The sequence below is a fragment of the Aristolochia californica genome, unplaced genomic scaffold, assembly GCF_029961685.1.
Source record: "Aristolochia californica isolate CCGP_79_NKW_82.1479 unplaced genomic scaffold, dmAriCali1.0.hap1 SCAF_8, whole genome shotgun sequence".
NCBI classification, from domain to species: Eukaryota; Viridiplantae; Streptophyta; class Magnoliopsida; order Piperales; family Aristolochiaceae; genus Aristolochia; species Aristolochia californica.
In genome coordinates, this window is record NW_027182279.1 from 8,574,540 (window position 1) to 8,646,628 (window position 72,089).

General features: G+C 33.9%; 1 protein-coding gene and 5 pseudogenes across 1 annotated transcript; 2 read left to right on the top strand and 4 right to left on the bottom strand.

The window, feature by feature from the left end:
• Positions 1–12,412: 12,412 nt before the first annotated feature.
• On the top strand, positions 12,413–15,039 carry LOC137938272 (uncharacterized; annotated as a pseudogene).
• Positions 15,040–15,832: 793 nt separating this feature from the next.
• On the bottom strand, positions 15,833–15,951 carry LOC137939602 (5S ribosomal RNA; annotated as a pseudogene).
• A 390-nt stretch (positions 15,952–16,341) lies between these two features.
• On the bottom strand, positions 16,342–16,460 carry LOC137939591 (5S ribosomal RNA; annotated as a pseudogene).
• Positions 16,461–24,859: 8,399 nt separating this feature from the next.
• LOC137938273 (uncharacterized) lies at positions 24,860–26,081 on the top strand (annotated as a pseudogene).
• Positions 26,082–27,732: 1,651 nt separating this feature from the next.
• On the bottom strand, positions 27,733–27,851 carry LOC137939643 (5S ribosomal RNA; annotated as a pseudogene).
• Positions 27,852–48,739: 20,888 nt separating this feature from the next.
• On the bottom strand, positions 48,740–50,223 carry LOC137938274 (F-box/FBD/LRR-repeat protein At1g13570-like). Its single transcript, XM_068783258.1, has 2 exons — positions 49,288–50,223; positions 48,740–48,844 (listed from the first exon to the last, which is right to left on the bottom strand). Exons 1-2 carry the CDS (start codon positions 50,221–50,223, stop codon positions 48,740–48,742), a joined length of 1,041 nt encoding a protein of 346 aa, XP_068639359.1.
• Positions 50,224–72,089: the final 21,866 nt, after the last annotated feature.

Sequence of the window (72,089 nt, forward strand, 5' to 3'; positions counted from 1 at the left end):
TCGTGTTAAGTTATTTTATAGTGTTTACATATTCATAATTAGCTTTAAAATATTTCAATGCAATTAGATCTACAGGGGGAATCAACTAGGGGTCTTAGGTTATTTCTTTATTATTTAAGTGCCTTATCTTTGAGTATATTTTTGTTACCACAATTAGTTATCAATGGGAATAGTAATGCATCTACTAACATTTTTTCTTAAAAAGGACTCAACATGCATTCAATTTTTAACAAAGGGAAGTGAGTAGTAGGCAAGAGGAAAATGGAGCTGCTACAATCTATTAGGTCCAATGAGGGATAAATCTTGGGGAGGGGGGGGGGGGGGGGGGGGGGGGGGGGTGTTGGGCATTCATGCCACTAAATTGACAACAACAACTAACTTACAAAAATTCATCTTCACTTAGATTTGCAATCACAAACCAGGCACACAATCTAGACCATTAAAGGGGTTTCTAGTAGCAAAGTAGACTACACAAGCCTAGAGCTTCACAAGGATTTATAATAACTTATTAGGTACTAGCCTAGACTTAAGAATAAGAGTTGCAAGAGTACTTGGCTACATGAGGACTTATATCACACAATCATAGTAGCAATGCTTCACAACATTTCTTTTTCAGTCACACATGGATGCACTCAAAGAAATTGAGGTTAGGATGGTCTTGTCTACCCAATGCTTGACCCAATTTACAAGGGTTACTAGCTTCCTAATTGGTTGATTTTATAATCAAAGAACAAATAATAAACACAACCAATTCAATGTACCTATCTATGTATGAAAATCTCAAATAGTCTTTAATCATTAGATTTCAAAATATAAGTCCAAGGTAAATCTTGGATTGGTTTTTAAAATCAAGGGTTGCACTCAGCTCAATGGAATCATTGGTTTGAAAGTATAGATCATGCGTAGTAGTAGTCTAAACCTCAGTGATTGATTTAAAAGTACAAAGACACTAGTTTAGTATTCTCAACCAAATACAATTTAAGATTTAAATGTAAATGCATGTATATATTTGGATTTTGAAATTCTTCCTCAAACTTCTAATACTATGTAAAAACCATTTTAAATACCTAATAAATCAACACACAAGAATGTATAATGTGATTAGAAAATTAGAAGCTCAAACAAGGGTTTGCAGAACTAGTTTTGAGCGATAACCATTCAAACAATCAATCGAGTAATGATTCAAATATGATCTTTGAAACAATAGGCTTACATTCAACAATCATAGTTCTAAGTATTTAAACAATGTTTAAAAGAAAAAACATTGATACTATTATTTCTAGGAGGAAATACTCAAGTTTAGGTTTTGACTTCCTCTGAGAGCTTGTGATGGTTAAAACCTCAAATTTGAGTCTAGGAGCATGAGCACTTCAAAACTTTTCTTTGGAAGCATGTTGAAAACAAGTTTGTGAGAGATCTTCTTAAATATAAATCTCTCCAACATTAAAAAAAACCATTAGTGTTAGAAAATGATATTTTGTCACTTAGAAAAACAAGGTAAAAAATAAGTCCAAAAAATCTAATCAAATATATATTAAATCCTTTTTTATTACCAAACATATTGGTATGTCACTTATTGATCATTTGGGAGTGCCGTAACATCAAAATTTGGGCCTAACTTTTTGAAAAATTGAATTTTTGAAATAAGGGTCATCTCTTGTTTTGGGGCCAAAATCTTGTTTTGAAAATTTGGCTTGTTTGAGCGACACATGTTGTTGATCCCTTGCATGGGTCGTCTACTTTCTTCTTAATTCACTCATAAGTAACTTAATTGTATGTTGTCATAAAAATTATATCCATGATAATCTTGAGACTGGCACATTCATCCAATTGCTCATGTGGAATGATCCTTCTTAACTAAGTTATTTTGGTTGGTACTAATTAATTTAGCCCCAAAGGTTCTAGCTAACTACTATATGAAACATAAATATGCCTAAAGGTAATTATTTATCATGCATTGTCTCAAGTATATCTAGTTGAGCTTTCTTAACTACATTATTTTGGACAGTACTAACTAATTTAGCCTCAAGGATATTGGCTAACTATTATAAGAAACATTCATATGCCAAAAAGTAGGTATTTTGAATGCTTTCTCACAAGTAAAGTATATCTAGCTTTAAAACTGATTTGGTAGCATAGAGTTCATTGCTTCCAAGATTCTTTTGTGTGATTAAGGGCATACATAGACCTGATATTTGGTATCACCCACAACTATGATCACTTGGAAGACTTGTGCACATAACCACCCCCGAAGGATGGACCTCAATCACCACATACTCATTTGATTTTTTTTATCTTTCTTTGACGAAAAATTAGTGGATTAAAATTTGATTTGGAAGGGCTAGTATTTAAGTGTCACTCAAAAATTTTTGAATATAGATGTACCACAATTTCCATATCCTAAAGATTGATTTGGAGGTTTGATTCAACAAGTAAATATATTGTTAGATCGGTGGTACACATGATTTACTTGCATAGGGACGTAGATGGTTAATTAAGAAAATTAGATACTTACTTGTATTTAGTAGTTTTTATGGCCAACTCAGAATGATGAATTGCCTTTGACACTTTATCCAAAAATCTGCAAAGTATATGTACACAAATTTTCTTTTGCCTTATTCAGTATGCATTTCTATCTCAATATGCATGGTCTAAGATGTGTACTACATGTTGTGTATAGTGAGTCTTGTCTTGAATTTTTCAAGAAAGCTACTTTAAATGGTTTTATCAATCAATTTAAACCAAGAGGATGTAAGCCATCTGTTGTGCCCTTTTGGAATTGATAATATGGGTAAAAAAAGGGGGTAATTCAATGAAAATTAGCACAATAGTAGGTATTATATTATTTCCATATATCCTGCATTAAAGGCCAGATTGAGCTACCGTATTGCAAGTTTCTCAAGAGTGTGCTTGCTTTGTTGAGCTTATGCCATTTGAAAAGATATTTTATCAACGTTGCCAATGATAGAGGTGGACGACACATTGACTTTACTTTAAGAGAAATTGACTGAATTGCCTTGTTATGTGAAATAGATAATTTTTTCTCTGAAGTATCTGCTTTCTCCATCGAGATACTCAAAATGGAGTTGTATTTTCTATGCAAGCTACCAGATTTCAAGCCACCTAGAAGTGTGATTGTCTTGTTAAGGTCTTTGATGTTTTCTATATTGGCTGCAAGTGACTTCAAGATTTTGAACGACTGTGGAGAATTGAACTTCTATGCTTCAACAAATTTTTAGAATTTTGGTGATGAACCGGGTCCTCTTGTTAGGAAACTCAAGAGTTTTATCTTCCACTCAACTTTTGCTAGAAAAAAAATATTCCTTTGTGACTAAGAAGAGAAAAATGCAATGACAAGAACACAAAGTTTGCATTGTCCTTCTTTCGACCAATGTGTTGGATTGAATGACTCTGATACCAATTAGTTTGGAAACATAGCTTAGGCTCAAACCCCTATATATAAATCCTAATTTTATACAAAATAGGCCTGTATTTTAGTGCCAAATAGAGAAAACAAAGGCAACAATTTTGGGGTTTATCGTCCCGTTGCACATTGCTCCACTTAAAAAAAATAATTTGAAGAATCCAAAAAAGGGTTAAACAACCCTAAGACAACGAACCCTCGCTAGTAATAAAGCCATTGACATTGTTAGAAGAGAGGAAAGTAGGGTGTAAAATGGAGTAAAAGAATCAAAGAGGAATTGAGTGTGGTACACATGATTTTTGTGTAAGAAGAGATTGAGATAGAGATTGAGAATAGTAGGAGAAAAGAGAGGGAAAAGGTTGGATAAGTATTTTAGGATAGGAATGCATGTTGAATTTTTATTATTAATCCTTGCTTTTCTAAGTACATTACAACTGAGAGAAAATGACTCGCACACTGGAGTAGTTAGATATTTTAGCTTATGTCCACACCTTGTAATGTTTGGTTTAGTACTCCATGGAAGAAATACTTACCTTCACTCCAATTTCATGATAAAAAATCCACTAAAATGAAAGACACAACCCAATGATATTTTTGTCATCTCTAAATTTGTATGTAGTTTTAGTCAATCAATTAGGGCAAGTCCAATTTCATGAATCAATTGGAGAAGGTCCTAATTAATTTAGAGATTTTCTTTATTGGATTTGTTCTTATTGATTCACTTCATTGGACTTAGTTTTTATGTTGGACAGTGCCTTGATAGTTTTGCTCCTCAATGAGAGACCATGTTTTCATATCCAACAAAATATTTTGCTCCTTCATATTGAAAAATTTTAAAATGGCCTTCCACTTCTAATGATCAGTTAAATTGTGAGGTCAATCCGATGGTGCTCACATGTGCAGGAGCAATGGAAATGTCACTTCAATTGCTTACGGTAGATCTATAACTATTGGTCAAATTTGTAGCTATAGGAATAAGGCTGACATATACTTTTATTATTCTAGTTATCCTTTGATGAAAGATATTGCATCTTCATCTTGGCCTTCATGATTGGAACACCTATCATTCACAGTGGCAAATTGAGAGTGTTAGTCCTAGTTTACAAAATGGCTTGACATTGTATTAACTTTTATAAATGGAGAGAATATAAGCTATTTAGTCCCAAATGGTTGAGCTCACTTCAAGAATGAATAGTCTCGTTCTTAGAGAGATTACATTGGATTATCATGACTAAACATCCCAAAAGATTAGTTTAATGAGGATCCCAATATTGATTTGGCTTATTCGTTTGACCAATATCCTGAGTCTTACCAAACTATGAAAGAGTAGAAGACATAAGAGATATGCTTTTTGATTGGTTTTAAGGTAAAGTTTGCCTCATGATCAGAGGTATACTAGGGACAATAGGCTGATGAATCCCAGGAGATTTTATGGATTAAGTCATTTGGTGCCTGAATGACTCATTACATCTTGTGGTTGAAGTAGGTCTCAAGGTATTTTTGTTTGCTGACTCAAGTGATATATTGGTTTCGTTTAGAATATTATGAAATATTTTTGTTCCTATCTACCATTGGTGTTAAAGGGAGAACTATGAGGAACCAACCTCCATGCGAGAGGACTAGGTTATTCCTATCTATCATTTGGCGACTATGTTAGTATGGAAGAACTACAAACTATAGGGAAATCCTCCTCTATATAAGTTATAGTACAAGGTTTCTAAACAAAGTGAGATGGGGAAGCATCATTAGGTATTAAGCAATCTCATAATTTTTTCAAGCATAAAATACTATTTGTTGCCATTTAGCGGGTAGACATGAATGATTATATTATTAAAACCTAAATTGCCACGGATCCGACAATTATACTTTAGTTTATTATATTAGTGCACATTGAAGGTGAAGAAGAGATTAATTGAAACCCAAAAATTATTTGTTTGCCTATTTTCTCTTTTTAGAAAGCTAACCACCATTTATTCAGCCAAGGTTCCTACCTCAAAAGCAAAGCTGATACAATTTTTCTCTGCGCCTATATCAATATGGACGAAACCGAGCACAATGCTTTTCTAAAATGCATTCAATAGATCAATAAAGGAGACAAACTTGATCAATTACACCCATAAAAGAATAGGACAGTTAGGGATATGAAAAAAAAAATTGTTGAAGAGATACCATTTTTACGTACCTTAGCTCATATCCAAGTTGCATGCATCTCAGTTTGTTCAAATAGAAACAGAAAAGAAAAAGGAAACATATTGATAGGAAAAGAAAAAAATATCATAGAACAGAAATAATATATCTACGTAAGACGAAGCAGTCAATGAAAGAAGAAAGAGAAGTTCATTTGAGAAGAAAACGAACCTGTAGAGGTTGATGATTGGAATTAAAGAAGCCGAATACCCCATAGAGCCTTGAGAATGGATTAGTAGCTTCAGAAGGAGCAGACAGAAGAAAGCCTCGGGGGACTCGTCTCACAAATAGAGAGGAAAGCAAAGAGAGGAGAAGAGAGTGGAGAGGAGTTGAGCAGAGAGGTTCAGGGGGATAGCAGTAAAGACTGAGAAGAAAGTGGGGCCGGTCATCAATGAGACCTCGTATAAAATCTCTTATTGAATGACTGTTTTGTTTTATTTCCACGCCAGAGCTATTATTGATTTTGTTAAGCCAGCCAATCTTAAGTCTTTCAATTTATTAGCTTGAATGCGAAATTACTGCTTCTTCTAAAAGCCCCTCCCCCCCCCCCCCCCCTCTCTGTTTTTTTTTCTATCTCTCTCTCTATGGCAAAACTTCCACCAATGGACAAAGGTTTTTAATCAAGAAGATAAAAACTTAGTCAAAAAACTAAAAGAAAAAATCCAAAATTTAGCTAAATTACAAATGCCCTTAGATTGTGATTACATCATTATTGAAACTGATGATAGCAACATTGGATGGGGCGGTGTGCTTATTGCCGAACCTCAAAAATATAGTATTAAAGAAGAAGAACATATTTGTAGTTATGCTAGTGGAAAAGTAAAATAAAAGGATGTATGAGTAGCATAGATGCAGAAATTTTAGCAATTATTTACTCAGAAGCTTTTCAGCTTTTCATTATTAGTAAAAATGAATTTACATTAAGAACTGATTGTGAAACAATAGTAAAATATTTCCAAAGAAGCAAAGAAAATAAGATAAGTAGAAGAAGATGGTTAAATCTTGTAGATATAATTATAGGAAAGGGATACAAGATAGAATTTGAACATATCAAAGGTAAAAATAATAGTCTTGTAGATACATTAAGTAGGAGATTTTTTTATTCGTCCTTGGTTAATTGAACAGATGGATCCTCCAGACCAGATGTCCTCAAGATCCTCTTTCTCAAGATTCAATATTTATGGACAAGAATTTTTAAATTTTGGTAATAAAAAATTAGTAGTTTTTCCTAAATCTAATATTACATTTAAGACTTTACCTATTATTTCTGTTGGCAAAGAAGAACAATGCTTATTAGACAACTTATGGCTTTCTTAACAAAGAATTCCTAATGATCAAAAATACTTTTTATCCAGTATTAATAGTTTATCAGAATATTTTTCTCAAAAAAAAAATTAATTTTTATGTAGTTTTTAAAGGTAAAACTCCAAGAGTTTTCATTCTAGGACTGAAGTAATAGAAAGTATTCAAGATTTTCAAAGACCTATTTATAAAGAATTTAATAATTTACAAGAAGCCTTAGAAGCTGCTAAGCACAATATAGGAATTAATTATTATATAGCCCCGTCCTTAAGATTTATGAGAGAAGACCAAATATCTTATGGGATTGCCAAAGAAACTAGAAGAATTGTTTTTTTGTGATCATTGTGAAACCCTATCCAGATCTCTTTAGGCGAAGATAATCAATCTTTACTACTTTCATTTTTTAGAGATTTGAGTCTCTTTAAATCATAATGACACTCCTTCATGCAACAGGTTAAGTTCAATGAATTTATTCATCCCCCACCTGATATCATCATCATCTGTCGAGTCGGAGTGCCTTACTCTTCCACTCAAATCAAGCACAAAATCTCCAATTCCTTCTTTAAAAAATTCAATCCATTCTGTGAGATCGGATGAGTATCTGTCATCGAGACAAAAGAATAGGCGAAACTTCTTAATCTTGTCAAGAGTATGGAGCTGTAGAAGTTGGTATGCAACTTGAACATAATGTGCCTTCTTTAAATTTGTTGTGAACTCCTTGTCAAGTCTATAATAGTGTTGTAAATTCATAGGGATTTCCACATGTTTATCCATTGTCTAGGCAGAATTGATGTCATCACCGCACACTTCAATGGAAGAAAAGAGAGTATGTGGTGAATAATATTTTCTGGTAGCTTGGTGATACTGTTAGTCTTCTCAGTGAAGTTTCTCTTATGCTAAAAGTCCATTGACTAACTTTTTGTTTGTTACTCACTGCTATTTGTGATATGAAATAACTAAAAAAGTATTATGTTAGTCAATCTATTTTTTGGGCAAAAACTTGAGTTCAAGTGGACTACATCCCTGAATAGTTCGAAGTAGAAGTCGAGGTCAAGGGTGTGCGTCTCAGTAGCTTCCTCCAGGGAGGGGATGTCGCTGAAAATGGGTTTATCACAAAGTTGACCCTTGTACCCAAGATACTTCAGGTTCGGCTTAATTATCTCCATCTCTTCAACTGAAGATGATCAATCTTCACTGCTTTCATTTTTTAGGGATTTGAGACCCTTGAATTCTTAATGAGGCTCCTTTATGTATCAGGTCAAGTTGAGTGAAGATATTGATGGACGAGAACAAACAATCTGGTTTTCTAAATTTCTTCATCCATCGAATATCAACAAGTTCAAGCTACTGAACTCCTATGGCAGACAAATCAATCAATTTCATGAGATCAAATGAGTTGCTCTCACAAAGTCAAAGAACAAATGAATATTCTATTGGTGTTGTTTTTTATACGAAATCAATATTTTGTAACTCTCCTAATTCTCAATAAAATTGAAAAGATGTTTTTAGTGTATAGTAATGAATCTTCTCTGGGGTTAATATTTATTCCATAATTTGTCTCCTCAACAAGATTGTTTGCTGCATTGAAGAGATGATATTTATTCCTATTTTACTAACCGGTAATCCAATATATAAATGATCTATAGATTAAGGTATATCTAGTCTGATAAAATAGTCGGATTTTTTCACCTTTATTCTTAATTTTAACTACTTTTACTTAGTTCGTATTGTTTTTAATTAATTCAAAATCTAAGGTCAATTTTATAGATTATGTTCACAATGAACAATAGCATTCGCATAAGAAATTACATACAAAGTACATATAGGATTTTTAGGGTGGTTTGTAGTCCTAGCCAATTGCTAGTCCACCCCCTAAGATGTTTTATAATCTTAAGGATCCACTAACGTTGGCTTTGCCCAAAAATATATAAAGCAAATCACCTCTAAGGCCAATTGTCCATACATGGACTTACGTAATTCAATTGACCATAACAACCAACTCACAATGGCACTCCCTTAGATTTAACACCTAATGAGGCATACATGCCTAGATCCACAAAGATATTTTCCATCAATTCACTAGGCCATGCAAGCTTAGACGAACATAGAGATTTTCATCCACTTACTAGGCATACCAATCTAGACCCACAAAGAGATTTTTAGCATCGCCTACCTACACAACGTCTTATGACTCAAACAACATCAAACACACCTTCCCACCTTCAACTCCTCAGCCACAATAATTTATCTTAAATAAATTTGGGGTGAGGATGGTCTTACCTAAGGAAGGTTTGACCCAATTGTAAGCATTACTTGCTTACCATATAACCCAATATTAATTATCTACCAATAGGCAAATTTTATCAATCTATGTACAAACAAATAGGTACATCTATCCTAGGTACCTATCCAATGTAATTAGTAGTTTAAAATAGTTAGTAACTTGATTTTAAAATGAAAATAACTCATAATAGTCATTTATTATTTTTTTTGAAAATATAGGCAGCTCAAGATGTGTTGATTTGAAAATATCAGCTCAATTTAAATATGAGATTGTCTTTTCAAGTTGGGGAACATATTCAATTCAACTCAAAAGTTATAAATTTCAAAATATAGCCCATAAGTAGCATTATAAATTATAGTGAATGATTTTTCAAAGTGTACTTAGCACTAGTTCACAATACACTTGGATTTGAAATGTTATCCCAAAGTTTAAATACTTAGTAAAAACCATTTCAAATGCCCCAATAAAATGACATACAAGCATGCATTAATATGATTTTAAAATAGAAGAGGTTGTAAACGTAATTTCAAATGGTTGTCAATAACACAACTACTCACAATGCAATGGTTGAATCAAATATGGTCTTAAAATCACTCAGAACATGTTCAATTAACTGATATCTAAGTATTCAATTAAACAACACATAAATACTTAACTCAATAAAAAAAACTATCAAAATTGACTTCCTTTTTAAGTTTTAGAGGAGCCAAAAACTTATTAAATCATGTGCAAGAGCTTAGGAGGCTTGGTTTTCTCTGTCAGAAGAGAGAATTTCGTTGGAGGCATGTTTCGGTTAAATAGCAAATTCTCCAACATTTAGCAAAAGAAGGTGAAAACAAAGGTCTAAAAATTATGAAAAAATAAACATTAGTTCCTATTTGGCTACCGAACATATTATAGGTTACTTACATGATTTGGAAACATACAATTTTTTTATTTGGACCTGATATGCAAGAAATTGAATTTCTACAACATGGGCTCTAGTCCTTTTTCTTCTAATAGCTTGATTATGTAGTCGAATCCTCCCCAGAGTTTGAATCCTCTCTGCTCCAAGGTTTGACTCCTCTTGCTTTTGCACCTATAATCGATTGATTGTTTTATTTCAAAACTTTTTGTTGCATAGAGTCAAATCCTTTTTTTTCTTTTCTTTTTACTCTGATGGGGTGGATTCCTTCCATGTTGTTGACTCTTACTATATGTACTTTAGTACAATGATCGACTCCCATTGCGGTTTTGCTCTCTCCAGAATGACATGAGGTCGACTCCTTCCATATGGGTCAACTCTTCTTACTTTGTTTTCACCACATGCTTGACTCCTTAATTTTGTCATTTTACTTTAGGGTTTCATCTTTTTCACTGATTTTGCTTGACTTTTATAGATGGGTTTGACTCCTTTGATTGTTGGCACTTCAATTTTTAATTATCTAACTAAAGTAGCTGATTTATTCCTATGTAGTAATCTCCTTTTGAGTGATTTATTCTTCTTGCCTTTTTTTAAAACTAATATTAGTTTTGTTTGCAAAAAATGATTATTCATTTGTCTTTTTAATTAGATGGTGCTATTGGATGTTGATGGTGTGCTTTCTAGTATGTGCAGTTTTTTTCCCTTTTAATGGATTGTTGGAATGGGCCATGGTCGATCAAATGCATATGCTACTAGATTCTTTTTAAATGGCTTTTTCACTACACCGCATACTTAACATACATCATTAGTAATTCAATTGTTTGTCATCATCAAAATTATATTAATGGGGATTTTGGGGCCAACACTATATAAAATCATTTACTCTATTCCGATTATATGCTTTTTACTCCTGTAGCTTGAACATGATATTGTCCCATTCAAGTAAACAAGACTTCATGCAAAAGCTACACGTCTATACATAATTCAGCTTACATTCAAATCAAACAGTCTAAGCAGGAGTGTGCTTGTTAGAAGTAGTTCATTGCCATCTTCAATTGAGTTGCTCTAACTTCTTATGCTACAAGAAAATTGAAGTTTCTCAAAGTTTTTTCTTTTTCGTGAAAATAATTTTTTCATGATAAGTATATATTTTTTATGAAATTTGAATGTTGTCGAGAAAAAGATTCCCACTAATTGGCGAGGACCAATTATTCTGGATGAAATTCAAAAATTACTAAGATATTCTTGTCAAAACTATCCCATCAAGAAAAAGTTAGGAAAAAAATAACTAAAAATAATCCACTTATTCTTGAAGAAATTCAATGGTTAACAAAAATATATATTATTTTTGGAAAACATATTTCTCCAAGAATAAGTGGGGAGATAAAAATATAAAAAAAATCAGTTATTTTAAAATTAATTAAAAATACCAAAAATATGTACTATTCTAAAAAAAATCATCGAGAATAACTTAGAACAAAAAAAAACCCAAAAAATATACGCTTATTATTGGAAAATTTTAAAAATCCCCAAGAAATATATGTTATTCTCGGTGAAATAATTTCATCAAGAAAAGTAGAGGAAATTAAAATTTAAAAAAATAACTTATTACTGGTGAAATTAACAATATCTAAGAAATATATACTTTTCTTAGAGAAGTAAATTTCTTTGAGAATTAGTTGAAAAAAAAAATCCTCTATTCTTAATGAAATAAAAAAATCATTGAGAAATATATTCTTTTCTCAATGAAATAGTTTTGCCAAGAATAAGTAGGAAACATTAACAACAAAAAATAATAAAAAAATATCTACTTATTCTTGATGAAATTCAAAGAGTTACCCATAAATATATGATATAGTCGATAAAATTATTTCAATGAGAATAAGTAGAAAAAAAAATTATAGAGAAATATTCACTTATTCTTAGTAAATTTAAAAAATCATCAAGAAATAGATATTATTCTCGATGAAATAATTTTATTGAGAATAAGTAGGAAAAAATATAATTATAGATAATTAATCACCTATTCTCACATATAGTTATATTAAACTTTTCTTACTACTTCCAACATAGTGCTATGTAAGTCTTTAACCAAGTATAATAGTGCTATTATAAGAAACAGGATAAGATTTTTATCAATAGAATAATTCAAAAATATTGATAGAAATACTTGAAAAATTAGAAAAAAATAAACACTAAACTAATCATAACTAATTGGTTCATGATTTAAGTTATTAATTAGTGAAAGTATAATAATTTGCATGATCATATTGATGCACATTATATATTGATCGAGTCATGTTAATGTAATATGACTTGTGAAGTAACTAGTAGAGTTATTGATCAAGTAATTAGTTAATATCAATTATTAACTATAATTTATTACATAATTACATTATTATCTCACAGATGATTTATTCTTATCCCAATGTTACACAAAATATTTTAAGGTAATTATTAAAATAAATAAATTAAAGACTTGGTTATTATTAATTCATCATTAATAGGATTCTACAACCACAAACGTAATATGTATTTAAGCTATAACTTATCATATAACAATAGAATACTATAACTTGATTAATTAATTTATAATAATCCTCGGGAATCTCTCATTCAGACCACAATTGACTTTGCTAATGAAAGAGTCATATATGTCAGTGCTATGTCATAGAAGAAGATGACCAACAAAGAGCTGATATGAAGAGTGACAATGGGTAGAACCAAGAGAGATTGCCAAGTAGTTTATGAATAAGCTTGCTGAAAATCAATAAACATTGGGATCAGGCGATTTTTGTAGATGTAAGCAATATACTACTATCTCACTTTGAAGCAAAGTAGTCACTACAAAAAAAATCATAATTTGTTGCTTTTTTTGTGATCTCTTTGACAATGAGGGGGCAAGGGACATTATACATGCATAGAGAATCCATTTTTAAAATATTTTTGGTGTGAAAAAATGTAGGTCAGTTAGGCATTTGGGTGAGAAATAAACCCCCAAAAGGGTCGCCCTTCAATTCCCTGAAGGTCTCCTCATGTACTCACTTGTTCTTTCAGACATTTTTGAAACCTTTGCTTCTGTTGATGAGTGTTTTATTCTGGTTGACAGCACATATGGGGCATGCTGCTGTGTGGATGATTTTTCTGGATCTTTTGATCCATTACGGGCATAGCTGTTTAGTCCCAATAGATTACACCAAAATCCTTGCTTTATATGTTTTCGTTGAAATAAAAATTGGTGTAGACCATATCATTAATACAATTAAAGCGTTTTTTGAGACAAAAAGATTGTAGTGGCAGGGACCATCCAATTCTCAGCAGTTGTGAGAGCTATTAAATCTGCTTTAGCTGACTCTGGTATTGATATCATTGTTCCACAATCTAAACCTTTGTCTTCAAGGAAAGTGCATCTCCTACAATTCCTAATAGTGTTGCAGTTGATGTTGTTGTATTTGTTGCAGATGGTAGATTCCATCTAGAGGCATTTATGATAGAAAATCCCCATATTAGGGCATTTCGTTATGATCTATATCTCAAAGTTTTCTTCTTGGAAGAATATGATCTCAATGGCATGAAAGAAGCTCAGAAAAAAACAATAGTGAATGCAAGGAAAGCTAAGTCCTGGGGCATTGTAGTTGGGACGTTTAGGCGACGGTCCATATATACCTCATACTTCCAAACCCTGTTGGGCAACCTGTTCCCTATATTGACCTGTTTGACCAAGAGATTGAACATTTTATTGTCTTCTTCGAAGATCCAAATGTCATAATATCGAGCAATTTGTGGTCTTCTTACAACCATTTAAAATCTAAATCCGAGATGGTCCTCATCAAACAAAAAAAAAAAAAAAATACCAAGTGGTGGATATTTATAACACTTGAATCTCCTCTCCACATGGTAAAATCATTCTATAACACTTCAATAATTTTCAACAACATTCTAAGACTTTTCAAAATTAACCAAACTATTTCCATTGTAGATACACTAAACACTGCAAAAACACACATATCAAGTCCAAATTCACCGAACATCCCTGGTAGAGCACCATATGATTTCACAGTCACTACAAACTATACCTTGTCAGTGATGGGGGTCGGGTTTCGTTGGCTAATGGACGCCTTTGTAGGCGACTCAACATTGTTTGAACTGTACTCAACACCCTAAACCCTATTAACCTTAAACCCTAATTCTAGAACCAGAACCTAAACCCTAAACCCTAACCTTAAAACCCCTAAAAGCACTAAAACCCAAACATTGAGAACCCTAAAAAATTAAATAAAAAAAAAGACTAAACCCTAAAAATACAATAAACCCTAAACCTAAACCCTCAAATACCAAGCACCAAACCCTAAATACACTAAACCCTAACCCTAATCCCGAAATTAAACCCTATGAAGACAAATTGAACCATAAACCCCAACCCTAAATCCCACAATTAAGCAACAATTAATACACATTACGTACAAAAATTAAAATTAAATCAAATACAACATTAAAATAATAAAAAAAAGTCAGGGTATAGGCATACCTTCTTAAATTTGAGGAAAACCGTAGTCGAGTGAAATCGAAGCCGAATCGAAGTAGAATTGAAGAAATCAATGCCGAAATATAAAAAATCAAAGAAAATCGAAACTGAAATGGGGGAAATCAAACGAAATCAGGAGGTATTTTGGGTGAAGAGAGAATAGCTACAGGGAGAAGGGAGTGGGTGGCCGAGAGGACGTTCTCAAAGAAAGGAAGAAGGGAGAAGGGAGATGGAGGATGAGAGTGAAGAAAAAAATTTCGGAGGAAGAAGAGACTAGAGAAGAATTAGACCGAGAGAGGGAAGAGTGCAGAAGAGAGACTAAAATGAAAAAATTCGACCAGGGTTCAAGGCATCCCACCCGCTTCATCCGAATGATTATCAATATTCTACAGAATCCGAATTCCCAAAATTAAACCGTAGAGATGATTTTTGGGTTCTTCTGATTCATCAACATGAATCATGTGCTAGTGTTCCACTAACAATGTCAAGAGATGAACTGAGTAATGTGGTTAAAGTTCATCTCCTGCGTGAGTTGACTAACCCCCTATTAGAACTGAAGTCAATTACTTTGTGTTGTTTTCCTTGAGTGAGCAGAAAGGTGATCTGAAATCTGTTAGCATTAGCATCATTTATGCTGAAAATTCAATCTTCTTCATATCTAAAAACTATTTTCTGAGCTGATGGGTTAGTTCATTGGAGAAAGAGAATAGAAACTGATTTTTATTACATTAACTGAAATTGTAAAAATGTTTTAGCTTGCCTATCTTACTCAGAAGTTTTTCTTTCTACCACATTTATCAAAATGCCAAATTTTATTGATCGCACCCGTTTGTGTTACCCTCTCCATCCTACCAATCCCTTGGCTTCCCTCTTCCCCTGTGTTCTGTCGGTCTTTTCCACATTCTTTCAATAAAATAAAATAAAAAATTAAAATCTTAAAAAAAATCAAGATATTGAAAATTAAAAAAACGCTATGTCATTGGATTAAAGAAATAAAATGTTCTCTAGCCATGTCAAAACTTAACCGAACTACATTAATAATGGAAAACAAAACAAAATCGGAGTTTTTTCCCTCTTCTCTTCTACCAGAACATTTCAAACTGTTAAAAAAGAAAACAAATTATATATACAAATACGTTTTGTTGCCCCTAACCTCAACATTATGAGGGAGAAATTAACTGGTGGGAAAGGAAAAAAGGGTAAAAAGGGGTGCAACAAGAGGACTTCTTAGGAGGTCACCCATCCAAGTACAACAATCGCCAAAACACGTTTAACTTCGGAGTTTTGATGGGATTCAATGCATTAGTGTTGGTATGATCGCACCCATTTGTGTTTCCCTCTCCATCCTACCAATCCCTTCCCCAACTTCCCTCTCCCCCCGTAATTTGTTGGTCTTTTCCATATTCCCTCCATAAAATAAAATTAAAAATTAAAATCTTCAACAAAAATCAGGATATAAAAAATTATAAGTGTTTTGTCGTTGGCTTAAAGAATAAAACATTCATCGTCCGTGTTGAAACTGAACAAAACTACATTAATAACGGAAAATAAAACAAAATCATACTTTTTTTCCCTTTTCCCCCTCTTCTCTTCTACCCAAACGTTTCGAATCGTTAAAAAAGAAAACAAACTATATATACGAATATGTTTTGTCGCCCCTAACAGTAGCATTGCGAGGGAGAAATTAGTTGGTGGCAAAGGAAAATGGGGAAAAAGGGGTGCTACACGAGGACTTCCTTGGAGGTCAACCATCCTAGTATTAGTCTCATCCAAGCGCGCTTAACTTTTGAGGTCTGATGGGATCTAGTGCATTGGTGCTAGTATGATCGCACTCGTTGTTGTTACCTTCTCCATCCTGCCAATCCCTTCTTCGGCTTCACTATCCCCCTGTGTTCTGTCGGTCTTTCCACATTCCCTACATAAAATAAAATATAAATTATAATCTTATGCAAAAATCGAGATATAAAAAATAAAAAAGGAGCGCTATGTTGTTGGATTAAAGAATAAAACATTCATCGTCCGTGTCGAAAGTGTAGCGAACTGCATTAATAAAGGAAAACTAAACAAAATCATTCTTTTTTTTTCTTTTTTTCCCCCCTTCTCTTCTACCCGAAAGTTTCAAACCGTAATATATATATATATATACAAATATGTTTTGTCACCCCTAACAGCAGCATTGCGAGGAAGAAATTAGCTGGTGGCAGTGGAAAATAGGGCAAAAAGGGGTGCAACACGAGGACTTCTTAGGAAGTCACCCATCCTAATTATATAACTAGAATGTGTTTAATTAATTAGATAAGTAAGTTATTACTACTTTTCTATTAAATAATGGATTATTTGTTACATTAAATATGTCACTTGGCCGATTAATTAGCAGAAATCATTGGGTATTTAATTATTTCTTACTTAATCAATAATTATATGATTAGTAAATACATAATGTCATTAATTAATTAGTATTAGATATGATCAAGATAGTTATGTATTACATTAAATGTGTTATTTAATTAATCACAACCCAACCCTTGCCCCCCACCTAGGCGTGGGTGAGGATGTAGGTGAGGTGTGTAGGTGAGCCACATAGGCAAGGCACGTGTGTAGGTGAGTGGCGCGCGTGCATTCAAGCTATAGAGGCTGGTTATCAATTTCTTTATCTCATTTAAAATTTAAAATTTTAACTTGGATCGATTCAAATGCTCTTGAATTATATTTTATGAGCTTATTTAGGCATTTGTGATAATGCGGAGTTTGAATTTAAATAAAGGGGTAAACCTCGTACTTAGGTGGGAAGATCATACTGATCCATGTAAGACGAAGGGATAAGGATTCTTATCCCTAGTTTGCATATAAGTAGGCTTTGTACCCATGAGTGTAAACCATCTTCATTTTATGCAAAGAAGTTTCCCTTATTTTCAAAGGTCTTTTTTGTTCTTTTCAAACTTCTTGTATTTTTTTAATTTCATATTTTTTTATCACTTTAGAGCACTGGCTATACTTCCACTACCTACATAGAACAAGAGTGCACCCAACAGTCAGAGTGAGTTAAGTTTTTTTATTCACCAAATTAGTATATTTTTGTGAGCTACAATTAAAATAGTCAATACACTTTCTTTTTTTCATGCACAAAAATTGGGCTTGTCTGCCTTTGAAATTAAAAGGAGTCTTTTTTCAAACATAGACCATTTTGAAAGGAATATGAAGTTTTATCGTTTGGCTAGAGTGATGCTTCCTTCTCTCATATTTGCTATGTACAATTGGGGCCTCTTTAAAAAGAAAGGGTCACTTAATGGAGAGAAGTAGAAGGAGAAGTTCAAAGGAAGAGGTGTTGAGAAGTAGTGGTGGTAAATTTGTTTTTTTAGAAATAAAGAACATCTAATTATGGAGGAGGATAGGAGATGAAAATTTCTTTTCATGCGAAAGTTAGCAACTCCAATTTGAGGGGAATGTTGAAGAAGCAAAATGGAAGAGTCTAATATGATTTTCATGGTAAAGGAATCTCATGGTGGAAGAATTAGTAGGACAAAGTCTTATTTGAGTCTCATGGGATAGAATCTTACATAAGAAATCTATTGATTTTATCAGTATTCTATAATACTGATTTACTTTGTTTCGTATTAGGAGTTCTATTCAAGTTGTAAGTGGAACATGGGTAGGTTTAATTTTATTTTGATTCTGTGAGTTTTCTCTATTATAAATAGAGAAATAATGTACTCATTATACAATCAATTAATTGTTTTCTCTCTTAATATTTTACGAATCAATTCCTATGCCTAATATTTTTAATTACTCAAATAAAACAAATAGAAAATAAAACATAGCATAAAAATAAGATATCCAATTATAACTTCATAACATGAACTAAAAGCATGGTTCTCCTCATTTGTGCTAAAGTAACTCATGACATTACCAGAGGATTTCATAAAGAACAACAAATTGAATAACCTAAAATGTGTCAGTACTTTATCAACTTGAGTCTAATAAGTTAATCTTATAAAAAAGAAATAGAACATGAGATGAAGAGCTGATATGAAAGAGTCATATATGACCAACCAAGAGAAAATAAGATGACTTTCCTAATGAAAGAGCCATATATGTCAGTGCTATTTAATAGAGGAAATGACCAACAAAGAGCTTAATTATTACCATTTAGAGGAATAATATTGGAGGAATGAAAACTCGGAATAGATAAAGTTTGAAGAATTACAAAATAAACAACAATGCTTACTAAAACATGCAATGAAACCAAAAATTGAATATTTACCCACGTAAATAAATTTAAACAAATAAATCAACATGTGAGTAGGCTTAGATTATAACACATAAACGATTTATATCACTTTATAATGGCATCATAAATTTATCTCTAAAGGAATTTTCTATTGTTGTTGACGACTAAAAAGTTTTTTTACATGTTTCTATCCAATCCAAATTAACCACTTAAATATAACAATTACCACGTGAGGTTAAATTATTATATTTCCATGGATATTCACAAATTTGTATGTCATTAACTTTATGTGACTAAAATTAATGTCACTAGACATTTTTCATAATTAAGAATGTTGTGGTTATTACTTAATTATTCAAATGTAAACCAAAATATGACATCAAAATAATTGACTAAAATTTATGCCAATTATTAATTTCTTATATTTAGGTCAATCATAATATGCATAGAAGATTAAGTATGCATAAACCCAAAATAAATTTTTATACAGATAAAAATTAACTAACACTTGCATATTAAACATTCATATATGCATATCCAATTTTTTAATCCATATGCACTAAAATGAAAAAGAATGAAAACTAAAATATTCTATTTTTCCTGTTATTTATATATGAATTAAATGTATCCATGATAACATTGGGCTTGGATGGGCCGTGAGCATGTTTGGTGCTCTTGCGCGTACAGTGGTGCGGGACAACCGGAGAGCACAATGTCGTGCTCCTGGCCTTGGCTGCACTCCAATGAGAGCACGGAACACTAGCGCACACAACATGGGACTCTGCTCTGTTCGCTCACGCCGCTCTCGGCTGCTCATAGCCAGGCGTCTCGTCCATTTGGGACTCTACTCACCATCCCCGCATCGCCATCTCCTTCCTCTGGTGCCATTGTTGTTGGTGTGCTTCCGACGAGCACAACATGTCGGTGTACATAGGCTTACTTTACAGCGTCTCTCTCTCGGTGCTCTGTGACTGCTCCTCTCAGCTGCGCTTCGACGTATTGTCTGGTGTTCATTGCCACCCATCGAAGCCTCTCAACCGAGAATCAGTTGTGCGCAATGCTGGTCTCCAGGTGACTGGAAGTGAGGAACGGGACCAACCGGGAGTCGGGAAGAAAATGCACACAAAATGTCGATGATTCGACACCAATGCACACAATGAGCCCCGTCGTTCGTCTCCCCACGTTGATGACACCCTCTGCAGACCCGAATGACAGTTGATGGCTGGCTATGGGCATTTTCTTCCCACGGGTGCATCTGTTCCCACAAACATGCTGGCACCTCCAGCGCACTAAGTGAAACCTACTCTGGCGCACCAGTGCAGTCATCTTGTCTGGCCGGGGATGCTGTTCAGAAACATCATTGCCTCTCCTAGACGCTGTCTAGCCGGGGAGCGCCAGCATGATTGAGATTCGCTAGGCACACAACGTATTGTCAGTCGCACGTGCCACCACTGGCTATCGAAGAAGCACTGGGCTCATAAGGCCTCATCTTAAGTCTACATCCCCCTGTACTCGAAAACGACACGTAAATTTTTATTTTTTATAAGGCAGAATAAAAACATAGACGACATTAAAAAAAATAATGGAATTTTAATCAAGATGAGAGATTCCAAATGTAAATCAGAATTTCTAAAACAGTATAAAATTCATAAAAATAAAATCGAAAACCCAAGATGCATACCTTCAATCATGGTAGACAAAATTTCAGGAATTTTCAGAGGAACGTCTTGTTTATCCAAACTCCCGTTTATGGATAAAACTCAGGCTTATTTCTTGTCCAAATCCCATTTAACGTACAATCCAAACTCAGGCTCACTATCCTTTTATCTATGGGAAACTACCTAATAATGGGTGAAACCTAAAAAAGGGAAACTATCAAAGGAGTCATGGGCCATTCTAAAAGGAGGAAGTGGAGGAAGAGTCATGAGATGCTTGGTAATGGGATTGTAGAGATAGTAATTGAGCTTGAGATTAGTGTGGATTTTCTTGCACTAAAAGATGACCCCATTGCATGAACCCATATTCTTGACGTTGTGATGTGAAGAGAAGACGAGGGAGTCTTGGAGCGTGAGTGCTCCTTTGTCATCCAAGCGACAAAACATACATTCACATATGAAGCCATAGTCGTAGTATTTTTGATAGACAAAACCGATGTCAATTGATTTGGCAGTGAAAGAAGCTAACTTTCGTGATCATATTCTGCCATTTCTTTAAAATCGCTTCACACTTGAGCTATCATTTCTTGGGCAGATGTGAAAGAATTTCAAGTGAGATGTCTTTGTTGAGGACTGTGGAGCCTGGTCCATTGCACATGACTTTGTTGTCGAAATAGAGACGGTGTGTGAACAGAGTCCCTCGCAGGAAGACTTCGTCTCTATTTCCAAAACAAGGACATTGCGCGTAGAGAGTCTTGCATTTCATTGTTTGTTCACTATTGAGAACAATCATAATTTGTCAAATTTTTTGTGATCTCTCGTTTGCTTAGACAAAGAGGGGGCGATGGCACATAGTATACATTGTGAAAAGATTTTTTGCGGGAAAAAGGTACGTCTATTATGCACTTTGGGCGATCGACCGGGAATAGCTGGTCTCCTCACTCTTGGCAAACCGCGTGTGCTCTTTCGTGAATTGCGTGGAGACTTGCGAGTGGGGGTGGAAACTGGAAAGTTGCAAAAAAGTATAGAAAATACAAGATTTAACTGGCACTCTATTGGCTCGATACCGTTGTCATTGCCACTGTCGGAGCTGTTGTACGACATTGCTGCCGTCACCGTTGCTAGTGTTGTAGGGCAGGACTTCCACTCTGTTTCCGAAATAGAAATAGAGTGTGAAAAAAAATCTCTCGGCAGAAGAGAGACTCAAGAAGAACGATGATGTTGCTATCGTCATTGCTGGAGTTACTATTCGTTGTAGTTGTCATTACTGCTGTTGCTGTTCGATATTGTTGTCAGAAGAATAAAGCCTAGGACTTATCGGAACAAAGAGGTTTACGGCACTCCCTCGAGATTTTGTATCGGTACTGTGTGTGCACTAGGAAGATGAAGCGGGGAGAAGTTTCGGTCTCGCCGAAACACGTTGAGATGACAAAGAGAGAAGACTCTCTCGGGTTGTATTTTTGGTGTGAGAAACAAACTGTATTGTGATTTTTCAACTAATCTATAAAATCCTCTACAGCTCCGGTGGACGTAGGCAATTTTTTGAATCACGTAAAATATTGTGTTGTGCATGATTACTTGTTAGTTGTCTTGTTGTCATCGATGATTTTTTCCTAAATATTGGTATCAGAGACGGAAGATTATAAGAAGTAAGAATGTGATCTTCAATGAGAAGATTGTGTACAAGGACAAGTCTGGTACCATTGCTGAAGCAACTCCTCAGGAGTCTGACTTTGTCAGACTGGATGGCCTACCAGAGGCCACAATGTAGTGCAAGGATGCGAGTGACGAGGAGAGTGGGTCCAGTGCTCCCACTCCTATTATTCTGCAGTCAAATCCAGAGTTGTCCACTCCTGTAGCTGCAATTCGCAAATCAGTAAGGACTAATCGTCTTTCACAACGTTTCTCACCTATTTTGAATTATATTTTGTTGACAGATGGTAGAGAACCACAAAGTTACAAAAGAAACCTTGCAAGGTGAATATTCTAGCAAGTGGGAGTTGGCCATGAAGGATCAGATGGATTCCTTGTTAGGGAATCAGACATGGGAGTTGACAAAACCTGCACTAGGGAAGAACCCTATTGATATGTTGACAAAGGGTGTTACTCCTAAGAAATTGAAGTTGTGCGCAGCTTTAGTTGGTCTTCTAGTATGAAGACAGGGGCAATGAGTTGCAGAGGTGGAGGATATCATGTTTGAGGAAGAGGGTGATCCGGTTGGTGTACCAGTCTCCAAGTGGGAGAATTGTTGAGGACTGTGGAGCCTGGTCCACTGCACACGAATTTGTTGCCGAATCAGAGACGGTGTGCGAATAGAGTCCCTCAGCATGAAGACTTCGTCTATGTTGCCGAAACAGAGACGTTGTGCATAGAGAGTCTCAGGAGGAAACTGCGACTCTGCTTGGGAGATAAAAACCCTCAGGGTTTTTGAACAGGGTCAGGGCAAAAAACCAAGAGTGATAGAGGAGCTCACGAAAAAATAGATAGGGGTTTTTTGGGAGACCTTCAGGCGACGCCGTGGTCAGGAGAAAAAGTGGTTAGAGGCTTGACGCCATTGCTGTCACCATTGTCGAAGCTGCAGTACGACGCTGTTGCCGGTGTTGTACGACAGGACTTCGATTCTGTTTATGAAATAGAAACAAAGTACGAAATAGAGTCTCTCAGTAGAAAGAGAGGCTCGAGAAGAACGATGATGTTGTAGTCGCCATAGCCGGTGTAACTGTTCGTTGCCATTGCCGTCGCCAGTACCGATGCTGCTGTTCGACACTGCTGTCAGAAGAACAGAGTCTGGGACTTACCAGAACAAAGAGGTTTAAGGAACTCCTTCGGGATTTCGTATCAGTGCCTCTGTGTGTGCCAGGAAGACGAAGCGAGGAGAAGTTTCGGTCTCGTCGAAAGTTGTAGAGACGAAATAGAGAGAAGACTCTCTCGGGTTGTATTTCTAGTGTGAGAAACAGACTGTATTGTGATTCTTTAACTTCTCTATAAAATCTTCTACATCTCCCATGGATGTAGGCAATTTGTAGAACCACGTAAAATATTGTGTCGTGCATGATTACTTGTTACTTGTCTTGTTGTCATCGACGATTTTTCCCTATCAGTTTTCGGGCAAGCTGACCTCCATTAAAACAATATAAGAGTAGTAGGTCGATCCCCAAGAAGCAAGAATAGAGCAAGATCCGACAACAAAGATGGAAAACATGGACTAAAGGAGGATGGTATGATCCGGCAATTCTACAAGGCAGAAGAGAGCAAGTCCTACCTCAGTAATATATAAACCAAAGAGGCTACCTGTTCTAGTCTGATTTGGAATCCTTGTTTCCCTAGAGTTACCTTTTACGTAATACTTGCTAAACATGGAGCTCTAATTTCCTTCCTTGATATTTCGCTGACTGGAGATTTCATAGTTGATAGTTTTAAGTCATGATGTAGTACTAGCGCCAGTATTTTGAATTTTTGTCATCTATTGATGCACCTTGTTGTGCTATGGAGAAAAAGTTAAAGGATCGATTGAAAAAAGTTTAAAATTATGCAATTGAAACATAAATCTCAATAACTAAAATTATATTTTAATCGTCAACATTCAAAAGAAGAAATTCATTAAATATTACTTTGAATTGTTGTAGCTTTAAAATTTTTATGTAATTATTAGATAGATTAATTAAATATTACTTTATAGGTGGGGTACCATTGCACAAAAGTAAAATTTTCTCACAAAAATTATAGAATTGAATTGATCAAAATTTGAAATTTTAGTGGTTTTAAGAAATTCTCACTCAATATGCCCTACATGAAGGTTGTTGTTGTTCAATCTAATTACACCCAATTAGCAACTCATGTAATAAGAAGGATTTTCTGGAAAATTATTATTATTTTTATTATATTTCAAGGAATTGTACTCGAATATTGGATTTCAAATTTTTATTTACCTGAATAATTACTTTTTAAACTTATTTCCCAAATTATCTGATTTCAACCTTTGGAATCGTCATGGGATTCGTCAACTTCCCACGTTAGTAAAGCTTGTCCATATAGCACCATGCTAGCCCATCCTTTAAAACCTAAAATTCTTCCTTTCCCCATTAAAACCCAAAATTCCTCCTTTCCCCATTAAAACCAAATTTTGCACACATAGGACAGGTTTTATAGAAATTTTGTGAAGTAAAGGTCTTATAGAAGAATTCTAAGTTCTGTAAGTAAAGCATATTGGTTCATGCTGTTTTTTTTACTCTTTAAGTATTTTGTTTGTTCCAATTCGCTTCTCATTGTTTTCTCTGGAAAAGGTGAGTCTGCCAATGATAACTGTCGTGACTTTCTTGGAAATCTTCTTTCACGTAGCTTGCTAATCAGATGGAACCCGACACTGTTCTTTCCTCCAAAAACCCGAGACCCCCTCCTAAGCGTTTGTTTCTTCAGAAATCAAGTCCCTGATTCGATTCTTAACAATCCTTCCCTCGATACTGTAGTTTCCCTGCTCCCCTCAAATTATAACTTCGAAATTCATAAATCAATATGGTGAATTGTATCTTCCTGCACCAAAAGGATCGCCCTTCAATTCCTCGATGGTCTCCTCTTGTACTCACTTGTTCTTTCCGACATTTTTGAAACCTTTGCTTCTGTTGATGAATGCATTATTCTAGTTGACGTCACATATGGGGTATGATGCTGTGTGGATGATTTTTCTGGATCTTTTGATCCATTACGGGCATAGCTGTTTAGTCCCAATAGATTACACCAAAATCCCTGCTTTATATGTTTTTCGTTGAAATAAAAATTGATGTAGACCATATCATTAATAAAATTAAAGCATTTTTTTGTGACAAAAAGATTGCAGTGGCAGGGACCATCCAATTCTCAGCAATTGTGAGAGCTGTTAAATCTGCTTTAGTTGACTCTAGTATTGATTTCATTGTTTCACAGTCTAAACTTTTGTCTTCAGCGGAAGTGCATCTACTACATGTCCTAATAGTGTTGCAGTTGATGTTTTTGTATTTGTTGTAGATGGTAGATTCCATCTAGAGGCATTTATGATAGCAAACCCCCATATTAGGGCATTTCGATATGATCCATATCTCAAAGTTTTCTTCTTGGAAGAATATGATCTCAATGGGATGAAAGAAGCTCAGAAAAAAAAAATATTGAATGCAAGGAAAGCTAAGTCTTGGGGTATTGTGGTTGGGCAACCTATTCCCTATATTCACCTATTTGACCAAGAGATCGAGTATTTTGTTGTCTTCTTCGAAGATCCAAATGTTATAATATCGAGCAATTTGTGGTGTTCTTACAGCCATTTATAATCTAAATCCGAGATGGTCCTCATCAAACCACAAAAAATAAAATACCATGTGGGGGATATTTAAACACTTGAATCTCCTCTCCACATGGCAAAATCATTCTACATCACTTCAAAAATTTTCAACAACATTCTAAACATTTCAAGATTAACCAAACTATTTCCATTGTAGATAAACTAAACAGTGCAAAAACACACATATCAAGTCCAAATTCACCGAACATCCATGGTAGAGCCCCATATGATTTCGCAGTCATTACAAATTGTACCTCTCAGTGATGGGCGGTCGGGTTTCGTTGGCTAATGGACGCCTGTGTAGGCGACTCAGCATTGTTTGAACTGGACTCAACACCCCAAACCCTAAACTCTGTTGACCCTAAACCCTAATTCTAGAACCATAACCTCAACCCTAATTCTAGAACCATAACCTAAACCCTAATTCTAGAACCATAACCTAAACCCTAAAACCTAACCTTAAAAACCCTAAAAGCCCTAAAACCCAAAAACTGAGAACCCTAAAAAAATTTTAAAAAAACCTAAACCCTAAAAATACAATAAACCCTAACCCTAATCCCGAAATTAAACCCTACGAAGAAAAAATTGAACCATAAACCCCAACCCTAAATCCCACAATTAAGCAACAATTAATACACATTACGCACAAAATTTAAAATTAAATCAAATACAAAACTAAAATAATAAAAAAAAGTCAGAGTATAGGCATACCTTCTTAAATTTTGGAAAACCGTAGTCGAAGGGTGAAATCGAAGCCGAATCGAAGTAGAATTAAAGAAATTGATGCTGAAATGTCAAAAATCAAAGAAAATCAAAATTGAAATGGGGGAAATCAAACAAAATCGGGAGGTATTTTGGGCGAATAGGGAATAGCTACAGGAAGAAGGGAGTGGGAGGCCGAGAGGACATTCACAACGAGAGGGAGAAGGGAGAAGGGAGATGGAGGACGAGAGGGAGGAAAAAAATTTCGGAGGAAGAAGAGACGTGAGAAGAATTAGACCGAGAGAGCGAAGAGTGCAGAAGAGAGACTGAAAAGAAAAAATTCAATGAGGGTTCGAGGCATCCTGCCCGTTTCATCCAAATGATTCTCAATATACTGCGGAATCCGGATTCTCAAAATTAAACTGTAGAGATGATTTTTGGGTTCTTTTGATTCATCAACAAGAATCATGCGCTGGTGCTCCACTAATGATGTCAGGTGATGAATTGAGTAACTGAAGTTCATCACCAGCGTGAGTTGACTAACCTCTCCTATTAGAACTGATGTCAATTACTTTGTGTGTGGTTTTCCTAGAGTGAGCACAAAGGTGATCTGAAATTACTCAGCATTAACATCCTATATGCTTAAAATTCAATCTTCTTCATGTCTGAAAACTATTTTCTGAGTTGATGGGTTAGTGCATTGGAAAAAGAGAATAGAAACTGATTCTTATTACATTAACTGAAATTGCAAAAATGTTTTAGCTTGCTTATCTTGCTCAATTTTTTTTCTTTCTACCACAAAATGCCAAATTTTATTTATCGCACCCGTTTGTGTTACCCTCTCCATCCTACCAATCCCTTCCATGGCTTCCCTCTTCCCCCGTGTTCTGTCGGTCTTTTCCACATTCTTTCCATAAAATAAAATAAAAAATTAAAATCTTAAAAAAAAATCGAGATATAAAAAATTAAAAAGGAGCGCTATGTGATTGGATTAAAGAAATAAAACGTTCTTCCACCGTGTCAAAACTTAACCGAACTACATTAATAATGGAAAACAAAGCAAAATCATAGTTTTTTCCCTCATCTCTTCTACCCGAACATTTTGAACCGTTAAAAAAGAAAACAAACTATATATAAAAATACGTTTTGTTGCCCCTAACCGCAACATTACGAGGGAGAAATTAGTAGGTGGCAAAGGAAAAAAAGGTAAAAATGGGTGCAACAAGAGGACTTCTTAGGAGGTCACCCATCCAAGTACTGCAGTCACCAAAACAAGTTTAACTTTGGAGTTTTGATGGGATTCAGTGCATTAGTGTTGGTATGATCTCACCCGTTTGTGTTTCCCTCTCCATCGTACCAATCCCTTCCGCAGCTTCCCCTCCCCCCATATTTTTCCGGTCTTTTCCACATTCCTTACATAAAATATAATAAAAAATTAAAATCTTCAGCAAAAATCAGGACATAAAAAATTAAAAGCGTTATGTCATTGGCTTAAAGAATAAAACATTCATCGTCCGTGTTGAAACTGAACAAAACTACATTAATAACGAAAACCAAAACAAAATAGTACTTTTTTTCTTTTCTCCCCCTCTTCTCTTCTACCCAAACGTTTTGAATCGTTAAAAAAGAAAACAAACTATATCTACAAATATGTTTTGCCACCCCTAACCGTAGCATTACGAAGGAGAAATTAGCTAGTGGCAAAGGAAAAATGGGAAAAAACGGGTGCTACACAAGAATTGCCTAGGAGGTCAACCATCCTAGGTCTAGTCTCATCCAAGCGCACTTAACTTCTGAGGTCAGATGGGATCTGGTGCATTGGTGCTACTATGTTCGCACTCATTTGTGTTACCCTCTCCATGCTACCAATCCCTTCCCCGACTTCACTATACCCCCGATGTTTTGTAGGTCTTTTCCACACTCCCTACATAAAATAAAATAAAAATTATAATCTTATGCAAAAATTGAGATATAAAAAATAAAAAGGGAGTGCCATTTTGTTGCGTTAAAGAATAAAACATTGATCGTCCATGTCGAAAGTGTAGCGAACTGCATTAATAAAGAAAAACTAAACAAAATCATACTTTTTTTCTTTTTTTCGCCTCTTCTCTTCTACCCAAAAGTTTCAAACCATTTAAAAAGAAAATAAACTATATATACAAATGTGTTTTGTCACCCCCTAAACGCAGCAATGCGATGGAGAAATTAGCTGGTGGCAGTGGAAAATAGGGCAAAAAGGGGTGCAACACGAAGACTTCTCAGGAAGTCACCCATCCTAATTATATAACTAGAATGTGTTTAATTAATTAGATAAGTAAGTTATTACTACTTTTTCTATTAAATAATTGATTATTTATTACATTAAATAGGTCACTTGGCCGATTAATTAGCTTATATCATCGGGTATTTAATTATTTCTTACTTAATCAGTAATTATATGATTAGTTAATACATAATGTAATTAATTAATTAGTATTAGCTATGATCAAGATAGTTATGTATTACATTAAATGTGTTATTTAATTAATCCCGACCCAACCCTTGCCCCCCACCCAGGCGTGGGTGAGGATATAGGTGATGTGCGTGGGTGAGCCACATAGGCAAGGCACGTGTGTAGGTGAATGGCACGCATGCATTCAAGCTGTAGAGGTTGGCTATCAATTTCTTTGTCTCTTTTAAAATTTAAATTTTAACTCGGATCGATTCAAATGCTCTTGAATTATATTTTATGAGCTTATTTAGGAATTTGTGACAATGCCAAGTTTGAATTTAAATAAAGGGGTAAACCTCGTACTTAGGTGGGAAGATCATACTAATCCATGTAAGATGAAGGGATAAGGATTCTTATCCCTAGTTTGCATATAAGCAGGCTTTGTAACCACAAGTGTAAACCATCTTCATTTTGTGCAAAGAAGTTTCCCTTATTTTCAAAGCTCTTTTTTTTGTTCTTTTAAGTTATTTCTTCTTCATTTGGGAGGCAAACTAGCCTTCTTTCATCATAGTAAGTAAGGCCATATGTTGGGATTCGAAGAGTGACCATGAGGAAAGATTGTTTTGCTCAAAGGCCATATGAATATGATACTACAATTAACTCCAACTAATTTTCTAGTTAAACTCCATGGTGCATTCCCCCTTTCTCCAAGGTATATCTCCATTGTATTTAATTTATTATTAAAATTCTACTAATTTTTTTGGGTCAATTGTTTAGTCAAACTCTTGTGGTCAACATTTTTAGTCAATTTTGTGCTCCATTGGATAGTTACTATTTTGGTTAATTTTTTGTTATCATTCTACTTCTTTTGTCACTTTCTTGGTATAAAACAATGGTCACTTTTGTTAGTCCTCTAGAAATTCTAAAATTTTGAAATAGGTAATGAAATTTCTTGTATTTTTTTTATCACTTCAGAGCATTGGCTATACTTCCTACATAGAACAAGAGTGCACCCAATAGTTAGAGTGAGTTAAGTTTTTTTATTCACCAAAGTAGTATATTTTTGTGAGCTACCATTAAAATTGTGAATACCCTTTCTTTTTTTCATGCACTAAAATTGGGCATGTCTGCCTTTGAAATTGAAAGGAGTCTTTTTTCAAACATATACCATTTTGAAAGGAATATGGAGTTTTATCGTTTGGCTAGAGTGATGCTTTCCTCTCTCATATTTGCTATGTACAATTTGGGCCTCTTTAAAAGGAAAGGGTCACTTAATGGAGAGAAGTAGAAGGAGAAGTTCAAAAGAAGAGGTGTTGAGAAGTAGTGGTGGTAAATTATTTTTTAGAAATAAAGAACATCTAAGTAAGGAGGAGGATAGAGATGAAAATTTCTTTTCATGCAAAGGTTAGGAACTCCAATTTGAGAGGAGTGTTGAAGAAGCAAATATGGAAGAGTCTAATATGATTTTCATGGTAAAGGAGTCTCGTGGTGGAAGAATTAGTATGAAAAGTCTTATTTGAGTCTCATGGGAAAGAATCTTACATAAGAAATCTTTTGATTCTATCAGTTTTTTGTAATAGTGATTTACTTTGTTTCGTATTTGGAGTTTTATTCAAGTTGTAAGTGGAACATGGGTAGGTTTAATTTTATTTTGATTCTGTGAGTTTTCTTTATTATAAATAGAGAAACAATGTACTCATTATACAATCAATTAATTGTTTTCTCTCTTAATATTTTAAGAATCAATTCCTATGCCTAATATTTTTAATGACTCAAATAAAACATAGTATAAAAATAAGATATCCAATTATAACTTCATAACATGAACTAAAAGCATGGTTCTCCTCATTTGTGCTAATTTAACTCATGACATTACCAAAGGATTTCATAAAGAACAACAAATTGAATAACCAAAAACGTGTCAATACTTTATCAACTAGAGTCTAATACGTTAATCTTATAAAAAATAAATAGAACATGAGATGAAGAGCTGATATGAAAGAGTCATATATGACCAACCAAGAGAAAATGTGATGACTTTGCTAATGAAAGAGTCATATATGTCAGTGCTATTTAATAGAAGAAATGACCAACAAAGAGCTTAATTATTACCATTTAAAGGAATAATATTGGAGGAATCAAAATTCGGAACATATAAAATTTGAAGAATAACAAAATAAACAACAATGCTTACTAAAACATACAATGGAATAGTAAATTGAATATTTACCCACGTAAATAAATTTAAACAAATAAATCAACATGTGATTAGGCTTAGATTATAACACATAAACGATTTATATCACTTTATAATGGCATCATAATTTATCTCTAAAGGAATTTTCTATTGTTGTGGGCGACTAACCAATTGTTTTAAATGTTTCTATCCAATCCAAATTAATCACTTAAATATAACAATTACTACGTGAGATTAAATTATAAGCTTTCCATGGTTATTCTCAAGTTTGTATGTCATTAACTTTATGTGACTAAACAAAATGTCACTAGACATTTTTCATAATTAAGAATGTTGTGGTTATTACTTAATTATTCAAATGTAAACCAAAGTATTCGATCAAAATAATTGACTAAAATTTATGCCAATTATTAATTTCTTATATTTAGGTCAATCATAACATGCATAGAAGATTAAGTATGCATAAAAACGAAATAAATTTTTATGCAGATAAAAATTAACTAACACATGCATATTAAACATTCATATATGCATTTCCAATTATTTAATCCATATGTACTAAAATGAAAAAGAATGAAAACTAAAATATTCTATTTTTCCTGTTATTTATATATGAATTAAATGTATCGAATGATAACATTGGGCTTGGATGGGCCATGAGCACGTTTGGTGCTCTTGCGCGTATAGTGGTGTGGGACAGCCGGTGAGCATGATGTCGTGCTCCTGGCCTTGGCTGCGCTCCAATGAGAGCACGGAACACTGGCGCACAAAGCACAGGTCTCTGCTATGTTCGCTCGTGCTGCTCTCGGCTGCTCATAGTCAGGCGTCTCATCAGTTCAAAACGCCGCTGTCTCCTTCCTCTGGTGCTATTGTCTCCGGTGTGCGTCCGACGAGTGAAACACGTCGATGTACACAAGCTTCCATTACAACGTCTCTTTCTCTTGGTGCTTTGTGACTGCTCCTCTTGGCTGCGCTTCGACGCAAATTCTGGTGTTCATTGCCACCCACCGAAGCAATGTTTCTCGATCGAGAATCAGTTATGTACAACGCCGGTCTCCAGGCGACTGAAAGTGAGGAACGGGACCAACTGGGAGTCAGGAAGAAAATGCGCACAAAACGTCAATGGTTCGATGCCAGCGCACACAATGAGCCCCGTCGTTCGACTCACCTCGTCGACGATCCCCTATGCAGACCCGGACGACGGCTGATGACTTGCTGTGGGCATTTTCTTCCCTCAGGAGCATTTGTTCCCACAAACATGCCGGCACCTCCAGCGCACTAAGTGCAACCTACTCTGACGCACCAGTGCAGTCATCCTATCTGGTCGGGAACGCTGTTCGGAAACATCATTGCCTCTCTTGGACGTTGTCTAACCAGGGAGCGCCAACGTGATTGAGATCCAATAGGCACACAATGTATTGATAGTCGCATGTGCCACCACTGGTGATTGAAGAAGCGCTGGGCTCATAAGGCCTCATCGTAAGGCTACATCCTCCTCTACTCTAAAACGACATGTAAATTTTTATTTTTTTTACGGCAGAATAAAAGCATAGGCAATATTTTACAAAAATAAATAAATAATGGAATTTTAATCAAGATGAGAGATTCCAAATGAAAATCAGAATTTCTAAAGCAATATAAAATTTGTAAAAAGAAAATCGGAAACCCAAGATGCATACCTTCAGTCATGGTAGACAAAATTCTAGGAATTTGCTAAGAAACCCTTTGATGGAGAAGACTCAGGCTTATTTCTTGACCAAATCCCATTTAACGTATAATCCAAACTTAGGCTCACTATCCTTACATCTATGGGAAACTACCTAATAATTGGTTAAACCTAAAAAATGGAAACAACTATCAAAGGGGTCATGGGCCATTCTTAAAGAAGGGAGTGGAGGAAGAGTCATGAGATACATGGTAATGGGATTGTAGAGATAGTAACTGAGCTTGAGATTAGTGTGGATTTTCTTGCACTAGAAGATGACCCCATTGCATGAACCCATATTCTTGATGTTCTGATGTGAAGGGAAGATGAGGGAGTCTTGGAGCGTGAGTGCTCCTTTGTCGTCCAAGCGACAAAACATACATTCACGTATGAAACCATAGTTGTAGTATTTGAGATAGACTAAACCGAAGTCAATTGATTTGGCAGTGAAAGAAGCTAACTTTCTTGATCATATTATGTCATTTCTTTAAAATAGCTTCACACTTGAGCCGTCATTTCTTGGGTAGACGTGAAATTTTTTTGAGTGAGATGTCTTTGTTGAGGACTATGGAGTCTGGTCCACTGCACATGACTCTGTTGCCGAAATAGAGATGGTGTACGAACAGAGTCCCTCAATCGGAAGACTTCGTCTCTATTGCTGAAACAGGGACGTTACACGTAGAGAGTCTCGTATTTCATTGTTTGTTCACTATTTAGAATAATCATAATTTGTTTTATTTTTTTTGATTTCTCATTTGCTTAGACAAAGAGGGGGCGAGGGCACATAGAATACATTTTGAAAAGATTTTTGGCGGGAACAAGGTAAGTCTGTTACGCACTTTGGGCAGTCGACCGGAAATGGCAAGTCTCCTCATTGTTGGCAAACTGCATGTGCTCTTTCATGAACTGCATGGCGACTTTAGAGTTGGGGTGGAAACTGGAAAGTGGCAAAAAAGTATAGAAAAGGCAAGATTTAACAGGCACTCTGTTGGTTGGACGCCGTTGCAGTCGTCGATGCCGAAGCGGCTGTGCGATGCTGCTGGCGTCGCCGTTGCCAGTGCTGTAGGGCGGGACTTCAACTCTGTTTCCGAAATAGAAACAGAGTACGAAACAGAGACTCTCGGCATAAAGAGAGACTCAAGAAGAATGACTATGTTGCCTTCGCCATTGCAGGAGTTATCGTTCGTTGCCGTTGTTGTCGCCGTTACCGGTGCTGCTATTCGATGTTGTAGTCGGAAGAACAGAGTCTAGGACTTACTGGAACTAAGAGGTTTACAGAACTCCCTCCGGATTTTGTATCGGTGCCTGTGTGTGCGCTAGGAAGACGAAGCGGGGAGAAGTTTCGGTCTCACCAAAACTCATTGAGACAACATACTTTATTGTGATTCTTCAACTGATCAATAAAATCCTATACAGCTCCAATGGACGTAGGCAATTTGCCGAACCACGTAAAATATTGTGTCGTGCATGATTACTTGTTACTTGTCTTGTTGTCATCGATGATTTTTTTCCTAAAAACTGGTATAAGAGCCGAAAGATTATAAGAAGCAAGAATATGATATTCAATGAGAAGATTGTATACAAGGACAAGTCCAATACAGTTGCTAAAGCAGCTCCTCCGGAGTCCGACTTTGTCAGATTGGTTGACCTACCAGAGGCCACAGTGCAGTGTAGAGATGCTAGTGACGGGGAGAGTAGGTCTAGTGCACCCGAAGTGAGTTTAAACACCTTATACTTGGTGTGAGTCCTTCATTTCCCATTACTAGCACTAGTTTGCAGCTTCTTCCAGCATACCAATTTTCTTGTATGTATCTATCAATATATCAAACACAAGAGGGTTGGATTCTTTAGTCTTTATAGCTATATAAGATTGAGTTCGCAATAGCATCCACATGTGACTTGCCCAAGTGGGTGGCAATCATTTGCTCTAAGATACCATTTACAGGACCAAACAAACAGGCGTTACATAGATTTACAGCAAGTGTTGAAAAAGAAGTTAATGTTTGTGGGAGACCCATTTGAGACTGGGACCAGTGGAAGAAACTCAAGAGGAGTTTCAGGTCATTTACCTGTTTTTGGCGAAGGACACATTGTATCATTTCCGGGTTTAACTTTCTTGGAATGTCTGAGGTCATGAGAAGCTGCCAATTGTTGTGTTGGAGGAGACTGATGATTCTCTCTGCAAAATGTTCGTCATTGCGGAGTGCATCCTTAGCGCCTTGTAATGTGGAAAAGCGTAAAGGCTTGAATGAATGTGGACATCTTGAGGTAGCGATGCAGGCAGGGTTAGTCGGGAACAACAAGTGCCCTGAAGGTCTCATCATTTTCCACTACCTCTAGTAGAGAAAAAATGAGCTCTCAGGTGGAGTAAATTTTCCTAGAGGGATAACATTTCTTCAGGTTTACACCGGCAGCAAGTCCCCCACTTACCCCCTCACTCGACTTATAGCCACTTATGAAAGTTAATTATACAGTGCCCTTACGCAACCATATAAATCACTATTGATTGGTCCATCGTTTAACTCTGATCTGCTGAAACAATCCAGGAAACTATAAAAAGAAATTTTGATAAGAGTTTTGTGAAATACAAAGAGGACAGGAACAGTACAAACAAGGTGAAAAGAAAGCTGTCTTGCGATAATTCGAACATTGGCCATCGTAGAAACCAAGCCTGGAATGACCGAAGTAGATAACGGTTTCAAATTCTATGCTTTGCTCAACGATCAGAATAATCGACTAGAAATTTCAAGTTTTGCTTAAATGCCAATCACACAAGACACTTGCTCGGCCCAGACGTCGAACTTTTCTCCTTGAAATTTGTTCGGCAACAGCAAGCTTCTCTCATAGCTTTTAACATTCGAAGTGTGTTTGGACCTTTGTCGACGTCAATGATTTTTTGGAAGCCTCAACGCTATGTCTTATACTTTGTTCCTATGCGAATTAGCTTGTCACAAGAACGGAGTTTTTAGACCGGTCGTCTTTGAAAGACGAGTTTTTTTTAGGGATTTCACATCAATTTGTAAGGATTGAACCAGACCTAATCTTACCCGGTCCAATTACTATAGGACCAACGGATCCGGTCCGATTCTGCCAGCACTGATCCATGTGGCTGTCTGCCTAACGGCACTTTCGGCTTCCATCCAGAAACGGTTGCTAACACAACAACATCTGTCACGCCCCGTTGTCAGGTTTGTGACAACCAATTTCTTAATGTCTTACAAGTTACAACTAATTTTCAGGTTTGTTACAACCAATTTTAGGAGCACATTCAATGAATACATTGTTTGTTATAGTCATAAATGTGTAAACAAGAGTTATATAAAGTAGGAGAGACTTAAGAACAATGAGAGGAGGGGAAAAAGAATCAAGAGTGTTTTGTCTTTCCTTCATCTTCTTCTTCTTTTGCGTTTTTGTAGAGAATTGCAGTGAAGAAAAGGAACATCATAGCTGTTCAAAGTTGTCTAAAATTTTCATTTTGTTGTGATATTTTTGCCTTATCTTTTTTATTATGAGATTAAGGGAAACTGAAAACTCAAGTTTTTATTTAAGAAAAAAGTATACATCTAAAAAGGATATGCACAAATGTAGAGAAAGATAATTCCAAAAGGTATTTTTAATTTTATTTTGGGATTGTAAACTCTTTTCAGTTTTTATATACTAGGTTTTGCAATCATTGGGAAAAGGGAGAGGCGGGGAATTTTTAACTGAGTGTTGACCCCCAACCATAAGTCTTTTCTTACAAAAATATAGCCCATTACGCATGATTGACCGATAAATCACTTTACAATCATCTATGATTGTTAGGTCAGTATTTTTTAAATTGCTTAAATAATGACTTGTTTGACTCGGGTAAATATCCCAATGCACATTCACTTGAGAATTTAATGTGCGTTTGTTATTCTCTTTAAAAGGTTTGGATCCATAGGTCATTTGGATTTTTAACATGTTTCAACCAGGTATATCCTCTTTAAAAAACGTTAGGATCAATTAGAAATCCCTTTCTTATAAACTCAGCATTATTAGGGTTGAACTAGTGGAGTTTCCCAAACTTGGATAAAAAAGCTTTTGTGTTCATTTGTGGCGTGTCAATAAATTTTCTTTACTTACATTTGTTATTGTTTTAATTTTATTTCCAAACATAAACTCTAAAATTTTCATTTTGTAGTGATCTATTTTCGTGATCTATTTTCGTTATCTTTTTTTGTTTATAAGAGAAAGGGAAACATTGATATTTGAAGCTTTTTTTTTTATTTTTTTCTTTAATGGCGCTTTTTTAAATCATTTGAACTCCATTAAAGTTCGTCTGGTTGCTTGTCATAGATAAACACTAAGGAGTCTTGAAAAGAATTTTACTGAGGCTCCGCTACTACCTGAGATATTGACAAGTAGAACTATCCAGTTTTTCAAATTGAAATGCTCAACCCAACCAGTCTAGAGGATGAACTGGTTGGGTTGAGCATTCAATTTGACAAACGTGATGGTTCAATTTAGCAGCTGACTGGGTTGAGCATTCAATTTGAAAAACTTGAGTTCAAGTGGTTTACATCCCTGGATAGATCGAAGAAGAAGTCGAGGTCAAGAATGAGCATCTTGGTAGCTTCATTCAAGGAGGGATGTCTTTGAAAATTGGCTTGTCAGATACTCGACCCTTCTACTCATGACTCTTCAGGTTTGGCTTACTTATCTCCATCTCTTCAGGCAAAGATAATCAATCTTTACTACTTTCATTTTTTAGAGATTTGAGTCTCTTGAAATCATAATGACACTTCTCCATGCATCAGGTTAAGTTCAGTGAATTTATTCACCCCCACCTGATATCATCATCATCTGTCGAGTCAGAGTGCCTTACTCTTCCACTCAAATCAAGCACAAAATCTCCAATTCCTTCTTTAACAAATTCAATCCATTCTATGAGATCAGATGAGTATTTGTCATCGAGACAAAAGAATAGGCGAAACTTCTTAATCTTGTCAAGAGTATGGAGTTTTAGAAGTTGGTATGCAACTTGTACATCATGTGCCTTCTTTAAATTTGTTGTGAACTCCTTGTCATGTCTAGAATAGTGTTGTAAATTCATAGGGATTTCCACATGTTTATCCATTGTCTAGACAGAATTGATGTCATCATTGCACACTTCAATGGAAGAAAAGAGAGTATGTGGTGAATAATATTTTCTAGTAGCTTGGTGATACTGTTAGTCTTCTCAGTGAAGTTTCTCTTATGCTGAAAGTCCATTGACTAACTTTTTGTTTGTTACTCACTGCTATTTGTGATATGAAATAACTAAAAGAGTATTATGTTAGTCAATCTATTTTTTGGGAAAAAACTTGAGTTCAAGTGGACTACATCCCTGAATAGTTCGAAGTAGAAGTCGAGGTCAAGGGTGTGCGTCTCAGTAGCTTCATCCAGGGAGGGGATGTCGCTAAAAATGGGTTTGTCACAAAGTTGACCCTTGTACCCAAGACGCTTCAGGTTCGGCTTAATTATCTCCATCTCTTCAACCGAAGATGATCAAACTTCACTGCTTTCATTTTTTAGGGATTTGAGACCCTTGAAATCTTAATGAGGCTCCTTTATGTATCAGGTAAAGTTGAGCAAAGATATTGATGGACGAGAGAACAAACAATCCGGTTTTCTAAATTTCTTCGTCCATCGAATATCATCAAGTTCAAGCTACTAAACTCCTATGGCAGACAAATCAATCAATCTCATGTGATCAAATGAGTAGCTCTCACGAAGATAAAAAAAATGAATATTCTATTGGTGTTGTTTTTTATACGAAATCAATATTCTGTAACTCTCCTAATTCTCAATAAAATTGAAAAGATGTTTTCAGTGTATAGTAATGAATCTTCTCTGGGGTTAATATTTATTCTATAATTTGTCTCCTCAACAAGATTGTTTGCTGCATTGAAGAGATGATATTTATTCCTATTTTACTAACCGGTAATCCAATATATAAATGATCTACAGATTAAGGTATATCTAGTCTGATAAAATAGTCGGATTTTTTCACCCTTATTCTTAATTTTAACTGCTTTTACTTAGTTCATATTGTTTTTAATTAATTCAAAATTTAAGGTCAATTTTGTAGATTATGTTCACAATGAACAATAGCATTCGTATAAGCAATTACAAACAAAGTACATATAGGATTTTTAGGGTGGTTTGTAGTCCTTCTAGCCGATTGCTAGTCCACCCCCTAAGATGTTTTATAATCTTAAGGAACCACTAATGTTGGCTTTGCCCAAAAATATATAAAGCTAATCACCTCTAAGGCCCAAAAATGTTGGCTTTGCCTAAAAATATATACAACCAACTCACAATGGCACTCCCTTAGATTTAACACCTAATGAGGCATAGATTTAACACCTAATGAGGCATACATGCCTAGATCCACAAAGAGATTTTCCATCAATTCACTAGGCTATGCAAGCTTAGACGAACATAGATATTTTCATCCACTTACTAGGCACACCAATCTAGACCCATAAAGAGATTTTTAGCATCGCCTACCTACACAGCGTCTTATGACTCAAACAACATCAAACACACCTTCCCACCTTCAACTCCTCAACCACAATAATTTATCTTAAATAAATTTGGGGTGAGGATGGTCTTACCTAAGGAAGGTTTGACCCAATTGTAAGCATTACTTGCTTACCATATAACCCAATATTAATTATCCCCCAATAGGCAAATTTTATCAATCTAGGTACAAACAAATAGGTACATCTATCCTCGGTACCTATCCAATGTAATTAGTAGTTTAAAATATTTAGTAACTTTATTTTAAAATGAAAATAACTCATAATAGTCATTTATTATTTTATTTGAAAATATAGGCAGCTCAAGATGTGTTGATTTGAAAATATCAGCTCAATTTAAATATGAGATTGTCTTTTCAAGTTGGGGAACGTATTCAATTCAACTCAAAAGTAATAAATTTCAAACTATAGCCCATAAGTAGCATTATAAATTATAGTGAATGATTTTTCAAAGTGTACTTAGCACTAGTTCACAATACACTTGGATTTGAAATGTTATCCCAAAGTTTAAATACTTAGTAAAAACCATTTCAAATGCCCCAATAAAATGACATACAAGCATGCATTAATATGATTTAAAAATACAAGAGGTTGTAAACGTAATTTCAAATGGTTGTCAATAACACAACTACACACAATGCAATGGTTGAATCAAATATGGTCTTAAAATCACTTAGCACATGTTCAATTAACTGATATCTAAGTATTCAATTAAACAACACATAAATACTTAACTCAATAAAAAAACTATCAAAATTGACTTCCTTTTTAAGTTTTAAAGGAGCCAAAAACTTCTTAAATCATGTGCAAGAGCTTAGGAGGCTTGGTTTTCTCTGTCAGAGAGAGAATTTCGTTGGAGGCATGTTTGGGTTAAATAGCAAATTCTCCAACATTTAGCAAAAGAGGGTGAAAACAAGGTCTAAAAATTATGAAAAAATAATCATTAGTTCCTATTTGGCTACCGAACATATTATACGTTACTTACATGATTTGGAAACATACAATTTTTGGATTTGGACCTGATATTCAAGAAATTGAATTTCTAATATCAGGAAATTGAATTTCTACAACATGGGCTCCACACCTTTTTCTTCTAATAGCTTGATTATGTAGTCAAATCCTACCAAGAGTTTGAATCCTCTCCGCTCCAGGGTTTGACTCCTCTTGCTTTTGCACCTTATAAGGGTCGATTTATTGTTTTATTTCAAAACTTTTTGTTGCATAGAGTCAAATCCTTTTTTGTTTTCTTTTTTCTTTTTACTCAGATGGGGTGCATTCCTTCCATGTTGTTGACTCTTACTATATGTACTTTAGTACAATGATCGACTCCCATTGCGGTTTTGCTCTCTCCATAATGACATGAGGTCAACTCCTTCCATATGGGTCCACTCTTCTTGCTCTGTTTTCACCACATGCTTGACTCCTTAATTTTGTCATTTTACTTTAGGGTTTCATCTTTTTCACTGATTTTGCTTGACTTTTATAGATGGGTTTGACTCCTTTGATTGTTGGCACTTCAATTTTTAATTATCTAACTAAAGTAGCTGATTTCTTCCTATGTAGTAATCTCCTTTTGAGTGATTTATTCTTCTTGCCTTTTTTGAACTAATATTAGTTTTGTTTGCAAAAAATGATTCTTCATTTGTCTTTTTAATTAGATGGTGCTATTGGATGTTGATGGTGTGCTTTCTATTATGTGCAATTTTTTTCCCTTTTAATGGATTGTTGGAATTGGCCATGGTCGATCAAATGAATATGCTACTAGATTCTTTTTAAATGGTTTTTTCACTACACCGCATACTTAACATACGTCATTAGTAATTCAATTATTTGTCATCATCAAAATTATCTTAATGGGGATTTTGGGGCCAACACTATATAAAATCATTTACTCTATTCTGATTATATGCTTTTTACTCCTGTAGCTTGAACATGATTGTGTCCCATTCAAGTAAACAAGACTTCATGCAAAAGCTACACATCTATACATAATTCAACTTACATTCAAATTAAACAGTCTAAGCAGGAGTGTGCTTGTTATAAGTAGTTCATTGCCATCTTCAATTGAGTTGCTCTAATTGATGTTTATCAAAGTTTTTTCTTCCCCGTGAAAATAATTTTTTCGTGTTAAGTATATATTTTTTGATGAAATTTGAATGTTGTTGAGAAAAAGATTCCCACTAATTGGCAAGGACCAATTATTCTGGATGAAATTCAAAAATCACTAACATATTCTCGTCAAAACTATCCCATCAAGAAAAAGTTAGGAAAAAACAAAAAATAACTAAAAATAATCCACTTATTGTTGAAGAAATAAATGGTTAAAAAATATATATTATTTTTGGAAAACATATTTCGCCAAGAATAAGAGGGGAGATAAAAATATAAAAAAATTCATTTATTTTAAAATTAATTAAAAAATACCAAAAATATGCACTATTCTAAAAAAATCGAGAGTAAGTTAGAACAAACAAAAAAACCCAAAAAATATACGCTTATTATTGGAAAATTTTAAAAATCCCCTAGAAATATATGCTATTCTCGGTGAAATAATTTCATCAAGAAAAGTAGGGGAAATTAAAAATTAAAAAAATAACTTATTACTGGTGAAATTAACAATCTCTAAAAAATATATGCTTTTCTCAGAGAAGTAAATTTCTTTGAGAATTAGTTGGAAAAAAATATCCACTATTCTTAATGAAATAAAAAAATCATTGAGAAATATATTCTTTTCTCAATGAAATAGTTTTGCCCAAAATAAGTAGGAAACATTAACAAAAAAAAATAATAAAGAAATATCTACTTAATCTTGATGAAATTCAAAAAGTTACCCATAAATATATGTTGTACTCGATAAAATTATTTCATTGAGAATAAGTAGAAAAACAATTATAGAGAAATATTCACTTATTCTTAGTGAATTTAAAAAATCATCAAGAAATAGATATTATTCTCGATGAAATAATTTTACTGAGAATAAGTAGGAAAAAATATAATTATAGATAATTAATCACCTATTCTCACGTATAGTTATATTTAACTTTTCCTCTTACTTCCTACATAGTGCTATGTAAGTCTTTAACCAAGTATAATAGTGCTATTATGTGAAACAAGATAAGATTTTTATCAATAGAATAATTAAAAAAAATTGCACATTAGAATTTTAAATTTTAATTAAATAATATTATAATTTTATTTAGTATTTTATGAAAATATTTAAGTAAAATATTTTTAGTTAAATTAAATTAAAATAATTAAATGATCAATCAGGTTAATATAGTTAAAATAAGTGATTTATTTGATATTATTAATTTTGTTCCATTATACTTATATATAATCATTTTGATAATTTTTTTACTATATATTAGCTTAAAATAGAAAGTAAAAATGAATTAAAGAGATACACATAAATTCATTGTATATTGATAGAAATACTTGAAAAATTAGAAAACTCTAAACTAATCATAACTAATTGGTTCATGATTTAAGTTATTAATTAGTGAAAGTATAATAATTTGCATGATCATATTGATGCACATTATATATTGATCGAGTCATGTTAATTTAATATGACTTGTGAAATAACTAGTAGAGTTATTGATCAAGTAGTTAGTTAATATCAATTGTTAACTATAATTTATTACATAATTACATTATTATCTCACAGATGATTTATTCTTATCCCAATGTTATACAAAATATTTTTAGGTAATTATTAAAATAAATAAATTAAAGACTTGGTTATTATTAATTCATCATTAATAGGATTCTAAAACCACAAACGTAATATGTATTTAAAATATAACTTATCGTATAACAATAGAATACTTTAACTTGATTAATTAATTTATAATAACCCTCGGGAACCTATCATTCATACCACAATTGGTCTTATTTATTTTTATAGAGAAATAGAAAAAGCTAGCATAGTTGTGATCGAACGGAAATGGGAGATGCAATGCACGATAGTGCACTTGATTGTCTCATTAGATATAAATCGCCAGTTTGATTAACTGCTATAACTGAGTTTTTTCACATCACTTTGTAAGCATTGAACCAGACCTAATCTTACCCGGTCCAATTACGATAGGACCGAAGGATCAGGTTCGGTTCTATGCCTTTAAATATCTGCTTCCTTCCTAAAACAGTTGCTGAGTCAACAACATCTATCACGCCCCGTCGTCATGTTCGTGACAACCAATTTCATGGTGTCTTACAAGTAACAACTAATTTTCAGGTTCGTTTCACCAAATTTTACGAGCGCATTCAATGACTGCATTGTTTGTTATGGACAGAAATGTGTAACCAAGAGTTATATAAAGCAGAAGAGACTTAAGAGTGATGAGAGTAGGGAAAAATAATCAAGAGTGTTTTGCCTTTCCCTTCATCATCATCTTCTTCTTCTTCTTTTGAATTTTTGTAAAGAATTGCTGCAAAGATGAGGAACAACATTGCTATACTGCAATCGATCCATTTGTAAGCCTTTTCTCATTGGTTCATCTATTTACAATGTGCAATTCTGATGCTCTCTCCATTGCTATTTGAATCTTTCTTTGTTTTTTTATTTAATGATGCTTTCTTAAATCATCTGAATTCTATTTAAGTTCGTTTGCTTGCTTATCACAGGTAAACACTACGGAGTCCTAACAAGAATTTTACTGGAGCTCCGCCATTACTTGAGATATTGACAAGTTGAACTATCCAGTTTTTCAAATTGAAATGCTCAACCCAACCGGTCTAGATGCTGAAGTGGTTGGGTTGAGCATTCGATTTGACAAACGTGATGGTTCAAGGTAGTAGCTGGATGGGTTGAGCATTCAATTTGAAAAATTTGAGTTCAAGTTGTCTACATCCTTGGATAGATCAAAGAAGAGTCGAGGTCAAGGAGTCCACCTTGGTAACTTCATTCGGGGAGGGGATCTTTGAAAATTGGCTTTTTAGAAACTCTACCCTCGTCAAGTCTATAATAGTGTTATAAATTCATAGGGGTTTCCACATGTTTATCCATTGCCTAGATTGAATTGATGTCATCACTACACACTTCAATGGAAGAAAAGAGAGTATGTGTTATGGTCCTGGGTTAAGTACCTATGTCTTCCGCTCCTAACAGGCCGGTCTTTTGGGTAGTATTGGCTAGGTGCTTAACATTTGGTATCAGAGCCAGGTTCTACGTCCTGACTTCGAGTCCCAGCGGCCGCGTGCGCAAGTGGACCGCAAGCCCCTGGCGTGACCCCTGACCCGGTCGCGTTGCTGTGTTAATGCCGCCGTGGTCGTCGGCTCGGGCGGGCGGGGTGTGATGTTATGGTCCTGGGTTAAGTACCTATGTCTTCCGCTCCTAACAGGCCGGTCTTTTGGGTAGTATTGGCTAGGTGCTTAACAGTATGTGGTGAATAATATTTTCTGGTAGCTTGAAGATATTGTCTGTCTTCTCAGTGATGGTTCTCTCATGCTGAAAGTCCACTGACCTACTTTTTGTTTGTTATGCACTACTATTTGTGATCTAAAATATAAAAAAAATATTATGTTAGTCAATCTATTTTCTGGGCAAAAACTTGAGTTCAAGTGGACTACATCCCTAGATAGTTCGAAGTAGAAGTCAAAGTCAAGGGTGTATGTCTCGGTAGCTTCATCTAGGAAGGGGATGTCATTGAAAGTGGGCTTGTCACAAACTTGGCGCTTGTACCCAAGACTCTTCAGGTTCAGCTTACTTATCTCCATCTTTTCATCCGACGATGATCAATCTTCACTGCTTTCATTTTTTAGGGCTTTGAGACCCTTGAAAATGTAATGAGGCTTATTTATGAATCAAGTAAAGTTGAGTGAATATATCAATGGACAAAAGAACAAACAATCTTGATACAAAATCAATATTTTGTAACTCTCCTAATTCTCAATAAAATTGTAAAGACACGTTTTCAGTGTGTAGTAATGAATCTTCTCTGGGATTAATATTTATTCCATAACTTGTCCCCTCAACAGGTTTGTTTATTGCATTGAAGAGATGATGCGCTACTTCCTATCTGAGGTATTTTACATGTGCCAGGCTCACCTCATTTATATTTATATTTATTTATATATCTAGATCTATCTATATACCAAAGGAATGAGATTGAGAGGAAATAGGAGTTCGCTAACATCGCAACCCTTCCTCCCACCACCTCAGCCTCTTAAACAAAACGATAGTTGAGTGAAAATCCGAGAGATAACATAAAATCATATTGATTTTGGATCTTCAAAGAAACGACAGAGATATAAAATGAAGGCTTATCCCAAATGATTTGATCCTAAGATATAAAGTATAAGTCAGCAATATACAGTAAAGGGATTTAAAAATGCGAAATGACCACGATTGTCACATCAATCATCCACCAGTGTAATCAATATCTATTTCCTCCTTGAGGTAGCTATGAGATTTGGCGCTGCTTTCTTGTCTTCCTGTGCCTATTCTTGTTTTTGGCGCCAGGAACCAGGTTAAAGAGCGACCTCCCCTAGAAAGTATGAAGGGGAATCACGACACTGCCCAGGCGAACGATAATCAATAGGGTTGTGAAGACTTTGATCATTTTTGGTATCTCCTTCCGGGGAAAGATCTAGGCCATCGCAGAAAGTATGCAGGTGCTTCACTTCAGTATTTCTTTTTTATTGAATTCTCCTTATAGTCTTCATAATTGTTCTTATTCTTGTTTATGATCTTACAGATTGCTACTTTGCACTGAAAGTCTGGAGTGCTTAGAAGGTGGGAGCATCAGCTGTTTTCATTGCGGATAACACTGAAGAATTGGCCAAATATGTGCACAATATAACTATCTCATCTGTTTTTGTCAGTAGAAGTTTTGGCGATCAAGTGAAAAAGGCTCTCAACACCGGAGAAATGGTTAATCAGGTGTCTCTGCCTGTGATAACTGGATCGAAGAAATGTAAACCGTGATTATTTTCTTCTATTTATATATTATTTTCTCTCCCCAAATTCCATCATTTTGTGAGAGAAAATTTATCAACTAAGAGAAAAAGTGTTTTTCTCTCTTATTTTCTTTGCTGCTTCCAAACAAACCCATAGACTGTGTTAGGAACACATAAAGTGGAGAGAAAAGAAAAGAAAAGAGAGAGAAAGAGAAAGAGAAAGAGAAAGAAAAAGAGAAAGAAAAAAGAAAACAAAACAAAAAAAGTTTTTTCTTTTGTTTGGATGCCCATGAAAACTGAAAGAGAAAAGGGAAGAGAAATATACTTTCTCTTGTTTGGATGCATGTGGGAAATGAAAAAGAAAAGAAAATTACTAATATTTTAAAATATTGATGATTAAGATTTTCTCTCAAGTTTCGATTTCTTTTTTTTTCCTTTCTAATTAAGGGAGAAAGTGAAATTTCTTTTCCCTCAATGATTCTATTGAAGTTATGGAAAAGAGAAAAACTTTATAGACTTGTTGTAATCAGAGTACAAGAACCCCTATTTATAATTGAGGAAAGTAGTAGAGTCCAATTACAATTAAACTACCCTTGTCCCAAACTCTAACACTTAAAGATAAGTCCTAGCTTAATTAAATAACTCAACATAAATAGAAGACTAATATAACTAAAACACCTTTAAACTAAAACACTTCTATGAGACATCCTTCATAATAAATTTTGGCTTTGTAAGACTACTTATTGTGAGAGTCATGTAAGAGGCTTCCATATCTTCTCTTTGACAGAGTCCTTGCTGCCAAATAACATAAAATAATTTTCTATCTCCTTTTCTTTTCTTTTGTTTTGTTTTATGGGTTCCAAACAGGTCCTTATGGAAAGAGATAGAGAAGGCGAAATGTAGGGTTCTTTAAAGAATGCACTCTTTTGTGTTAATGTGCTCAAGAGAAAGTACACTAGAAAATAATTTTGTGTGTGTTAGAATGCTCTTTAAAAATATAATGGAAAGTACCAAAATAATTTACTAATAAAATACTTTCAAGTTAAATAGTTTATATCTTACTTAATTAATAAAAAAATTAAACTAAAGTTTTATATTAAATTAAATATATCAAATAAAAATTTATCATAAAAGTACCAAAATACCCCCATAATTAAATGTTACTTTTATAATATTTAATTTCTTTGTAAGTTATTAAATAAATATAATATTAAAAATCATGAAATCATATAAATACATAAATAACCCTTCGTTGAAATTCTAACCTTTTTTTTTTCTTCAAATGATTAAAATCTAACTTGGATCTATGTGCCTCATCAACATGTTTTACTTGTCGTTGGAGAAAATGAAAACTTATGGTTTTAAAAAATAACCAAATCTTCAAATAGTGGACTTTAATGGAAAAAATGTCTCTTTTTATTAAAAACAGATAAGTGTGTAACACAACACAAGTAGATTCAAAACAAAATTGGTTGAGTAATAAATACATAAATTGCTGACAAACACCTAAAAATGATCCTGATGCTAAAAATGATTGAATAATAAATACTAAAATTACTAATAAAAACTTAAACAAAGAACCTAATAATGATCCTAAATTTTTTGTTCCCCGCCATGAAATTCTATTCTATTTCATTCACCCGATGAATAGAATTATGAGCTTGTTTCCTCGTAATCTCTGATGCATTTTCTTCTTCATGATGACCAGTAGAGCAACAAACACACTAGAAAGCTAAAAAATCTTTTCTACTGTGAGAGAGAAAGAACAATCAAGTCAACTCAGCATGGCATCTTCCCTTCCTCGTTATCTCCTTGATTTGAGAGGATAAAGTCTGATTTAACCAAAATTTAATACATAAGTCAGATTTAAAGACACGAGACAACGAAAACCCAAATGCAAATTCAAATTTTGTTTTCAGTAGATCTCGAAGAGATCTGAAACAAGGAGAAGCAAAATCTACTCAACTATTTCCCCTCATTGAAACCAGCGATAAAAGCATGTTCAAAACAAAAGTTGAAGATCTATACTTTCTCAATCCAATCGAACTCAACAAAAGGAAGTGATCCCACATCCACAAAAAAATAGCAAAACAAGTGAACTGAACTTAACAGAAGTCCAAGGAATGCATTTCACCTTTAGAAGATAAGTGCTAGTGCTTCAGTAGTTTGACCAATGACAATTGCTATTTTTCATGTTCTTGGAGGACCTGGGAATATAAGAAAAGTGCAATGCATACTTAAAAAAATAGTTAATTTCAAGAGGATTTAACAACATAATCATTGTAGTCACCATACAACAGAGTTGCAACTTGGCATATGCACACAATTAGGCAAGAGTGATGAAGCAGAGATTTTCACTACCCCAGTTTTGAGAAAAATTCTCTCCTTCGTTAAATATTAAAGGGTCAGATTCCTATATGTTGGCACTAAAAAAAAACTTCAAGAGGCCTCTAGATGCCTCAAAATGTAAAACATTTGCATGACTAATGCAACATAAGTCATCTTTGTGGCATGACATTCAGTTATATCATTGTATCTAGATATCTAATAAACGGATGAAAAATGATGACTCCATTGACTACTTCTGTATCACGGGTATGACTCCAGTGTTCGATTGAAAAAAAGTGATAAATTGAGCAAGCAGCCAATGAGGGGTTCCTCTTAAGAAAACAACCAAATTTATCTCCTCTTATGTTATGCTAGTGAAAACAGGAAGTCAAAAAATAGGAGAAAAATTATATGATTACATGACTTGGACATTTGTAAAAGTTCACCTGTATATAGCTCTTTTTTTTTTTGAAGGACAAAAGGACAAAAGGGTGTAACTGAAAAATTTAGACATCTTAGCTTGTTCAAATCCAAATATGTAAAAGAACGTCGTCCACATGACCCTTCAGAAAGGAGCATCATAGACAAGGAACTAGTCAGGTTGACCAAACCAGAATATGTATTTTTACAAAAACAGAAATGGGCAAATGGAAACGTACCGGATGAGTACTTGTGACTTTAACTTCTAGGGTGCTTACATGTGAGGGCTTCGTCAAGAAACTCTGCCAGAGATGCAACTCGTAGTCAAGCTCATCGTGGGTGAGCAGTAGGATAGCTTCATTTAAGGAGGAGACATCATTGAAAATAGGCTTGTCACAAACTTGACCCTTGTATTGAAGATTCTTTAGCTTTGGCATTCCTATCTTCATCTCTTCAACATCGAAACATGACTCCAATGTTAATATTTTCAATTGAAGATGATCAATCTTTACTGACTTCAGGGAGTCACAGTAACTCATAGTTAAGTCCTCAAGAAGAGGGGACCTACGAATTATCTCACCTAATTGAACACCATTAATTGTCACACCATAGAGAGCAACACTTCTTAAGGCTTTGAAACTCTTGAAATCATACGGAGGCTCTAGTATGCACCAAGTTAAGTCGAGAGATGATATTGATAAACAAGAGAACAAAGAGTTTGGCATTCTGAATTTATTCATCCCCCACTTGATATCATCATCATCTGACGAGTCAGAGTGCCTTACATTTCCACTCAAATCAAGCACAAGCTCTCCAACTCTTTTAACTTTGACAAACTCAATCCACTCTATGAGATCGGATGAGTATCTGTCACCGGGACAAAAGAACATGCGAAACTTCATAACTTTGTCTAGAGTATGGAGTAATAAAAGTTGGTGGACAGCTTGTACATAATGTGTCTTCTTTAAATTGGTTGTGAATTCCTCATCGAAGTCTATAATAGTAGTGTATATCCATAAGGGTTTCCACATGTTTATCCATTGCCTAGATAGAATTGAAATCTTCACTGCACACTTCAATGGAAGAAAAGAGAGTATATAGTGAATAATATTTTTTGGTAGCTTGCTAATACTGTCTTTCTTCTTAGTGAAGGTTCTTTTATGCTGAAAGTCCATTGAGTGACCTTCTTTTTATTATGTATTGTTGTTTGTGACCTGAAATAACAAAAAAGTATAGTGTTAGTCAATCAATTTTTGGACAAAAAAATTATACATATATCAATTGCATTAGAAGGAAATAATTTGTTCATTTGTTCACTTAGGGATTAATTATGAATGAATCCCGTTAACGAGATTAATCATTGCTTTTTGTTTCAAAGGTTCTACACATGCCAATCACAACTACCACCTATGATTAGTCTCAACCCCAGTTCATGTGGAACAATGCTTTGATATTCAATGAAACCTATTGTAGGAGAAATAAGGGGCTTTTCAATTTTTTTTCATTTCATTATTTGGAATAGATGGCATTCAAGAGAAAAATATCTCTATGTGGATAAAGACTTTTGTATTTGTATTTTTTTTATATTTTTTTCTGACAATTACAAATGATTCCATAAATTTAAACCAAAGGAAAAAATTTAGCAAGAAGTTCAAGAATTGCTACTTGATTTGGGAAATCTTAAGATTCCACAATTAAAGTATCAGGATCTAACATAATAATAAAATAAGAAATTAAAAATAAGAATAACATAAAAATGGTTTATGTAACAATTTATGAAGAAATGTCATCTGGATAATTTTGTTTGAAGATCCTAATTTTCAGCTTTATGGCTATTTTCCATTTCTTGTGCCTTAAACAACTTTGCTGATGTGAAAATTGGATAAGGTTGGAAAGAGCAGCTACAAAATAAATTTTGTCATTACTAATTGATGCACAATTATTTTTTTTAACTATCGTCAAATAAGAATACCACATGTATGGGAAATGTGTTTTTTTTAGCAAAGATATGATGCTACAAAAAGGAAACAACAAAAAGTTGACATAGTGGATAAGATCGAGTATGTATTGGGTATCAGGCTAACATATCGAATAATATTCGATCTGATACATACTATCTGCACCATGTGTTGCACTTTATAAGACATGTATCATCTTTCATGGATCTACGATACCATATATCCAATACGTCCCATTTGATATGTTATATGTCTTGGTGATATAGGCATCTTTGGGTAAGTGGACCAAATTAAGGAAATTCAAAACAATTTAAAAGTGCTTTAGGAAAGAGAAGATTATGTTCACATAAAAAATAATTAAAATAAAAAAAGAGGCAAGCATAGTTGTGGCCAAGAGGAAGTAAACCAAAATTTGCATATGAGTTCTAGTAAAATAAAAAAAGTTAAGCGTAAGAAGTTCTTATTGGAAGCAAAATGTGAGGAGCACGACTATGTCAAGATTTAAAAGACAAGATTTGGGAGAAATCTCATCATGAAGGCACAAAGAAGCTTTATGTCCATGACAAATGAGGTGATAAGGAGAGGTTTCAACTCAATATGGTCACAATAAACTTTGTTTAAAGGGTGCATCTTTTCACAATTAGATTATTGTCTATTTAATATTTATAATAAGATGAATCTTGAGGCATTAAATCCTCATGTTAAGTTATTTTATGGTGTTTATATGTTCATATTTAGCTTTAAAATATCTTAATGCAATTAGATCTCAAGGGGGAATCAACTAGTGGTCTTAGCTTATTTCTTTATTATTTAAGTGCCTTATCTTTGAGTATATTTTTGTTACCACAATTAGTGATCAATGGGAATAATAATGCTTCTACTAACATTTTTTCTAAAAAAGGACTCAACATGCATTCAATTTTTAATGAAGGGAAGTGGGTAGTAGGCAAGAGGAAAATGGAGCTGGTACAATCTATTAGGTCCAATGAGGGATAAATCTTTGGGGGTTTCTAGTAGCAAAGTAGACTCCACAAGCCTAGAGCTTCACAAGGATTTATAATAACTTATTAGGTACTATCCTAGACTTAAGAATAAGAGTTTCAAGAGTGCTTGGCTACATGAGGACTTATATCACACAATCATAGTAGCAATGCTTCACAATGTTTCTTTTTCAGCCACACATGGATGCACTCAATGAAATTGAGGTTAGGATGGTCTTGTCTACCCAATGCTTGACCCAATTTACAAGGGTTACTAGCTTCCTAATTGGTAGATTTTATAATCTAAGAACAAATAATAAACACAACCAATCCTATGTACCTATCTATGTAAGAAAATCGCAAATAGTCTTTAATCATTAGATTTCAAAATATAAGTCCAAGGTAAATCTTGGATTGGTTTTTCAAATCAAGGGTTGCACTCAGCTCAATGGAATCAATGGTTCGAAAGTATAGATCATGCGTAGTAGTAGTCTAAACCTCAGTGATTGATTTAAAAGTACAGTGACACTAGTTTAGTATTCTCAACCAAATACAATTTAAGATTTAAATGTAAATGCATGTATATACTTGGATTTTGAAATTCTACCTCAAACTTTTTAATTCTATGTAAAAGCCATTTTAAATACCCTAATAAATCAACACACAAGAATGTATAATGTGATTAGAAAATAAGAAGCTCAAACAAGGGGCTGCAAAACTACTTTTGAATGGTAACCATTCAAACAATCAATCGAGTATTGATTCAAATATGATCTTCAAATCAATAGGTTCACATTCAACAATCATAGTTCTAAGTATTTAAACAATATTTAAAAGAAAAAACATTGATACTATTATCTCTAGGAGGAAATACTCAAGTTCAGATTTTGACTTCGTTTGAGAGCTTGAGATGGTTAAAACCTCAAATTTGAGTCTAGGAGCATGAGCACTTCAAAAATTTTCTTTGGTAGCATGTTGAAAACAAATTTGTGAGAGATTGAATTTGGGAGTGTTGTAACATCCAAATCAGGGCCTAACTTTTTGAAAAATTGAATTTTTGAAATAAGGGGTCGACTCTTGTATTGTGGCTGAAATCTTGTTTTGAAAATTTGGCTTGTTTGAGCGACACATGTTGTTGATCCCTTCCATGGGGTCGTCTGCTTTCTTCTTAATTCACTCATAAGTAACTTAATTGTATGTTGTCATAAAAATTATATCCATGAGGATCTTGAGACCCGCACATTCATCCTATTGCTCATGTGAAACGATCCTTCTTAACTAAGTTATTTTGGTTGGTACTAATTAATTTAGCCTCGAGGTTCTAGCTAAGTACTATATGAAGCATAAATAAGCCTAAAGGTATTTATTTATCATGCGTTGTCTCAAGTATATCTAGTTGAGCTTTCTTAACTACATTATTTTGAAGAGTACTAACTAATTTAGCCTCAAGGATATTGGCTAACTACTATAAGAAACATTCATATGCCAAAAGGTATTTATTTTGAATGCTTTCTCACAAGTAAAGTATATCTAGCTTTAAAACTGATTTGGTAACATAGAGTTCATAGCTTCCAAGATTCTTTTGTGTGATTAAGGGCGTACATAGAACTAATATTTGGTATCACCCACAACTATGATCGCTTGGAAGACTTGTGCACGTAACCTGTAAAACAGAGTAAGCTCAACCCAGAAACATCTTAACATCAATCAAGAAAAAAGCCAACGCTGAACCTTATTTCAATAAAAAACTAATTTCGTCCCACCACATGCTCTTAGAAGAGCTTCAATGACTTCTGGACTTACAGAAGAAGAAACAAATAAAGAAAATGAACAAGGAATAGGTATTACTCTGGATGCCCATTGCTACTGAAGAATACCTCTACTTATAGGTGATTTGCAGCACTGAATCGTGGAAGACAGCTGGGAGACAACTACGAACATGAGAGATCGGAAGCTTCCTATCTCTTTCGGCGCCGATGGAGGCTTCTGACCGTTGTGACGGTCAGTACAGAGTTCACCTCTGTTTCCTACTGCTTCCATTAATTCCCTTTCACAATTGGGTCTTTTAATTTCCGTTCATTTTTAATCTCCCATTCATACGCTCCCTAGACCCCGCCGCCAAGGGGGCCAGCCCCCTTTGATCCCCGTCGGGGTTGGTGCCCCGAACCCTGCCTTCATTTTACAGTTTCTTCACACATACCATTGCGGTCACAATTTGACCTCATCAGCGTCTAAGCCGAAACCACTAACTAATTTACTCACTATCGACATTGGTACTCCACATAATTGGGGGCCAGTGAATACATTAGATTAGCAGTAACTCGTGAGAGGAGGGCATTGACACACTAACATAACCACCCCCGAAGGAGGGTCTTCAACCACCGCATACTCATTTGATTTTTTTTATCTTACTTTGAAAAAAAATTAGTGGATTAAAATTTGATTTGGAAGGGTTAGTATTTAAGTGTCACTCAGACAATTTTGAATCTAGAAGTACCACAATTTCCATATCCTAAAGATTGATTTGGAGTTTGATTCAACACGTAAATATATTGTTAGATCGGTGGTACACATGATTTACTTGCATAGGGACTTCGATGGTTAATTAAGAAAATTAGATACCTCCTTGTATTTAGTAGTGTTTATGGCCAACTCAGAATGATGAATTGCCTTTGACACTTTGTCCAAAACTCTACAAAGTATATGTACGCAATTTTTCTTTTGCCTTATTCAGTATGCATTTCTATCTCAATATGCATGGTCTAAGATGTGTACTACATGTTGAGTACGGTGAGTCTTGTCTTGAATTTTTCAAGAAAGCAACTTTAAATGGTTTTATCAATCAATTTAAACCAAGAGGATGTAAACCATCTGTTGTGCCCTTTTGGAATTGATAATATGGGTCAACAAAAAGGGGGCAATTGAATGAAAATTAGCACAATAGTAGGTATTATATTATTTCCATATATCTTCCATTAAAGGTCAGATTGAGCTACTGTTTTGCAAGTTTCTCAAGAGTGTGCTTGCTTTGTTGAGCGTATGCCATTTGGAAAGAAATTTTATCAACGTTGCCAATGATAGAGGTGGATGACACATTGACTTTACTTTAAGAGAAATTGACTGAACTGCCTTGTTATGCCAAATAGATAATTTCTTCTCTCAAGTATCTTCTTTCTACATCGAGATACTCAAAATGGAATTGTATTTTCTATGCAAGCTACATGATTTCAAGCCGCCTAGGAGTGTGATTGTCTTGTCGAGGTCTTTGATGTTTTCTGTATCGGCTGCAAGTGACTTCAAGATTTTGAACCACTGTGGAGAATTGAGCTTCTTTGCTTCAACAAATTTTTAGAATTTTGGTGATGAACCGGTCCTCTTGTTAGGAAACTCAAGAGTTTTATATTCCACTCAACTTTTGCTAGAAAAAAATATTCCTTTGTGACTAAGAAGAGAAAAATGCAATGACAAGAACACAAAGTTTGCATTGTCCTTCTTTCGACCAATGCGTTGGATCGAATGATTCTAATACCAATTAGTTTGGAAACATAGATTAAGCTCAGACCCTTATAAATAAATCCTAATTTTATACAAAAGAGGCTAGTATTTTAGTGCCAAATACAAAAAACACAAGCAACAATTTTGGGGTTTTAAAATTAATTTATTGTCCCGTTGCACATTGCTCCACTTAAAAAACATAATTTCAAGAATCCAAAAAAGGGTTAAACAACCCTAAGACAACGAACCCTAGCTAATAATAAAGCCATTGACATTGTTAGAAGAGAGGAAAGTAGGGTGTAAAGTGGAGTAAAAGAATCAAAGAGGAATTGAGTGTGGTACACATGATTTTGGTGTAAGAAGAGATTGAGATAGAGATTGAGAAATAGTAGGAGAAAAGAGAGGGAAAAGGTTAGATAAGTATTGTAGGACAGGAATTCATGTTGAATTTTTATTACTAATCCTTGCTTTTCTAAGTACATTACAACTGAGAAAAAATGACTTGCACGCTGAAGTAGTTAGATATTTTAGCTTATGTCCAAACCTTCTAATGTTTGGTTTAGTACTCCATGGAAGAAATACTTACCTTCACTCCAATTTCAAGATAAAAAATCTACTAAAATGAAAGACGCAACCCAATGATATTTTGTCATCTCTAATCTCGTATGTAGTTTTAGTCAATCAATTAGGGCAAGTCCAATTTCATGAATCAATTGGAGAAGGTCCTAATAAATTTAGAGATTTGCTTTATTGGACTTGCTCTTATTGATTCACTTCATTGGACTTAGTTTCTATATTGGACTTTTCTAAGTGATTCAATTTGAAAAATCTACAAGGATTTTTTTTTTTAATTTATGAGTCACATAAGACGTATAAGTGCCTTGATAGTTTTGCTCTTCAATGAGAGACCATGTTTTCAAATCCAACAAAATATTTTGCTCCATCATATTGAAAACTTTGAAAATGGCCTTCACTTCTAATGATCACTTAAATTGTGAGGTCAATCCGATGGTGCTCACATCTGCAAGAGCATTGGAAATGTCTCTTCAATTGCTTAAGGTGGATCTATAACTATTGGTCAAATTTGTAGCTATAGGAATAAGGCTGCCATATACTTCCATTATTCTAGTTATCCTTTGATGAAAGATATTGCATCTTCATCTTGGCCTTCATGATTGGAACACCTATCATTCACAGTGGCAAATTGAGAGTGTTAGTCCTAGTGTACAAAATGGCTTGACTTTGTATTAACTTTTATAAATGGAGAGAATATAAGCTATTTAGTCCCAAATGGTTGAGCTCACTTCAAGAATGAATAGTCTCGTTCTCAGAGAGATTACATTGGGTTGCATGACTAAACATCCCTAAAGATTAGTTTAATGAGGATCCCAATATTGATTTGGCTTATTCGTTTGACCATTATTTTGACTCTTACTAAACCATGAAAGAGTAGAAGACATAAGAGATATGCTTTTTGATTGGTTTTAAGGTAGAGTTTGCCTCATGATCAAAGGTATTCTAGAGAGAATAGGCTGATGAATCCCAAGAGATATTATGGATTAAGTCATTTGGCGCCTCAATGTTGACTCATTACATCATGTGGTTGAAGTAGGTCTCAAGGTGTTTTTGTTTGTTGACTCAAGTGATATATCTGTTTGGTTTAGAATATTATGAAATAGTTTTGTTCCTATCTACCATTGGTGTTACAGAGAGAACTTTGAGGAACCGGCCTACATGCGAGAGGACTAGGTTATTCCTGTCTATCATTTGACGACTAAGTTAGTATGGAAGAACTACAAACTATAGGGAAATCCTCCTCTATACAAGTTATAGTACAAGGTTTCTAAACAAAGTTAAATGGGGAAGCATCACTAGGTATGAAGCTGTTGAAACCATTGCACTAAAAGGCTCAAACCTTTTAGGAAAACTCTTTATACAAGGACTAGCCCGGTCAATACAAATAAATATTCCAACACTCCCCCGCACGGGGAAAACCCATGGACAAAACTCACCGAAAAAACCCAGGACAAATTCAACAGAAATACTTGGGACAAATTCTGTGGGAGCGGGACTCGAACTCGGGACCAACCTGCTCTGATACCATGTTGAAACCATTGCGCTAAAAGGCTCGAAAATTTTAGGAAAGGACCCCATGAATCTTATACAAGGACTGGCCCGGTCGATACAAACAAATATTCCAACAGAAGCAATCTCATAATTTTTTCAAGTACAAAATACTATTCGTTGCCATTTAGCGGGCAGACATGAATGACAAGCACCACTAGCATTAGGAATGTGGTGATTATATTATAAAAAACCTAAATTGCCACCAATCCGTCAATTAAACTTTAGTTTATTATATTAGTGCACATTGAAGGGGAAGAAGAGATTAATTGAAACCCAAAAATTATTTGTTTGCCTATTTTCTATTTTTAGAAAGCTAACCGCCATTAAATCAGCCAAGGTTCCTACCTCAAAAGCAAAGGTGGTACAATTTTTCTCTACGCCTATATCAATATGGACGAAACCAAGCACAATGCTTTTATAAAATGCATTCAATAGATCAATAAAGGAGACAAACTGGATCAATTACACCCATAAAAGAATAGGACAGTTAGGGATATGCAAAAAAAAAAAAAAAAAGATCGCTAAAGAGATACCATTTTTACGTACCTTAGCTCATATCAATCGATGCTGCATGCATCTCAGTTTGTCCAGATAGAAACAGAAAAGAAAAAGGAAACATATCGATAGGAAAAGAAAAAAATATAATAGAACAGAAATAATAAATCTACATAAGACGAAGCAATCAGTGATAGAAGAAAGAGAAGTTCATTTGAGAAGAAAACAAACCTGTAGAGGTTGATGATTGGAATTAAAGAAGCCGAATACCCCATAGAGTCTTGAGAATGGATTAGTAGCTTCAGAAGGAGCAGACAGAAGAGAGAAGAGAGCCTCGGGGGAGTCGGCTTACAAATAGAGAGGAAAGCAAAGAGAGGAGAAGAGAGTGGAGAGGAGATGAGTAGAGAGGTTCAGGGGGATAGCAGTAAACACAGAGAAGAAAGTGGGGTCGGTCATCAAAGAGACCTGGTATAAAATCTATTATTGAACGACCGTTTTGTTTTATTTCCACACCAGAGCTTTTATTGATTTTTTTAAGCCAGCCAATCTTAAGTCTTTCAATTTATTAGCTTGAATGCGAAATTACTGCTTCTCCTAAAAGCCCCCCCCCCCCCCCCCCCCCCCCCCCCCCCTCTCTCTCTCTCTCTATGGAAAAGCTTCCACTAATGGACAAAGGTTTTTTAATCAAGAAGATAAAAACTTAGTCAAAAAAGTAAAAGAAAAAATCCAAAATTTAACTAAATTACAAATGCCCTTAGATTCTGATTACATAATTATTGAAATTGATGGTAGCAACATTGGCTAAGGCGGTGTACTTATTGCCAAACCCCACAAATATAGTATTAAAGAAGAAGAACGTATCTGTAGTTATGCTAGTCGAAAAGTAAAAGAAAAAGGAAATATGAGTAGCATTGATGCATAAATTTTAGCAATTATTTACTCAGAAGCTTTTCAGCTTTTCATTATGAGTAAAAATGAATTTACATTAAGAATTGATTGTGAAGCAATAGTAAAATATTTCCAAAGAAGCAAAAAAAAAAAGATAAGTAGAAGAAGATGGCGAAATCTTGTAGATATAATTATAGGAAATGGATACAATATAAAATTTGAACAAATCAAAGGTAAAAATAATAGTCTTGTAGATACATTAAGTAGGAGATTTTTTTATTCGTCCTTGGTTAATTGAACAGATGGATCCTCCAGACTAGATGTCCTCAAGATTTTCTTCCTCCAGATTCAATAATTATGGGCAAGAATTTTAATTTTTTGTAATAAAAAATTAGTAGTTTTTCCATTTCTAATATTACATTTTAGACTTTACCCCATATTTTTGTTGGCAAAGAAGAACAATGCTTATTAGACAACTTATGGCTTTCTTATCAAATAATTCCTAAAGATCAAAAATACTTTTTAGCCAGTATTAATAGTTTATCAGAATATTTTTGTCAGAAAAAGAAAATTTTTAATTTTTAAGTAGTTTTTAAAGGTAAAACTCCGGGAGTTTTTCTTTCCTGGACTGAAGTAATAAAAAGTATTCAAGATTTTGAAAGACCTATTGATAAAGGATTTAATAATTTACAAGAAGTCTTAGAAGCTACTAAGCTCAGTATAGGAACTAATTATTATATAGCCTCGTCCTAAAGAATTATGAGAGAAGGCCAAGTATCTTAAGGGATTGCCAAAGATACTAGAAGAACTGTTTTTTGTGATCACTGTGAAACCCTATCCAAAACCATACGAAAACTCAATGAAAAGAGAAGGTTACTCCACGAAAAGAATGATTTTCATAAAGAATACATAAACACCATTGAAGAAGAAAATAAACAACTCAAGGCAAGATTAACATGTACTTTTTCTACCCAGATACCTACTAGTGAGGGTAATTCACTAGCTAGTCCAACTCAAACGGTAGCTGGTAAAGCCACATCAAATCCTTTGACGGCTGGACATTTGCCAAAAATGTCAGAAGAAAATAAGAAAGACAAACAACAGACAGATCTATAAGATATTAAAAAGATGATGAAAGAATATTTTCCAGAATATCTTAAAGAACAAGGTTATGAGAAACAAGACTTAAAAATATCCAGTAAATCTGGATCTACTGGTACTCGGACTCTTCCGTGTTATTCTCAAGAAGAAGAAAAAGACTATGACTTTGACTCAGAAGCTATACACAATTTGATCACTTTAGATGGGAAATAGCAAGACAAAAGTACAAAGAAGATTACCTAGAAAAGAAAAAGATAATGGATACTGAGAAGATTATCTAGAAAAGACATCTGAAAAGACTATCATTTACTCAGAATAAAGATAGACATGATCTTGTTTGAGAAGACAAAAAATTCAGCCCACGGTTTCGGCACATGGTTTTCCAGCCCATGGTTTCATCATATGGTTTGAGATAAAAGTTTCCAACCCACTGTTTTAGGACAAGGTTTGAGAAGATATGGTTTCTAGCTCATGGTGGTTTGAAGATGCCCCTGGTTTCCTAGCACCTTGTTTTTTACATTGTAGTACCTTGTTTTTGACTTTGTAAAAAGTTTGTAATTTTCCTTTTTGGGTTTTGTTTAACCTTAGCCGCACACTTATAAAGATTATGAGATAAATCAATGACGATGGGGCCCAATGAGCACCCGTATGACAATCTCTATCTATTCCATGTCGACAAAGGTTTGTCTATAAATACCCAGTTGTAAGTTATAAAAGATATGAATGAAAACCCCCAGTTCTTGCACACCTTGATCTCTAAACCCATGACGTCTTTCTCTTCCTTTGAATCCCCTGCATAATTCCTACTTCAATTGTGTTTCCAAGTAAGTTCTTTCTCTAATCTGGAGTCAATCCCCTACATGACGTAAAAGCATTATGGTGATCCGTTGATGTTTCACGGTCCTATGTCCCATATGTTCCCCCGTTTAGCCAAAGGAGGCGTCAGGGCTTTGTTGTTGGGAAAAAAAAGAGGAGCTCGTGGCAGAAGCAAAATTGCTAGGAAGCTATACAAGTCATCATTTCTTGGGTTCTCTATACCTGAAGCAAGAAAGATAAGGATTCAAACAGTAAAGGTTTAGGATGTACCTTTAGGAAATTTCACATCTACTATTTTTCCTCTCTGGTTTTATCTTTATTTATGATACAACTTTTTGTTTTTATAATCATAATCGTTAGTCTTTTAATTCTTACGGCTTTTATAATTTGTTAAAAAAAAGTAGTTTATTAGGCTGGAAACTACTGGGTGAGGGCTAGTAGCTCTGATAGATCCCGCTACTTTGAAAGACAAGGATCACTCCTTGTTGTCACAATGCCACAAACTTCCTTTTTGTATGCGTATTCTGTTTATAGTTTTATTTATAATTTTGTGTGCAAAAATTTATTTGTTTTTAGCAATTTTGTATAAGATTTTATATATAGTAAAAGCCTTCAGAATATAGCATGTTTGCTTATGTTAGTTATTTCATTTGCTTTAACCATAGTTATAATCAATCTTTCATTAAGAAACCCCTTCTTAATACCAGTTTATGTTATTCCTTTCTTTTGCTTTAGCCATAGTTATAAATAACTTGTCCCTGTTTTTCTGTATTTGTATTGTATTATCAACATATTCCTATAGAAGAATTATAGTATCCCCTAGCCAAATTGGTATCAGAGTTAGTAGAAATTATATCAGTAATACAAAAACAATTCTCTCTCTTTCTCTCTCTATACTCCAAAATCCCTTCTTTCTCTTCGAAATGGGACTGGGAGGATTTTTTTTAATTTACTTGATTTTATGCTAGTTAAAGAATTAATAGGCCACAGGGGCATTTTTGGAATATTTTATTTATATGGGTATTTTTGTAGTATTTTATCTTAAACCTTGTAAGGGTGAACCCTATTTAAGGGGTAAGAGTAATGAGAAAGGCAAGCATTGATTTAGATTAAACAAGGTTTTTGAGTTCTCCTCAACGAGCTCAAGGGTGTATGTTCTCCTCAAAGAACATAGGGTTTTCAAGCTTCCGTTTGGCTTGATCTTAGTTTTTCTCTTCTTCCTCCCTACGAATCCATGTATCAGATCCAGGACCGTAACACCTCCTCTTCTGAATGGAGATTTGACTTCCAAGACTTGGGAAGGGGACACATTTCCTTGGTCTATTTTTTTGTTTACTTTGATTTTTTTTTTGTAGATTTTTATTATTTTGATAGTTTAGAAGAACTTATGTTGGTGATTTTGAGAAACATACATTATTTCACATTATTATACTTTTTAATGAACAACCCATTGTTTGAGTTTTTTCTTTCCTATTTTTTTTGCTATGCTTAATTCACTCTTCGCGGGCATTAAAGTTGCAAGTAAAATCTCTGGCTCTTGATTGCTACTTTTCTAGGACATGATTTCTAAACATGTTTAAATTTTTTTTTATATGTTGATTTCCTATTTTACTGGTTGGTAATCCAATATATAGATGATCTACAATTAAGGTATATATAGTCTCATAAAATGGTAGGTTTTTTCACTTTTATTCTTAACTTTAACTGCTTTTACTTCGTTCCTATGTGCCTTTAATTAATTCAAAATCCAAGGTCAATTTTAAAGTTCATGTTCACAATGAGCAATGACATTCGTAAAAGCAATTACATACAAAGTACACATAGGATTTTTAGGGTGGTTTGAAGTCCTTCTAGCTGATTGCAAGTCTACCCCCTCAAGATGTTTCATAATCTTAAGGAGCCACTAATCTTGGCTTGCCCAAAAACATATAAAGCAAATCACCTCGAAGGCCAAGTTCAATGTTGCCCACAAATGGACTTATGCAATTCAATTGACCAAAACAACCAACTGACAATGGTACTCCCTCAGATTTAACAACTAATTAGGCATACATGCCTAGACCTATAATGAGATTTTTCATCAATTGACAAGGTAGACCAGCACATAGATTTTCAACAACTCACTAGGCACACCAATCTAGACCCACAAAGAGATTTTCAGCATCACCTACCTACACAAGGTTTTATGACTCGAACAACTGCAAACACAACTTCCCACTTTCAATTCTTTAGCAACAATTTGTTTTTCTTGAATAAATTTGGGGTGAGGATGGTCTTACCTAAGGAAGGTTTGACCCAATTGTAAGTATTACTTTGTTACAATGTAACGCAATATTAATTATCTCCAATAGGAAAATTTTATTAATCTTGGTACAAACAAATAGGTACATCTATCCAATGTAATTAGTAGTTTAAAATAGTCCTTAGTAACTTGATTTTAAAATGAAAACAACTCATAGTAGTCATTTATGATTTGATTTGAAAATATAGGCAGCAAAAGATGTGTTCATTTGAAAATATCGGCTCAATTTAAAAATGGGATTGGCTTTTCAAGTCGGAGGACGTAAACAATTCAACTCAAAAATAATAAATTTCAAACTAATAACCCATAAGTAGCATTATAAATTATAGTGAATGATTTTTCAAAGTGTACTTAGCACCAGTTCATTGTACTCGACCAATTATCATTGATATATCTCAAAGTATATGAATGTAAATACTTGGATTTGAAATTCTATCCCAAAGTTTCAATACTAAGTAAAAACCATTTCAAATTCCCCAATAAAATAACATATAAGCATGCATTAATATGATATGAAAATAGAGGAGGTTGTAAAACTAATTTCAAATGGTTGTCAATAACACAACTACTCACAATGCAATGGTTGAATCAAATATGGTCTTAAAATCCCTTAGCACATGTTTAACTAATTGAGATTTAACTATTAAAACGAACAACAGATAATTTTTTAGCTCAATAAAGAAAACTATCATCCTTTTAAGCTAGCTTTGGAGGCAAAAACTTCTTAAACCATGTGCAAGAGCTTAGGAAGGTTGGTTTTCACTGTGAGAAGAGATAATTTCATTAGAGGCGAGTTTGGGTTAAAGAGCAAATTATCCAACATTTAGCAAAAGAAGGTGAAAACATAGGTCTAAAAATTATGAAAAAAATCAATAGTTCCTATTTTTACTATCGAACATATTATAGGTTACTTACATAATTTGAAAACATATAATTTTTGGATTTGAACCCGATATTCAGGAAATTGAATTGTTACAACATGGCTTCCACAATTTTTTCTTCTAATAGCTTGATTTTGTAGTTGAATCCCCCCGAAAGTTTGAATTCTCTCCACCCAAGAGTTCAACTCCTCTTGCTTTTGCACCCTTTAAGGATCGACTATTTTTTTTTATTTCAGAACTTTTTAGTGCATAGAGTCAAATCCTTTTTTTTTATTTTCACTCATATGTCAACTCCTTCGATGTTGTCGACTCTTATTATATGCACTTTTGTACAATGATCAACTCCTCCCACTACTGTTTTGCTCACTCCATCATGACATGAGGTCGATTCCTTCCATTGGGGTCAACTCTTCTTGCTCCGTTTTCACCACATGCTTGACTCCTTAATTTTGTCTTTTCATTTTAGGCTTTCTTTTTTTTTCACTGATTATGCTTGATTTTTATAGATGGGTTTGACTCCGTCGACTATTGGCACTTCAATTTTTATTTCTTCCTATATGGTCATCTCTTTTTGCTCATTTTATTCTTCTTGTCTTTTTTGGACCGGTTGTTTCCAAAAAATGATTCTTCCTTTGTCTTTTAAGTCAAATGGTGCTACTAGATGTTGATGGTGTGCTTTCTAGTATGATCAAATTTCTTCCATTTTCTATGGATCATCGAAAATATGCTATTAGAAATTTTTTGAAAGGGCTTTTTTAATGCACCTCATACTTAACATCTATCATTAGTAATATTATCTTATTGGGGATCTTGGGGCCAACACAATATATAAATCATTTACTCTTTTCTGATTATATACTTTTTACTCCCTTAGCTTGAACATGATTGTGTCCCATTCAAGTAAACAAGACTGCAAAGGCTACAAGTTTAGACATAATTCAACTTACATTCAAATCATACAATCTAAGTAGGAGTGTGCTTGTCAAACGTAGTTCATAGCCATCTTCAATTGAGTTGCTCTAACTTCTTATGCTACAAGAAAATTGATGTCTGTCAATGTTTTTCCTTCTCCATGAAATAAGTAGAAAAACAAAAAAATTACAGAGAAATATTCACTTATTCTCAGCGAATTTCAAAAATCATCAAGAAATAGATATAATCACAGATAATTAATCACCTATTCTCACATATAGTTATATTTAACATTTCCTCTTACTACCAACATAGTGCTATGTAAGTCATTAATCAAGTATAATAGTGCTTTTATGTGAAATGAGATAAGATTTTTATCAATGGAATAAATAAAAAAATTAAACTTTAGAATTTTAAATTTTCATTAAATATTATTATAATTTATTTGTTGTATTTTAAGAAAATATTTAAGTTAAATTAAATAAAAACAATTAAATGATCAATCAACTTACTTTGGTTAACATAATATAAAAATTAATTAATATATTTTAATTAAGTGATTTATTTGATATTATTAAATTTGTTAAATTATTCTTATATATTATCATTTTGATAAAAACTTTTTCTATAGATTTTCTTAAAATGGAAAATAAAAAGTGATTAGTGAATACACATAAATTCTTTGTATATTGATGGAAATACTTTCAAAGTTAGAAAAATTAAACTATAAACTAAATATAACTATTTGGTTCGCGATTTAAATTATTAATTAGTGAGAGTATAATAATTTGCATGATCATATTGATGCACATTATAAATTGATCAAGTCATGTTAATGTAATATGACTAGTGAAGTAACTAATTGAGTTATTGATCAAGTAATTAGTTAATACAAAATATTAACTATAATTTATTATATAATTACATTATTATCTCATAGATGATTTATTCTTATCCCATTGTTATAGAAAATATTTTTAGGTAATTATTAAAATAAATAAATGAAAGACTTGGTTATTATTAATAATCCTCGGGAACCTTTCATGAGATTTAAGGACACTATTTAATAGTGAAAAGTTAAAAAAAAAAATCCTTTGTATAAACATTTGGACTGTGATTGGTCATAATTATTTTTATAGAGAAATAGAAAAAACCATACAAAGGTTTTGTTAGGCCTAAGCTAAGTAATTATGTGATACTAAGAGAGCAGCAAAATTGTGATGTAGTTCTGAGACACGAGGGTTACGAGTGTTAGGGTTTACTTTAGCTTTTATATTCCGTTGCAATTTTGTAAAAAAAAATCAATAGTTCCTATTTTTACCACCGAACATATTATAGGTTACTTTCATAATTTGGAAACCTAAATTTTTTGGATTTGGACCTGATATTCAAGAAATTGAATTGCTAGAACATGGCCTCCACAACTTTTTCTTCTAATAGCTTGATTTTGTAGTCGAATCCTCCCCAAAGTTTGAATCCTCACCACCCCAGAGTTCAACTCCTCTTTCTTTTGCACCCTATAAGGGTCCATGGATTTTTTATTTTATTTCAGAACTTTTTATTGCATAGAGTCAAATCCTTTTTGTCATTTTTTACTCAGATGGGGTCAACTCCTTCCATGTTGTCGACTCTTACTATATGCACTTCAGTACAATGATCAACTCCTCCCACTATGGTTTTGCTCACTCCATCATGACATGAGGTCGACTCCTTCCATATGGGTCAACTCTTCTTGCTCCGATTCACCACATGCTTGACTGCTTAATTTTGTTTTTTCACTCGAGGCTTTCATCTCTTTCACTTATTATGCATGACTTTTATAGATGGATTTGACTCCTTTGACAGTAGGCACTTCAAATTTTATTTCTTCCTATATGGTCATCTCCTTTTGTTCATTTTATTCTTCTTGCCTTTTTTTGGACTGGTTGGTTCCAAAAAAATGATTCTTCCTTTGTTTTTTAGTCAAATGGTGCTACTAGATGTTGATGGTGTGCTTTCTAGTATGAGCAAATTTCTTCCCTTTTCTATGGATCGTTGAAATGGGCCATGGTGGATTGAACGAATATGCTACTAGAAAATTTTTTTAAAGGGTTTTTTTTATGCGCCTCATACTTGACATACATCATTAGTAATTCTATTGTTTAATGTTATCAAAATTATCTTAATGAGGATCTTGGGACCAACGCAATATATAAAATCATTTATTCTTTTCTGATTATACTTTTTACTCCCATCGCTTGAACATGATTATGTCCCATTGAAGTAAACAAGACTTCATGCAAAAGCTACAAATTTAGACATAATTCAACTTACATTCAGATCATAAAATCTAAGTAGGAGTGTGTTTGTGAGAAGTAGTTCATAGCCATCTTCAATTGAGTTACTCTAACTTCTTATGCTACAAGAAAATTGATGTCTCTCAATGTTTTTTCTTCTCCATGAAATTATTTTTTTCGAGATAAGTATATATTTCTCGATGAAATTTGAATGTCGTGGAGAAAAATATTCCCACTAAATGGCGAGAACCAATAATTCTCGATGAAATTAAAAAATCACAAAGATATTCTAGTCGAAACTATCCTATCAATAATAAGTTAGCAAAAAAAGAAAAATAATTCACTTACTCTCGAATAAATTCAAAGTTTAACAAAAAATATATACTGTTTTTGGAAAAATTATTTCGTCAAGAATAAGAGGGGAGGTTAAAAATAAAAATATTCACTTATTCTCAAAGTAATTAAAAAATCACCGAGAAATATATACTGTTCTCGACAAAATAATTCCTTGAGAATAATTTAGAGAAAAAAAATATAAACTTATTATTTTAAAATTTTAAAAATCTCTTAAAAATATATGCTATTCTCAGTGAAATGATTTCAACAAGAAAAAGTAGGGGAAATTAAAAAAAAATCTCTTATTACTGGTGAAATTAAAAATCTTTGCAAAATATATCCTATTCTCAATGAAGTAATTTCTATAAGAAATATTTAGGAAAAAATAAAAAATATCCACTATTCTCAATTGTTATATTTAACATTTCCTCTTACTACCAACACAGTGCTATGTAAGTCTTTAATCAACTATAATAGTGCTTTTATGTGAAACAAGATAAGATTTTTATCAATGAAATAAATAAATAAATTTGGCATTTGAATTTTAAATTTTCATTAAATATTATTATAATTTATTTTTAGTATTTAAAAATTTTATTTATTTAAAATATTAAGTTAAATTAAATAAAAATAATTAAATGATCAATCAAGTTAATTTGGTTAACATAATATAAAAATTAACTAATAAAGTTAAATTAATTTATTTATTTGATATTATTAAAAAGTTTCAATTATCCTTGTATTTAATAATTTTGATAAAACTTTTACTATAGATTTGCTTAAAATAGAAAATAAAATTAATTAGTGAGATACACATAAATTGTTTGTATATTGATGGAAATACTTTCAAAATTAGATAAATTAACCTATAAACTAAACATAACTAATTGGTTCGAGATTTAAATTATTATCAATGAAATTATAATAATTTGGATGATCATATTGATGCACATTATAAATTGATCAAGTCATGTTAATGTAATATGACTTGTGAAGTAACTAGTTGAGTCATCGATCAAGTAATTAGTTGATATCAATTATTAACTATAATTTATTACATAATTACAATATTATCTCATAGATGATTTATTCTTATCTCAATGTTACAAAAAATATTTTAGGTAATTATTAAAATATATAAATTAAATATTTGGTTATTATTAAATTATATTTAATAGGATTCAAAAACCACAAACGTAATATGTATTTAAGCTATAACTTATCATAGAACAATAGAATACTAAAACTTGATTAATTAATTTATAATAATCCTCGGGAACCTATCATTCTAACCAGAATTGGTCATATTAATTTTTATAGAGAAAAAGAAAAAGCCATCAAGTGTTTTGTTGGGAAAGAGATAGGAGAGTTATGAGTGTTAGGGTTTGACTTAACTTTTATATTCCATGGCAATTTTGTAACATAAATGTTAAAATATTTCTAATAAGAAAGAGTTTCGAGTGTCAGGGTTTACCTTAACTTTTATATTCCGTGGCAATTTTGTAACATAAATGTTAAAATATTTCTAATAAGAAACAATTGTTGGAGGAAGTTAGTTGTGATCGAACGGTAATGGGAGATGCATTGCATGATAGCGCAATTGATTGTCTCATTAGATATAAATCGGCGGTTTGTTTAACTGCTATAATTGAGTTTTTTCACATCACTTTGTAAGCATTGAACTAGACCTAATCTTACCCGGTCCAATTATGATAGGACCGAAGGGTCAGGTTCGGTTCTATGCAATTAAATTTTTGCTTCCTTCTTGAAACGGTTGCTAAGTCAACAACATCTGTCACACCCCATCGTCAAGTTTGTGACAACCAATTTCCTGGTGTCTTACAAGTTACAACTAATTTTTAGGTTTGTTACACCAAATTTTACGAGCGCATTAAATGACTACGTTGTTTTTTATGGTCATAAATGCGTAACCAAGAGTTATATAAAGCAGGAGAGACTTAAAAGCGATGAGAGTAAGTAAAAATAATCAAGAGTGTTTTGCCTTTCCTTTTATCTTCTTCTTCTTCTTCTTTTGTATTTTTGTACATAATTGCTGCAAAGATGAGGAACAACATTGCTATACTACAATAGATGCATTTGTAAGCCTTTTCTCATTGGTTTATCTATTTACAATGTGCAATTCTGATGCTCTCTCCATTGCTATTTGAATCTTTCTTTGTTTTTTTCTTTAATGGTGCTTTCTTAAATCATCTAAACTCTATTTAAGTTCATTTGCTTGCTTATCACAGGTAAACACTACGGAGTCCTAACAAGAATTTTACTGGAGCTCCGCCACTACTTGAGATATTGACAAGTTGAACTATCCAGTTTTTCAAATTGAAATGCTCAACCCAACCGGTCTAGATGCTGAACTGGTTGGGTTGAGCATTCGATTTGACAAACATGATGGTTCAAGGTAGTAGCTGGATGGGTTGAGCATTCAATTTGAAAATTTTGAGTTCAAGTGGTCTATATCCTTGGATAGATCGAAGAAGATGATGAGGTCAAGGATGAGCATCTTGGTAACTTCATTCAAGGAGGGGATCTTTAAAAATTGGCTGGTCAGAAACTCTACCCTCATTAAGTCTATAATAGTGTTATAAATCAATAGGGATTTCCACATGTTTATGCATTGCCTACATTGAATTGAGGCCATCACTGCACACTTCAATGGTAGAAAAGAGAGTATGAGGTGAATAATATTTTCTGGTAGCTTGATGATACTGTCAGTCTTCTCAATGAAGGTTGTCTTATGCTGAAAGTCCGTTGTCTGACTCTTTATTTTTTATGCATTGCTATTTGTGATGTGAAATAACAAAAAAAAAATATTATGTTAGTCCATGTATTTTTTGGGCAAAAACTTGAGTTCAAGTGGACTACATCCCTGGATAGTTCGAAGTAGAAGTCAAGGTCAAGGGTGTGCATCATGGTAGCTTCATCCAGGGAGGGGATGTCGTTGAAAGTGGGCTTGTCACAAACTTGGCCCTTGTACCCAAGACTCTTCAGATTCGGCTTTCTTATCTCCATCTCTTCATCTGAAGATAATCAATCTTCACTGCTTTCGTTTTCAATGTATAGTAATGAATCTTCTCTGGGATTAATATTTATTCCATAACTTGTGCCCTCAACAGATTTGTTTGTTGCATTGAAGAGATGATGCGCTACTTCCTATCTGGGGTATTTTACATGTGCCAGTCGTAACTACGGCTCACCTCATCTATTTTTATATCTATTGATATATCTAGATCTATCTATATACGAAAGGAACAAGGTCAAGAGGAAATCGGAGTTCACCAACATCGCAACCCCTCCTCTCACCACGTCAGCCTCTTAAGCAAAACGAGAGTTGAGTGAAAATCTGAGAGATAACATAAAATCAAATTGATTTTGGATATTCAAAGAAACGAAAAAGATAATGACAAAATCGTAGAACCAAGTTGCAATTTCAGTTTGACGAGATAATGATTTTAGAGAATCAAGTTTGTGAAGTTGGGTCCAAGGCTTATCCAAAATGACACTACCCCAAGATATAAAGTATAAGTTAGTAGTATACAGTAAAGGGAACCAGCTTAAAGAGTGGAAGAGGTTGTTCTCGGAGATTAACATTTCCACATCTTTGTAGACAACCCAACGCCATTGGAACGTATACTGTAAAGGGATTTAAAAATGGGAAAGGACCATGATTGTCACATCAATCATCCACCAGTGTAATCACTATCTATTTCCTCCTTGAGGTAGCCGTGAGATTTGGCCCTGCTTTCTCATCTTCCTATGCTTGTTCTTGTTTCCGAGGCCAGGAACCAGCTTAAAGAGTGACCTCCCCCTAAAAGTATGAAGGGGAATCACGACACTGCCAGGCCAACGATAATCAATAGGGTTGTGAAGACTTTGATCATTTTTGGCATCTCCTTCCGGGGAAAGACCTGGGTCGTCCCAGAAATTATGTAGGTTCTGCACTTCAGTATTTTTTAATTGAATTCTCCTTATCTTCTTCATAATTGTTCTTATTCTTATTTATGATCTTAGAAATTGCTACTTTGCACTGAATGTCTGGAGTGTTTAGAAGGTGGGAGCATCAACTATTTTCATTGCGAATAACACTGAAGAATTGGCCACATATGTGCACAATATAACTATCCCATATGTTTTTATCAGCATAAGTTTTGGCTAATCAGATTACATGAACCCCTATTTATAATAGAGGAAAGTAGTAGAGTCCAATTACACCCAAACTCTAACACTTAAAAATATGTCATAGCTTAATTAAATAACTCAACATAAATAGAAGACTAATATAACTAAAACACCTTTAAACTGAAACTCTTCTATGAGATCTCCTTCGTAATAAATTTTGGCTTTGTAAGACTTCTTATAGTGAGAATCATGTAAGAGGCTTCCATATCTTCTCTTCAACAGATTCATTTCTGCCAAACAACATAAAAAAATTTTCTCTCTCCTTTTATTCTATTTTTTT

Excerpts from the sequence above, each read along its gene's own strand:
- LOC137938274 (XM_068783258.1), bottom strand. The coding sequence starts at position 50,223 with ATGGACTTTCAGCATAAAAGAACCTTCACTAAGAAGAAAGACAGTATT. Across the intron at positions 48,845-49,287 it reads AAGTCACAAGTACTCATCCG|ATATCTAGATACAATGATAT; the intron begins GTACGTTTCCAT and ends TCCGTTTATTAG.